The sequence below is a fragment of the Amphiura filiformis genome, chromosome 4 (genome assembly GCF_039555335.1).
Source record: "Amphiura filiformis chromosome 4, Afil_fr2py, whole genome shotgun sequence".
In the NCBI taxonomy this organism is placed as follows: Eukaryota; Metazoa; Echinodermata; class Ophiuroidea; order Amphilepidida; family Amphiuridae; genus Amphiura; species Amphiura filiformis.
In genome coordinates this window covers 14,228,064-14,296,815 of record NC_092631.1, presented here as the reverse complement: position 1 = coordinate 14,296,815, position 68,752 = coordinate 14,228,064, and the positions used below count along the sequence as shown (strand labels likewise).

The window sequence follows — 68,752 nt, the reverse complement described above, 5'->3', positions numbered from 1 at the left end:
CCTTATCTAAGCCTCGACTTAGCCTCAGAAAATAAGCCTCATGAATAGCCTCATATCCTTAGCCTCGTCTTAGCCTTACCTTAGCCTCACCTTAGCCTGAAAATTAGCCTAATTATGCAAATTAGATAAGCCTCAAATAATTAGCCTCAAATAATTAGCCTCAAATCATTAGCCTCAAATCATTAGCCTCGCATTATTAGCCTCGTAATATTAGCCTCGTAAATAACTAGCCTCGTCTTAGCCTTACCTTAGCCTCACCTTAGCCTGAAAATTAGCCTAATTATGCAAATTAGATAAGCCTCAAATAATTAGCCTCAAATAATTAGCCTCGTAATATTAGCCTCGTAAATAACTAGCCTCGTCTTAGCCTTATCTTAGCCTCACCTTAGCCTGAAAACTAGCCTAATTATTTAAATTAGTTAAGCCTCGCAATATTTAGAGGCTAAGCTAAGACAAGGCTAATAAATTGAGGCTATTTTACGAGGCTAAACATTACATGCATGCAGGGACGGTTGGGCTATTTATTGATCCAGCTAGGTGATAAGTGTTACTGATATTTTTGGGGTGTTATGAAGTGGGGGTAGGGTTATTTGGTGAGTTGCATTTGGAGAGTTCCAATATGGTGAGTTGTCAATTGGTAAGAGTTCCAATATGGTGCAAGTTGTCACCTTGAGCATACTAGTATTGGAAAGTTTTATTTGTAAAGTTGGGATATGGTGTGCTGTCATTGTTACGGGACAGTTGTATTTTGAAGTGGGGAGGGGGTAATTTGTAGAGTTGTCACCTTTAGCGTATTGGAAGAGTTTATCTTTATGACACGTACACCATATCCCAATGTCACCAAACAACTCTTTTAATATGCTGAAGGTGACAACTCACCATAAGAACTCTCAAAATGACCATCCCCCACTTAAAAGTACAAACATCCCCATATACCACATGACCACATCTCAACTTTTACCAAATAGAACTCCCGCATATAACTCTTTCAAATCGGGTGTAGGTGAAAACTCACCACACTTGAACTCTCCAGATGACCCTCCCCCACTTCAAAGTAGAAACATCTCCAATACATTCACTATATTGCATGCACACCACTTCATCCCAACTTAACATATGACAACCTATCATATTTCATTATTTGAACTTTCCCAACAACATTAACTCACCATATTTGAACTCTCTAAATAACCCACCCCCAATTTAAAGTACAAACATCCCCAAACATCAATTAACATAACACCCTAACAACATCAGTGCAGTAACACGTTTTCACCAGGGTCAGCCAGCATCAAACTGCAGTATACATGTCTGCAGACTACAATACATGCATGTCTGCTGAATTCAACAACCTCAAAAAGGCCATATTTCCTGATGAAAAAGAAGCAATAAAATACATACTTTGAAACTTACGAAAAGCTGATTTTTCTTCCAGAGACATGGTTGCCATGCTCCCCATGAACTAGGCACCAGTAAAAAAGCCTAAAATACCCTTTAAACTGTTAATTTTTCAAAATTATTGGCAATTCTGAGCAGCATACAGTATAGTCTGCTCCCTGACAGTTGGTGACCTCTGACCTATCATGTGACCATATTTTTGAGGCTAATAATAGCCTCAAAAAAGTTGAGGTTAATTTTAGCCTCAAAATTAAAGCAGTCCAAGACGAGGTTAATTTTTTAGCCTCAAAAACATTTCAGGCTAAGACGAGGTTAATTTCTTAGCCTTGTCACCGATAAGGTTAATTTCTTAGCCTCGATGGCTAAGTTGAGGTTAATTTTTAGCCTCTTGCTTGATTCATTACATGGCAATATAAATATAAGGTATGTCTTCACATATCACTGGCATGCTTGCCATGCTATGAAGTATGGATTCACTATGTGTGATGGCCCTCCCTTCCCACTCTGGAGATGACACTGTGTATGTCAGATGTGAGTTCTTTGGTAACACAGTGTACACCTTCACACATGTCGTCATACAGACAGCCAGGTGTTATACACCATGAATTATTCTCATCACTTTGTTTCTTGTATTTGTTTGTTTGCTTGATTCATTACATGGCAATTTATAAATATAAGGTATGTCTTCACATATCACTGGCATGCTTGCCATGCTATGAAGTATGGATTCACAATGTGTGTTGGTCCTCCCTTCCCACTCTGGAAATGACACTGTGTATGTCAGATGTGAGTTCTTTGGTAACACAGTGTACACCTTCACACATGTCGTTACAGACAGCCAGGTGTTATACACCATGAATTATTCTCATCACTTTGTATCTTGTATTTGTTCGTTTGCTTGATTCATTACATGGCAATTTATAAATATAAGGTATGTCTTCACATATCACTGGCATGCTTGCCATGCTATGAAGTATGGATTCACTATGTGTGATGGCCCTCCCTTCCCACTCTGGAGATGACACTGTGTATGTCAGATGTGAGTTCTTTGGTAACACAGTGTACACCTTCACACATGTCGTCATACAGACAGCCAGGTGTTATACACCATGAATTATTCTCATCACTTTGTTTCTTGTATTTGTTTGTTTGCTTGATTCATTACATGGCAATTTATAAATATAAGGTATGTCTTCACATATCACTGGCATGCTTGCCATGCTATGAAGTATGGATTCACAATGTGTGTTGGTCCTCCCTTCCCACTCTGGAAATGACACTGTGTATGTCAGATGTGAGTTCTTTGGTAACACAGTGTACACCTTCACACATGTCGTTACAGACAGCCAGGTGTTATACACCATGAATTATTCTCATCACTTTGTATCTTGTATTTGTTCGTTTGCTTGATTCATTACATGGCAATTTATAAATATAAGGTATGTCTTCACATATCACTGGCATGCTTGCCATGCTATGAAGTATGGATTCACTATGTGTGTTGGCCCTCCCTTCCCACTCTGGAGATGACACTGTGTATGTCAGATGTGAGTTCTTTGGTAACACAGTGTACACCTTCACACATGTCGTCATACAGACAGCCAGGTGTTATACACCATGAATTATTCTCATCACTTTGTTTCTTGTATTTGTTTGTTTGCTTGATTCATTACATGGCAATTTATAAATATAAGGTATGTCTTCACATATCACTGGCATGCTTGCCATGCTATGAAGTATGGATTCACAATGTGTGTTGGTCCTCCCTTCCCACTCTGGAAATGACACTGTGTATGTCAGATGTGAGTTCTTTGGTAACACAGTGTACACCTTCACACATGTCGTTACAGACAGCCAGGTGTTATACACCATGAATTATTCTCATCACTTTGTATCTTGTATTTGTTCGTTTGCTTGATTCATTACATGGCAATTTATAAATATAAGGTATGTCTTCACATATCACTGGCATGCTTGCCATGCTATGAAGTATGGATTCACTATGTGTGTTGGCCCTCCTTCCCACTCTGGAGATGACACTGTGTATGTCAGATGTGAGTTCTTTGGTAACACAGTGTACACCTTCACACATTTCTTCATACAGACATCCAGGTGTTATACACCATGAATTATTCTCATCACTTTGTTTCTTGTATTTGTTTGTTTGCTTGATTCATTACATGGCAATTTATAAATATAAGGTATGTCTTCACATATCACTGGCATGCTTGCCATGCTATGAAGTATGGATTCACAATGTGTGTTGGTCCTCCCTTCCCACTCTGGAGATGACACTGTGTATGTCAGATGTGAGTTCTTTGGTAACACAGTGTACACCTTCACACATGTCGTTACAGACAGCCAGGTGTTATACACCATGAATTATTCTCATCACTTTGTATCTTGTATTTGTTCGTTTGCTTGATTCATTACATGGCAATTTATAAATATAAGGTATGTCTTCACATATCACTGGCATGCTTGCCATGCTATGAAGTATGGATTCACTATGTGTGTTGGCCCTCCCTTCCCACTCTGGAGATGACACTGTGTATGTCAGATGTGAGTTCTTTGGTAACACAGTGTACACCTTCACACATGTCGTCATACAGACAGCCAGGTGTTATACACCATGAATTATTCTCATCACTTTGTTTCTTGTATTTGTTTGTTTGCTTGATTCATTACATGGCAATTTATAAATATAAGGTATGTCTTCACATATCACTGGCATGCTTGCCATGCTATGAAGTATGGATTCACTGTGTGTGTTGGTCCTCCCTTCCCACTCTGGAGATGACACTGTGTATGTCAGATGTGAGTTCTTTGGTAACACAGTGTACACCTTCAGGCATGTCGTTACAGACAGCCAGGTGTTATACACCATGAATTATTCTCATCACTTTGTATCTTGTATTTGTTCGTTTGCTTGATTCCCGGGGCTTGATTCATTACATGGCAATTTATAAATATAAGGTATGTCTTCACATATCACTGGCATGCTTGCCATGCTATGAAGTATGGATTCACTATGTGTGTTGGCCCTCCCTTCCCACTCTGGAGATGACACTGTGTATGTCAGATGTGAGTTCTTTGGTAACACAGTGTACACCTTCAGGCATGTCGTTACAGACAGCCAGGTGTTATACACCATGAATTATTCTCATCACTTTGTATCTTGTATTTGTTCGTTTGCTTGATTCCCGGGGCTTGATTCATTACATGGCAATTTATAAATATAAGGTATGTCTTCACATATCACTGGCATGCTTGCCATGCTATGAAGTATGGATTCACTATGTGTGTGGCCCTCCTTCCCACTCTGGAGATGACACTGTGTATGTCAGATGTGAGTTCTTTGGTAACACAGTGTACACCTTCAGGCATGTCGTTACAGACAGCCAGGTGTTATACACCATGAATTATTCTCATCACTTTGTATCTTGTATTTGTTCGTTTGCTTGATTCCGGGGCTTGATTCATTACATGGCAATTTATAAATATAAGGTATGTCTTCACATATCACTGGCATGCTTGCCATGCTATGAAGTATGGATTCACTATGTGTGTTGGCCCTCCCTTCCCACTCTGGAGATGACACTGTGTATGTCAGATGTGAGTTCTTTGGTAACACAGTGTACACCTTCACACATGTCGTTACAGACAGCCAGGTGTTATACACCATGAATTATTCTCATCACTTTGTATCTTGTATTTGTTCGTTTGCTTGATTCATTATATGGCAATTTATAAATATAAGGTATGTCTTCACATATCACTGGCATGCTTGCCATGCTATGAAGTATGGATTCACTATGTGTGTTGGCCCTCCCTTCCCACTCTGGAAATGACACTGTGTATGTCAGATGTGAGTTCTTTGGTAACACAGTGTACACCTTCACACATGTCGTTACAGACAGCCAGGTGTTATACACCATGAATTATTCTCATCACTTTGTATCTTGTATTTGTTCGTTTGCTTGATTCATTATATGGCAATTTATAAATATAAGGTATGTCTTCACATATCACTGGCATGCTTGCCATGCTATGAAGTATGGATTCACTGTGTGTGTTGACCCTCCCTTCCCACTCTGGAGATGACACTGTGTATGTCAGATGTGAGTTCTTTGGTAACACAGTGTTCACCTTCACACATCTTTTCATCACAGAGAGCCAGGTGGTATACACTATGGGTTATTCTTGTCTTAGTTTTTTTTTTATTTATCTCTTTTGTTGTTTCATGACATGGGTATTGATACATAAAGGTATCATCTAATATCACCAGCATACTATCATCAGGCATAGATTCACTCACTGTGACAGGACCAAGAAAGGCCCACATTAGTCCTTGTTCCTTTGACAACCAGCATCTAAGATTGAAAAGAAGAAGAAATAATACTTTACTTTTGATTGTTTCATGGCAATGATATTGATGTACGGTACATAAGGAATGTCATCTAATATCACCAATATGCTATCAGGCATAGATTCACTCACTACGGCATGCTATCAGGCATGGATTCACTAAGTACTGCGACAGGACAAATCCATGTTCCCTCGACAACCAGCATCTAAGATTGAAAAGAAGAAGAAATAACACTTTACTTGTGATTGTTTCATGACAAGGATATTGATGTACGGTACATAAGGAATGTCATCTAATATTACCAGCATGCTATCAGGCATAGATTCACTCACTGCTACATGTGATGGCCTTCTCTTGCCACTCCTGAGATGACACTGAAATGCAGGTCATCTCATCATACAAACAGCCAGGTGATATACACCATGAGTTATTCTCATCACTTTCTATCTTATTATTTCTTATCTCTTTGATTGCCTCATGAATTGATATACATAAAGTATGTAATCTAATATCATCAGCATGAAGGTAAAGATTCACTCACTGCTATGCGTGATGTCCTTTCCTTCCCACTGAGATGACACGTCAGACAAGAGTTCTCTGGTAACGCAGTGTACGCCTCTACACATCTTGTATTTCTTCATCTTTTTTGTTCCTTCATTACATGGCAATTGATAAATGTAAGGTATGTCTTTACATATCACCAGCATGCTTACCATGCTATCAAGTATGGGTTCACTCAATGAAACATGTGATGGCATTCTCTTGCCACTCCTGAGATGATACTCTATGTCAGATGTGAGTTCTTTGGTAACACAGTGTACACCTTCACACATCTCGTCATACAGACAGCCGCCCAGGTGTTATATACCATGGTTTATTCTTGTCCTTGTATTTTATTTTATTTTTATTTATCTCTTTTGTTGTCTCATTACCCCGGGCTCATTACATGGATATTGACATACAAAAGGTACACCATCCCATGTTTATTGATTACAAGCAGCATATATTTCCGTGGCATTATTCCTAAAGGATACACGCCAGAATTCGCACCCATGAGCAGGGTTCGAATTTGGCTGTATCGCATAGCAGTTTGCTCCCCATTTTGAAGTAACTGCTACCCAATTTTGCATTTGTATAGCATTTTTTATAGTGCTTTAGTATATGGAAGTATCCTGATTATGATGAATTAGCCAAAAACTGCTACACAAATTTTTTAAACGAATTCGAACCCTGCCCATGAGATGTTATTCTCACAACTTTTTAGCTTTATCTCTTTTGTTGCTTCATTACATGGGAATTGATATACATAAGGTATGTCATCTGATATCACCAGCATGCTATCAGGTATGGATTCACTCACTGCTAGGTGTGATGGCCTTCCCTTGCCACTCCTGAAATGACACTGTGCATGTCAGATGCGAGTTCTTTGGTAACACAGTGTACACCTTCACACATCTCGTCATGCAGACAGCCAGGTGCTACACACCGTGGATTATTCTCATCACTTTATTTTATTTTTATTTATCTCTTTTGCTGTCTCATTACATGGATATTGACATACAAAAGGTACACCATCCCATGTTTATTGATTACAAGCAGCATATATTTCCCTGGCATTATTCCTAAAGGATACGCCAGAATTCGCACCCATGAGATGTTATTCTCACAACTTTTTAGCTTTATCTCTTTTGTTGCTTCATTACATGGGAATTGATATACATAAGGTATGTCATCTGATATAACCATACAGTATGCTATCAGGTATGGATTCACTCACTGCTACGTGTGATGGCCTTCCCTTGCCACTCCTGAGATGACACTGTGCATGTCACATGTGAGTTCTTTGGTAACACAAGTGTACACCTTCACACATCTCGTCATGCAGACAGCCAGGTGCTACACACCGTGGATTATTCTCATCACTTTATTTTATTTTTATTTATCTCTTTTGCTGTCTCATTACATGGATATTGACATACAAAAGGTACACCATCCCATGTTTATTGATTACAAGCAGCATATATTTCCGTGGCATTATTCCTAAAGGATACACGCCAGAATTCGCACCCATGAGATGTTATTCTCACAACTTTTTAGCTTTATCTCTTTTGTTGCTTCATTACATGGGAATTGATATACATAAGGTATGTCATCTGATATAACCATACAGTATGCTATCAGGTATGGATTCACTCACTGCTACGTGTGATGGCCTTCCTTGCCACTCCTGAGATGACACTGTGCATGTCACATGTGAGTTCTTTGGTAACACAAGTGTACACCTTCACACATCTCGTCATGCAGACAGCCAGGTGCTACACACCGTGGATTATTCTCATCACTTTATTTTATTTTTATTTATCTCTTTTGCTGTCTCATTACATGGATATTGACATACAAAAGGTACACCATCCCATGTTTATTGATTACAAGCAGCATATATTTCCCTGGCATTATTCCTAAAGGATACGCCAGAATTCGCACCCATGAGATGTTATTCTCACAACTCACAAAGTACACCATCCCATGTTTATTGATTACAAGCAGCATATATTTCCGTGGCATTATTCCTAAAGGATACACGCCAGAATTCGCACCCATGAGATGTTATTCTCACAACTCACAAGGTACACCATCCCATGTTTATTGATTACAAGCAGCATATATTTCCCTGGCATTATTCCTAAAGGATACACGCCAGAATTCGCACCATGAGATGTTATTCTCACAACTCACAAGGTACACCATCCCATGTTTATTGATTACAAGCAGCATATATTTCCCTGGCATTATTCCTAAAGGATACACGCCAGAATTCGCACCCATGAGATGTTATTCTCACAACTCACAAGGTACACCATCCCATGTTTATTGATTACAAACAGCATATATTTCCGTGGCATTATTCCTAAAGGATACACGCCAGAATTAGCACCCATGAGATGTTATTCTCACAACTCACAAAGTACACCATCCCATGTTTATTGATTACAAGCAGCATATATTTCCGTGGCATTATTCCTAAAGGATACACGCCAGAATTCGCACCCATGAGATGTTATTCTCACAACTCACAAGGTACACCATCCCATGTTTATTGATTACAAGCAGCATATATTTCTCTGGCATTATTCCTAAAGGATACACGCCAGAATTCGCACCCATGAGATGTTATTCTCACAACTCACAAGGTACACCATCCCATGTTTATTGATTACAAGCAGCATATATTTCCCTGGCATTATTCCTAAAGGATACGCCCCAATACGCACCCCTGAGATGTTATTCTCACAACTCACAAGGTACACCATCCCATGTTTATTGATTACAAGCAGCATATATTTCCTGGCATTATTCCTAAAGGATACACGCCAGAATTCGCACCATGAGATGTTATTCTCACAACTCACAAGGTACACCATCCCATGTTTATTGATTACAAGCAGCATATATTTCCACGGCATTATTCCTAAAGGATACACGCCAGAATTTGCACCCATGAGATGTTATTCTCACAACTCACAAGGTACACCATTCCATGTTTATTGATTACAAGCAGCATATATTTCCCTGGCATTATTCCTAAAGGATACATGCCAAAATTTGCACCCATGAGATGTTATTCTCACAACTCACAAGGTACACCATCCCATGTTTATTGATTACAAGCAGCATATATTTCCCTGGCATTATTCCTAAAGGATACACGCCAGAATTTGCACCCATGAGATGTTATTCTCACAACTCACAAGGTACACCATCCCATGTTTATTGATTACAAGCAGCATATATTTCCCTGGCATTATTCCTAAAGGATACACGCCAGAATTTGCACCCATGAGATGTTATTCTCACAACTCACAAGGTACACCATCCCATGTTTATTGATTACAAGCAGCATATATTTCCCTGGCATTATTCCTAAAGGATACACACCAGAATTTGCACCCATGAGATGTTATTCTCACAACTCACAAGGTACACCATCCCATGTTTATTGATTACAAGCAGCATATATTTCCCTGGCATTATTCCTAAAGGATACACGCCAGAATTCGCACCCATGAAATGTTATTCTCACAACTTTTTAGCTTTATCTCTTTTGTTACTTCATTACATGGGAATTGATATACATAAGGTATGTCATCTGATATCACCAGTATGCTATCAGGTATGGATTCACTCACTGCTAGGTGTGATGGCCTTCCCTTGCCACTCCTGAGATGACACTGTGCATGTCAGATGTGAGTTCTTTGGTAACACAGTGTACACCTTCACACATCTCGTCGTGCAGACAGCCAGGTGCTACACACCGTGGATTATTCTCATCACTTTATTTTTATTTTTATTTATCTCTTTTGCTGTCTCATTACATGGATATTGACATACAAAAGGTACACCATCCCATGTTTATTGATTACAAGCAGCATATATTTCCTGGCATTATTCCTAAAGGATACACGCCAGAATTCGCACCATGAGATGTTATTCTCACAACTCACAAGGTACACCATCCCATGTTTATTGATTACAAGCAGCATATATTTCCCTGGCATTATTCCTAAAGGATACACGCCAGAATTCGCACCCATGAGATGTTATTCTCACAACTCACAAGGTACACCATCCCATGTTTATTGATTACAAGCAGCATATATTTCCCTGGCATTATTCCTAAAGGATAAACGACAGAATTCGCACCCAAGAGATGTTATTCTCACAACTCACAAGGTACACCATCCCATGTTTATTGATTACAAGCAGCATATATTTCTGTGGCATTATTCCTAAAGGATACACGCCAGAATTAGCACCCATGAGATGTTATTCTCACAACTCACAAGGTACACCATCCCATGTTTATTGATTACAAGCAGCATATATTTCCCTGGCATTATTCCTAAAGGATACACGCCAGAATTCGCACCCATGAGATGTTATTCTCACAACTCGCAAGGTACACCATCCCATGTTTATTGATTACAAGCAGCATATATTTCCGTGGCATTATTCCTAAAGGATACACGCCAGAATTCGCACCCATGAGATGTTATTCTCACAACTCACAAGGTACACCATCCCATGTTTATTGATTACAAGCAGCATATATTTCCTGGCATTATTCCTAAAGGATACACGCCAGAATTCGCACCATGAGATGTTATTCTCACAACTCACAAGGTACACCATCCCATGTTTATTGATTACAAGCAGCATATATTTCCCTGGCATTATTCCTAAAGGATACATGCCAGAATTCGCACCCATGAGATGTTATTCTCACAACTTTTTAGCTTTATCTCTTTTGTTGCTTCATTACATGGGAATTGATATACATAAGGTATGTCATCTGATATAACCAGTATGCTATCAGGTATGGATTCACTCACTGCTATGTGTGATGGTCTTCCCACTTTACCTTTGATTGTTTCTTGGCAAGGATATTGATGTACGGTACATAAGGAATGTCATCTAATATTACCATGATGCTATCAGGCATGGATTCACTCACTGCGATGGGACTAAAAGACCCACATTAGTCCTTGTTCCTTTGACAACCAGCATCTAAGATTGAAAAGAAGAAGAAATAATACTTTACTTTTGATTGTTTCTTGGTAAGGATGTTGATGTACAGTACATAGGAATGTCATCTTATTACCAGCATGCTATCAGGCATAGATTCACTCACTGCGACGGGACCAAGAAAGGCCCACAGTAATCCTTGTTCCTTTGACAACCAGCATCTAAGATTGAAAAGAAGAAGAAATAACACTTTGCCTTTGATTGTTTCTTAATTGGCAAGGATATTGATGTACAGTACATAAGAATGTCATCTAATATCACCAATATGCTATCAGGCGTAGATTCACTCACTGCGACAGGACCAAGAAAGGCCCACATTAGTCCTTGTTCCTTTGACAACCAGCGTCTAAGATTGAAAAGAAGAAGAAATAATACTTTACTTTTGATTGTTTCTTAGTAAGGATGTTGATGTACTGTACATAGGAATGTCATCTAATATTACCAGCATGCTATCAGGCATGGATTCACTCACTACGACGGGACTAAGAAAGGCCCACATTAGTCCTTGTTCCTTTGACAACCAGCGTCTAAGATTGAAAAGAAGAAGAAATAATACTTTACTTTTGATTGTTTCTTGGTAAGGATGTTGATGTACTGTACATAGGAATGTCATCTAATATTACCAGCATGCTATCAGGCATGGATTCACTCACTACGACGTGACCAAGAAAGGCCCACATTAGTCCTTGTTCCTTTGACAACCAGCGTCTAAGATTGAAAAGAAGAAGAAATAATACTTTACTTTTGATTGTTTCTTGGTAAGGATGTTGATGTACAGTACATAGGAATGTCATCTAATATTACCAGCATGCTATCAGGCATAGATTCACTCACTGCTTGACGGGACCAAGAAAGGCCCACAGTAATCCTTGTTCCTTTGACAACCAGCATCTAAGATTGAAAAGAAGAAGAAATAATACTTTACTTTTGATTGTTTCTTGGTAAGGATGTTGATGTACAGTACATAAGAATGTCATCTCAATATTACCAGCATGCTATCAGGCATAGATTCACTCACTGCGACGGGACCAAGAAAGGCCCACAGTAATCCTTGTTCCTTTGACAACCAGCATCTAAGATTGAAAAGAAGAAGAAATAATACTTTACTTTTGATTGTTTCTTGGTAAGGATGTTGATGTACAGTACATAGGAATGTCATCTCAATATTACCAGCATGCTATCAGGCATAGATTCACTCACTGCGACGGGACCAAGAAAGGCCCACAGTAATCCTTGTTCCTTTGACAACCAGCATCTAAGATTGAAAAGAAGAAGAAATAACACTTTGCCTTTGATTGTTTCTTAATTGGCAAGGATATTGATGTACAGTACATAGGAATGTCATCTAATATCACCAATATGCTATCAGGCATAGATTCACTCACTGCGACAGGACCAAGAAAGGCCCACAGTAATCCTCGTTCCTTTGACAACCAGCATCTAAGATTGAAAAGAATAAATAACACTTACCTTTGATTGTTTCTTGGCAAGGATATTGATGTACGGTACATAAGGAATGTCATCTAATATAACCAGCATGCAGGAAAAGATTCCCTCAATGATATGTGATGGCCTTCCCATTCCTGAGGTGACACTGTATGCCAGACACGCGCACACCCCCACACATCCCATCATACAGACAGCCAAAGTGAGGTGTAGGTGCATGGTTATGACTAATCATATGACTTGCAGTAAGAAAGCCAGCTGCTGGGTCTCTGCATGGTGTACTTGTATTGTCACATAATTCTGTATCAGGAAATGGATAAGTGTTGCAAGTTGGAAAGACTTGAGGCCAAAACACCTTTTCCCAGTTCTCACATGAATGCACAACAACACACTGATATACATTTCATCTTGTCAAAACCAAAAGTTATTTTAATACTGACCTGACAGTTTGGACCATCTTGGGCGATGGCCATCTTCAGAGTAATGTTTTTCAATCCAACTTCTGTATATATACCAACAGAGGGCACACCAGCACCCAGAAAGGTCATATAGGTGACTAAGGTAATAGACCCCTTCATCTCTATTCATAGTGTTCAGTGTTCTATTCCTTATCCAGATTGCTTCTCTGATATGGCGGGCTCCCGAATTACATTCCTTCTCAAGAACTTGGGCATCTTTCCAAGATGGTCAAAACTGTAAAATAACTTTTGGTTTTGACAAGATGAAATGTTTATTATGAGTTTCTACAAACCTAATGAACCTCTTCAAGAAAACAACACACTGTTTGTAGATGTTAGCAATAAGTTAAAACAAAATTTAAATCTTTAATGAAAAGTAAAGTACAATTGGGCAATATTGTTGCCGATATTAACATGAATGCATACAATCAATAAAATCCACATATTTATAATATTTACCTATCCAGCAATCTTCTTGTTGTTGATTATGAAGTTCTGTTGCATCAATGTTCTGGACGACTTGTTGAAATAATGTCCAGTTTCCACAGCAATATAAATCATTTGCTAATGACGACATACAAAATGATGCTACTTTCACTTTTCACTTGTTGCTCTTCGGTAACAGCTCTCCATTCCGTTCCCCTGGTCAGACATTAGAAGCTTATTGAATCATTTATCAGCATGACGACGAAGACCAAAATATACACTATGCCAAAAAAGAAACTTATAATTTTTCACAAGGTCGTATCTTAAAATCCTGTCGATCAAAATTAACGAAAATTACACACAGGATTGCCTCAATACTCTACTCTAAACACATGTCAGTAACCAAGCAGTTGTCCAACTGACACAATAGCAAAATGCACTGATATGGAACAGCTTCCTGGACCACATTCACAGCCCTATTGACACCTAGCAAACGAAATATGTGAGAATGGCATCTTGAATCACAGGTCACAAACTTACCAACCGATACAAACAGATCACAAACTTACCAGGATCATTATGTCACATATCCAAACAAATAATGAAGTCCTTTAGTAACGGTCCACCGTGCGCTTGCTGTGCACCTGTTTCTCATGCTTCCAACCAAGTTCCTGATGATATCCTGGGGAAGATTGCCCTGCCCCATACTTCCCGTTACTAAAGGACTTCATTATTTGTTTGGACATGTGACATGATGATCCTGGTAAGTTTGTTTTGACTCTCTTTAATGTTTTTAACTTAATGTTGTTAAAATTGTTGGATGTGACCTGTGATTCAAGATGCCATTCTCACATATTTCTTTTGCTGGATGCCAATAGGGCTGCGAATGTGGTCTAGGAAGTTGTTCCATATCAGTGCATTTTGCGGTTGTGTCAGTTGGCCAACTGATTGGTTACTAACATGAGTTTAGAGTAGAGTATTGAGGCAATCCTGTGTGTAATTTTGGTTAATTTTGATGGACAGGATTTTAAGATATGACCTTGTGAAATATTATAAGTTTCTTTTTTGGCTTAGTGTATTTCTCTTTTACGAATGACTCCACAATATCTCCTTTGTTCATGGATGAATTTTTGGAATAGTAACAAAAGCGCCAAATGTCCTCGGGTATAAAAAATGTTACATTTAGCCAAAGGAGGAACATTTCACTGATAAACCATCCAATACCGAGACAAACTGGGACGTTTGGCATAGTATACATCAGGGGGAGGGGGCATATTTGAGCAAGAAAATTTCGGATACGAGTATAGGTATAGACAGGGGTAATAATTGTGTGCCGTCAGTTGTGGAAACAATGGCCTGCCCCCAGCCCCCTCCCCCATTATGAAATACAGTGTGTCTGCCTGAGATGAATGTTTGTCTCAGGTGTCTACAGTGGCAGACCTTTTGTGCACATTACCCACATTCAATTTTTGCTGGGGCAATTTCTTTTAAAAGAAGTCATTTTGGGGAGCAAGTTTTGTTCATCCCCCTTTAGTGTAAAGTTGCGTATGACTAATATATTCTTGTTTTAAGTTAATACTTAAGGGGTGGGGTATAAACCTTTGGACAGTATTTATTGTGGGACATTAGAGCACATCAGACATATCGAATTGCATTCTGAATATGAAGAATGTCCTTCTGATATCAAATAATTTTGATTTTTTGAAATTTGCAATGTAATACACATTTTATGGCAAATGATTAAAAATTGATATTTTTGATATTTAACAGTACTCAAAGTAAACTTTATAAATCTGAATGAAAAGCTGACGATCAATTGAAAATTTTGACCTTTCATTATTGAAGATATGGATTTTTTTTCCCCAAAAGACCTAAAATCCATATCTTCAATATGAAAGGTCAAAATTTTCAATTGATCGTCGGCTTTTCCTCCCAGCTACAATACACTATAAGAATATATCATTAGATTTATAAAATTTACTCTTTACTGTTATATATCAAAAATGTGAAAAATATCAAATTTTAAAATTTGTCATAAAATTTGTATTATATCGTGAATTTCAAAAATGAAAATTATTTGATATCAGAAAGACATTCTTCAGTATTCAGAATGCAATTCGATATGTCTGATGTGCTCTCATGTCCCACAAAAATACTGTCAAGTGCTCATTCCAGATCCCTTAGGGGCTGTGCAATAATTATCAGCCCCCCGAAAATTTCCGAACGGCTCGCCAAAAATCGCTTGCCCCCCCCTCTCGCCCGCCAAAAATCGCTTGCCCCCCCCCTCTCGGCCCGCCAAAATTCTTTGCCCCCCTTGAACATGCCAAATTTTTGGGATCCCAAATTCCAAACTTTAAATGGTCTAGATGTATGTTTGAAGCGCAGTGACAGGAAAATTTGCATATTTAAGCGTTTCATTACCGTTTTCCTAAGCCTTTTAAAGCATTTTATTAAAAGGTGCCCGTGAATGCGTGCAAAAATCGCCCCCCCCCTCTCGGCTTGCCAAAATTGCTTGCCCCCCTTTCGTCTCGCCAAAAATTTCTTGCCCCCCCCCCCAATTTTACCCTCCCCCCAGGGCTCATAATTATTGCACAGCCCCTTAACATGTGGAGAGGTTAAAAATGAGTACCCAATGGGCACCCTTAGCAATAAAAGAAATATGAGGGCAAAAGTCAAAACGGGGGTCAAAACTCAAAATTACTCTAATTTGTTTAAAAACTATACCAAAATATTCCCCAGGTCACAAGAATTCTGAAATTCAGAAAAATAGTTTGACCTGCCTATGACCAATGGAGTTATTGACAAAAAGGTCAAAGGGCTCAACATGGGTTGAAAACTGAAAATTTATCTGATTTTCATAAAATGGGCTCAAAATATTATAATAATTCAGAAAAAAATAGTCTTCACTATGTACGACATTTCATTACCTAGGTAACATGGGAAAATATGTCAACATCAATTGGACAGGCAGTAACTCATGTGTTACCATGGTAACAAAACATCATAGGTTGTGCAAACTATTTCTTTTCTGAGCAAGACCAATATTTTGAGAAATTTTTTATCAAAATTGGATACTTCTTTTTCTGTGTTTGACCCCTATAGAGCCCAAATTCCCATGTACAACCTTTTCTCCAATAACTCACTACCAGACTGGTTAGTCATAGGCAGGTAAAACCAATGCACTGAAGGGTCTATTGTGTCCGATTTGAGCGCTGACATATGTGACCCCTCGGCACAACTGAGCCCGGAAGTCGCCAAACATCATTTTTGAGATATTCAACCAAAATATTCTGCTTGAAATTAGCTTTAAAATGATGTATATCATGTCTATAGTACTTGACATTTAAGTAGTGAAAAATCAATAAAACAGTCAATAAATCCTTTGTTTCCTATTGTTTATTGTTAAGTTCGATGGAGCATATCTCAATAGTGGCACTGGCGACATCCGGGCTCAGTTGTGCCGAGGGGTCACATATTGGAAAATGTTGCCAATCAATAGTCATGAAGTTGTGCGATCTACACCTACAGCTGTTCAATTGGGCGACTTTATTGTTAGGTGCTTTTATTCATACATGGGCGTATCGAGCTGCATCGGTTGGTCCGCAATTATATTTAATCTAGTATTATAGGCCTACAAGTATTATTTGCTTTGCTTTATTGATTGATTCAGAAATAGTATGGCTATATGCTTCTCGAGTTTTTAGCAAATATATCACATTTGAGGTCCAGGGTACACTCGCTTGCCAGTCCTATATACGCGGTGCTTATGTAAATTATTATGGTAGGCCTATATACGATAAAATACGATGTGGACCGCGGCTAATATCCTTAAAAATACTACAGTAGGAGCGATATCATAATTACTTCAAATCCTTATATGTAGGCCTATTGGCAAACATTGTGTAGATTCTTATATCCGCCACACAGAGCGCACACTTTGCCCACAGATATGTGTTCCAATACCTGTGCTTTGCCTATGCTGCTGAACTGTCCGTAGCGAAATGGTACTATGGTAGAGCAAAGCGTGTTCACTGAGTATAATCAAATGAGCGCACAAACCAATTTGGGCGCTGCAATAGGTTTGTATTGTAGGCGAACCTCTGTTTTGTGTGCATGCGACAACTCAATCACACCCTTGGGTTGGATTACAACAAAGTGTACCTCTCGCTTGTGTAGATGCTTTCACGTGACTTTCGTTTCATCACTTATAGTAGCCTGCTTATTATAGCATTAATACGCGGTCAGGTCAGTTACCGATTTAATGGCGGAAGCCTTTTGTCTCAAACAAAAGGTACCTCTCGATGAATAGCGTTTCGGAAACTCACATAGGAACAATAGGCGTTACGTAATCTATTTCCTCTCCTTTCTATATTAGCTCCATGGGTAAAACTATATATTTTCTGAATCCTTGTGAACTGAGGAATAGGTTGCAACCAAATCAAAACATTGAGTGTAAACTTTGACCCTGCATTTCTCTGAATGCTCAAGGGTACCCACTGGACACCCATTTCATACCTGATGTCAATATTAAAACAGAACATGTTAGTCATACCCAACTTTACACTAACAAGCAGTTCTACCAGTTCTGCAATCTAGAAAGTTTTCACAGTACCTTTTCGTGCAGGGAGGTGGCATATTGGAGAAAGTAAATTTTAGGATATGAGTATAGGTATGGACATGGAAAATTGTGTGAAGTCGGTCGGGAAATACTAAATATTAGGAAATACTAAATGTGCATTTCAAGAGGTAATCGGTGATGAACAACAGTGAAACATGATTGAATCCCTTTCAACAACGAAAACAAGCTAAAGATCGTATAATTCACATGACTCATGAGGAATGTCGGTTAATCATTGACAGTCAGCCTTACAAAAAGATCGTTGAATAAAATGGCAATCTTTATTCGATACTTCCAAAATACTGAATTCAACACCCGAGCACTACTATAACATCAGGAATTCAACTTGTAAGCGTGATATGTACACAGATTCCAGACATGACGAATGCTACGCGCTCACGCGTAACCTGGATGTGCACTGGCGTTCGCGTATACGCTTACTGTATAAGTGTGGATTCATCACAGATTAACAACGGTTGGCTCCCGTACAAAAGTATAGGATGAGTTGTTGAATTTTAAAATAAGAACAATCTGCCCCATTTGAATATGCCCGAAGAACCAGCAATTTCTATCATCTATATCAATTTTTTTAATTACAAGTATGGAATGTTAATTTTAACTGATATTTTTTATATTTGTTCTAGAATGTGAAAGAAAAGCATTGACATGATTTAAGAACTAAGCCAAAATTACCACTGGGCTTATACCCGAGTGCACCCTTGTTCTCAGAATGGTTTGAAAAATAGGGGGTGGGCTTATAGCCGAAGGTGGGCTTATACCCGAGTGGTTACGGTATATAAATGTAATATCTTGAATATACATGATGGGCAAGTGGACTACAGAGAAGATTTTGGGAATAAATTTTTTAAACCAAAACCACACAAAGTAGGAGCAAAGCAAACACACAGAGAATTGTTTTTATACACTTGGGATGTCATTTATTATAATAATGCACTTTATCCTCTACTGCAAACCCCGTAAAACACGCCAAAAAACAAAGCAAAAAACAAAATTAAACAAAGGGCATACCACTAATTATATGTAGCATCATCAAACCAGCAAGAAAACAAAACACCATGATATATCTTTCCCATTATATGAATAAACTACTAATTGAATAAAATTCCACTACTGAATTGTCATTCAGTTGGGCCAAAACTTACACATATTCAAATGACTTAAATGCTTCAAAGATGATCAATGAAGTTTTGGGGGAAAATATACTAAAACTCTATAAAAGGCAACTTGATATATCTGCCTAAAATAACTTTTGCCAGGGGCCCCTCCTGGTCCTGTAAAGAATTCATTTTATTCCAAAGTTCTAAAATTAAACTTCTGAAATATGTTGCAAAAAGTCCAGTTTCGATTCAATTTCACAGGAAACATTTGATAAGATCAAAAACAGAGAAGCATAGGCTGGAGGTAAAAGTTTGATTATATTCATATGATACTTTCTGAGTACTTGTCTAAATAAATTATAAATACTGATGATAGTGTGAATATCGGGCAATTATTACCATTTTTATAATGAACTTGACTTGGTGTTATTTGTTTTCTGCCACATTTGATACCCTTATTACAAAGAAAAAACTTCATATACATAAACATTGTACAGTAATAATAATATTCATAATAAGTAAACACAAAGTGTTTCTACTCTTTATACACGGTGTTCCAAAAATAATAATAAAAACACACAAAAGTACACTACAAAATGTTAGGTTATTAGTGCAGCACATGAATAGGTAAGACAAAAAAACTGGAAAGAATTTCTTGAGTTATAAGGGACGAGCTGTTTTATATAGCAAATGTTTGATTGCTCATTATGTTCTGAGTAAGAGAAATTCAGTTTTTTTGTCTTCCTTCAAAAAATGCAGTTCAAAAATACCTATCTCTACAAAATACTAGTTTCTTTTATATTTTTACATCGTATTGATTTGCTTACTTTAATACTGGAACAAATGTTTGAGTCTTCAAAAAAACGATATTTGATTAGCGGTAGACGAAATCGTCATACTTGAAAATATGTCATGAATACCAATCTTATCAATGGCATTTTACAATCTAAAATTGCATCAACATTCACTGACGTAGTGCACGTTAGTCGTTAATATCCAATGGTTACTGGTTCAAGCCTAGGCTCATACACCTATTCCGAATTATGATATGCCATAGGCTTTGTGTTTCGATCAGTGGTTCGTAACAAAGAAAGCGTGAGCCAGTTGACCTAGCAACGGTCATATTCTACCGTGCACTACGCCAGCGAATTGGTCAACTCTCATAAATTGACACATAATTTTGTTGTGTTATCTCGTTTGTAGTAATGTGACTTTGCCCAGGTGCAATCCATGTATGAAAACATTTCTTGACCACAAATAAAGCTCAAACATTTGTTCCAGTATGAGTTACCCACATACATAAGATCCATTTTGAATGGAAACGTCAGTGATACAAAAAAAGTTTTGAACTGTACAACTTAATACCTGGGAAAAGTACAATTGTTTTAATTTCTACTAAAAAATAATTCAAATATAAGGATCATAGAATATTGGTAACTTCTTCGGACTGTACTCGAGACATAACTAACAAAGCATGACATACTATGACAAAATTGAAATGAGTAAGAGTTCAATCGCTGCAAACTTGATGTCAATCATGCCATTTAAAAAGGTGATTGGTCAGTATGTATGTAGAGGCGGGGACTACCCATTTCTATTATCACACTAACCAATCACAACCCACTTATGCATAATTTGCTTTTTTAGTTATGCTTGGAAGTACAAATCTATGCATGAGGTCATAATGAGGTGCGTTCTACAAAATACTTTGGCCTTACATGTCTTTGGGAGGGAGTTCATGGACTATAATCATTCTATAATACAATTCATTTCTACAAAACTAAAAATCACTGCAAATAACAATGGTAGAAGATAAGGCCATTGATAGGAAACAAAATACAAACAATACATGGCACGAAAGTTTTCTCTCGCATTCTGTATTTTTTTTTTAAATTTAAGGAAGAGTTGGTAAAATTATTGAGAAGTTAAAGTGATTTAAACTATATTTACTGAATTAAGCTGTATATTGATGGTACTTTTAGGGACAGTGCGAGTTTAGTCGTAATACTCAAATAATACTTAATAATCAGCTTTATCCAAAACAATTACGATGCACAGGAATCTAAGAAAAATCAATGAAAAATCACTCAATTGTGACAAAAATTGTTTTCTGACCCCAAAATGGGCTCTACAAAATTGTTACCTCAGTGCACAGTGGGATACAGCATGACAAGTTGTACCAAGCAACTTGTAATCATTTTTAATTATTCAGTCAAAATTCAGCAATATACACATTAGTCGCCCCAAACTCGACGCCATTATTTCAGTTTGAAGCAACATCAGTACACGGAAAGACGACTTCTTCCACTGCTCGATTAAAAACCTGCCGACGCTACAATTTGTCGACGTAAACAAGATACACTTTTTTCAAAAAGGTGTCAAAAAACTGTTTTTCATATTGCAATAGCCCCAAGAACCAATCAGATAGGTATACACAGATTAATAGAATAAGTCATGATTGGCTTCAGGAAGAATACAACTGTATATAAATAGGTTAATCACTTTTCGCCCATTTTAATTTTTTTTATTTTTTAAAAAAACCAACAGATATCTAGCTAGAAATATAGTCTAATTATTATTAATCATGCCAATTAGTTATTATTAGTCATCCATTTTGTTTTCCCTTTAAAGAGTTGCTTTGGCATTCTAGTCTATAATTAGTCTCTCGTTTACAAGACTGTCTCATGACTAATAATTATTAGTATTAGTATTTTTCAAAGAAATAATTGCCCCTTTGGAATTGATCTGAGCTTTCAAGGTGTGAAACGGTTTCGGAGGTATTTTTTCTTGACACGCTATATCCTACAGAAAGTGGCGTATGATGCTTTCCTTTCAAAGAAATGCACTTTGCAAAGAACTTCCATCCATCAGATGCTGAAGATATACCTATTTAATAAACGGAATCATAAATACACTAAAGACGCGTCTGTAATATAAACCGAGTCACAAGAATACTTGTGTGACTCTCCCTTTGCAGCGATGTGAACATATTTGATGCAAATACATTTTGTTCACACCAGAAATAAAACCATTTTAGGACTACCACAGAAAGAATATAACATTTTGGATTGTCAATAATAGGGACCAATTAGTATATTTTACTCGCTGCATTATATCCCATGTTTGGTTCATATTAATGCAAAATGCTATCCAGAGCCATTTCCGGATTTATTTCAACTGTGTGGCAAATGCGTAACAGTTCTTTCCTAACTCGCACAACTACTGCAAAGGGGACGATATGACGGTCTTCAGCTCTTTCAAAGCACATTTGAAATCAAGAAAAGCATTGAAAAAATACCACCACTTCCTCCTAATAATAAATCAGGTACTTGCACATAGACAAGCTAATATATATATGCAGCACAATATTTTGTTATACTTCACTCACTTGTCACAGCCACTCTCCTATCTCACAACTTTTGGTTCGAGCCACTGCAATTTCGAGTGGTAGTTACATTGGTATCAAAGAGACATGAACATTTTGCTTCAAATTTAAAACCCATGCTTGATTTTCCATCTACTTATTTCGATACTACCATGCAATACATTGCAACTGTTTTATACCTGTTATATACATTTTACTACCTCGCAAACAAAATAATCCGTCTCTTCAGTACCAAACTATTGCAAATGACATGATTGAGGTACACAAACGTTTCAGTTTGTTGAGCCGTTTTATGCAGTCTTCCACTGACCTCTCCTTAGAACCGTTGTTGTTAGAGCAGCAAGCCGCGACAAGTATTCACCTTTTTTTTTCTCTTAATGCACAGGTATAATAATATATACAATATAATAATGGGATAAATATTATCTCTATCATGAGGTTAACAATAATTTTGATATGTGATATCTGTTTTTGGTGCAACTTCAAACACATTTGGTATAAAAGCTACTAAAAATTCCCCACAAAATGTTTTGATCAATTTATCCTTGTGATTACCCCCTCAGGTAGAACGAGACACAGACCTTCACGGAACGAACGAGATGAAAGAGTATAGCGTGTGGCCCACAAACTAATGTCCTAATCGCAACCACAGATAATTATTATAAGATCTACAACCACAGAAAGAACGAACAAGTTGAAAGCGTATATCGTGTGGTCCATAAATTATTGTCATAATCGCAACCACAGATTGTAACCAGAGAATGTATCGACTCCTTCCATCATCATATGACCTCTGCATAGAAATTTAAATTATGTGGCCCTTTCAAATCTGTGAGAGCTTTTGTGTCAAATTAATTTCTTTGGTGAAGTTACTTGTGAGAGGAAGTAATATAAATTATCAAGCACTTTGCTGTATTTTGGCATGCACAGCAGAATAGCTCTCTACCAGAAATTGCAAGTGCCCTGGTTCGATCCCCAGCAGTTTTGCACTTATTATACTTCGGTATGCCCAAGCTGAATCTTCCATTACACTGCAACACTTTTGTCACTAAGTTGCATCAAAATATACACTTTTTTCATATTTCTTATTTTAATTTTGCACAGCATGATGGCAGAGTATTATAGGTATCACAGACTATTTGCAAACAGTCAAGTCTCAGCATCACCCCTTTCATGAGGACCGAATGAATGTTCCATGAAGTGCGACATACAAAACTGCTATGTACACACTATCATGAGGTTAACACGAAGGCAGGCAATGCTAGCGTGATTGTTAAACATATATGATCGAAAGATCAGCCCTCATGAATATGCAAGAATTCACAGCATACAAAACACGGGGACTTTGGCTGTTTGCGAATAGTCTGTATACATAGCAGTCTGTGATAGGTTCTGTGGAGCATTAATCAGGGCTTGTTCCCCAAAATTGTCTCAATACCTACAAATTCACAATCCATTCTGTATTAAATTGAATAAAAAATTAAATGGATCAATGTTTCTTTCATTCCACGGTTAATTACAATCAGAAACTCAATTCAATAAACACAACATACCATTTTAGATGTGCATTCCATATCTTCCCTGTGGGCGCATTGTCAAGGTGGAGTGGCGGGAATGCATGCAAACGTTCAACCACGCTGCGTTCATTCAATTGCTTTTCCAAGTATAATCATATTACCTCATCTCAGTAGCAGTAAATTAAGGTTTCTAATTTGGGAAAGCCGTCTAATATGTATCCTGTAATGTAACATTTCTTGGTACCAGAATTATTTAGTAACATCGTTCTTCCCGAGTTTGGTCCATTTTTTAATCACCCCTCCCGATTTCTATCAACATATTAACAAAAATTGAAACAAAACCTGAGGGGGGAAAAATTATGCATACAAAAAGTGCCACAACAATAGATACACATACATTATGAATCATAAAGAAGCGAAAAAAAAGAAAAGCGGTCGCTTTCAGCCATAAGGCCCATAATAATATATAAAACAATTATTCCCTACCTATAATTTGACCTAGTTAAACTTATACAAGAAATATACAATGTACATGTTCAGTCAAATCTTTACATGTAAAATTTATTAATCTTTTTTTAAAGTATTTCAATATTACTGATATGCATTGTCTGTTTTTTTCAAATATTACTGCTTCAGTATTGCCCATGTACACCACACAAAAACTGGTCTGAAAATGACAAGGCTGGAATCGTCACACTGGGATGAGTATACAACATCGATACAGAAAAAAGAGCTTAAAAGTTTTGCGACGATGCCTACTAAAGATGTCATCTAAATGTTGTATCATACTAGCAGTCGCAGTGTTTATCCCCAATGGCCACAACTGCCTTTCTAGTACCCCCGATTGGTTAATTACATGATACAATCATCTGAATAACCAATCAGAATAGAGCTTTTAAGATATCTTGGCACTTTTAAGCATAATCCTCTTCAGCCCTACTGATCATTCTTAGCATGTCTCTGATTGGCTCAAAACATGATAAAGCCCTCTTTGTAACCAATCGGAACAGTTCTCAGAGGTTGATAATTCTGACGAAAGTGTAATCAAATGCTGGTAGCAATTATGTAAATGTCTCTCATTACTATAGTCAGTCTCAAGATGAGAGAAATGCTATGTTGAATTTCACAGTGGCAGATTGGAATCCGTACGTTTACGCGATTGTATCGCCTGTGTATGGACAAATCGCCCTTCTTTGCGTGTGAATACGCCCCGCGGGATTAGGTTGGTGACCACGCCTCGAATCTGCCACTGCGAAATCCAATGTGGCGTTACTCTCAACTTGAGACGAGACTATAACAACTTGCGATAAACTCAAATTCAGTTACTAGCAATATCGACGACACTAGCATACAGCTACTGCTTACTGATTCGCCAGCATGATCAAGCGTTCAGATGTAGTCACAAAAAAAACCATTATAAAAAACTGGTGAAATTGATATAAACTTTTGACAAGAGCGTACTTCATTGATGTTGACGAGGTGGCGCATTCAACGACTGGACAACAGCAGATCATGTTGCCAATCAGAGACAAGAGCGTTCAACACATTGAATAGGCGACGAATGTAATAAAGAACACTAGCCTCAAAGGTTTTCAGCAATTCAGCATAGTGACCCGATTAGGATGCATTGGCTGATGCTAAAGTACGCTATCGTCAAAGGTTTTCAGCAATTTAGTATAGTGACCCGATTGTCATCATACAACTATTAAGAAGCATCGGTTGATGCTTCATACATAGCTTCATAATAATCAGACTTCTACAGCTGGAATAGAGACAGGATGTCTGCCATTTGTGACAAAATGGAATTGAAAACATGATCTTAGTGTACGGAATATCACCTGCCAATGAAATGGGTTATTCAAAAAAACGGATACAGCAGAATGCCTTTTGAAGTTATATGGCACCACTGGCTTGGTAATGGGCCAGTCCAGCTGAAATCCATACACCCTATGGAAGATATGACCTTAATCTTCCACACAGGGAGTGTAAAATTCAAACAGGGGTTACCCAAATGAGCAACTCCATTTGAAATCTATACCCCCTGTGTGGGAGATTAAGGTCATGTCTTCCATTTGGGTGTGTGTGGATTTCAACTAGAATAGCCCTAGTTTTTTTACCCAATGTTATCCCAGATACAAATCACTTAGAAAAAGAGCTTCAATACAATACAGATTTAAGTACAAACAACAAAGAGAAATGTACAACTAAGAAAAAGGAGGACTGCAGTCCTAAATAGGTCGTCCAAAGATAGAAAACGGCGCATCGGAAACATTCATGACAGTGAGACCATTTTTTATTCCATTTTCAGCCTATTAACAAGTTGGCCTCAAATGACCTTTGACATCAGTATGTGACCTTGGATACCACAAAGGTACCCATAATGCAGCTATGATCTAAGTTTGGTTGAACTGGGATTTGAACGGTTCATATGAGACCAAATTATAACCAAAAGTCGTACCTTTGACCTCAGTATATGACCTTGGATACCACCAATACATGAAGGTACCCATAATGCAGCTATGACCTAAGTTTGGTTGAAATGGGATTTGAACCGTTCATATGAGACCAAATTATAACCAAAAGTCTTGCATGATGGTATATTACAAGTTGACCTCAAATGACCTTTGACCTCAGTATATGACCTTGACCACCGCAAATACATTAAGGTTCCCATAGTGCAGCTATGACAAAAGTTTGGTTGCAATAAGTTTTCATCTGTTCATATGAGACCATCTTGCATAATTGTTAACACGCTGACTGACTGACACATGTATGATTTGTGATGCCACAGGCCTAAGGTCTTTTCCTTCGGACGACCTAAATATAGTGGTGTCTTCTGTTTTATGAGACAAATATGTGTGATGTGAGTGTTAAAAAATGTCCAATTCTATACTACAACACTGTGATACAAAGTGACTTCACAAGTGACCAATACACCAAGTATGAACGTTAAGAATATCTCTCTTCTCAAGAAAAAATGTATTACTTTGTGCCACTATTGCATTCTACATCATATTTCATAGAATTTTTTTCTTTAAAATACAGCGATATGTTTTGTTGCATGAGTTTCTCTTTCTTCATTTCAAATATTTTGACAATATGTACAGCTGTATGTATATTATTTAGTAAATGATACAGACATGAAAAATGTTTCAAAAACTGCAGTGGAAACATGATTTTTTTATGCAGATGAAAAAGATGAAAGTGAGTAAAACATTGAGGTACCTTGTCTAACCCTTTGTTACAGCCAAGTATTTATTTCTTCACATTTTCACTCAGATATATTGAAATGCCATTCATCGCAAGGACCTCATCCATGATGTCACTCACAAGTCTTGATTTGTCATTCAGACGACACTGTCAACTTGCATGACCTGAAACATGTTTTTTACATGTGTGCATGTTTTTTACATGTTGGATAAATTACTTTGTACATCTTTGTAAACATGTCCACAGGATAGTGTGGGTGTGTGTGCAACTGTGTGTAGGATATTCATCACCTTCAGTAAGTTAGGGTACGCATAAACTGATTAAGCCCCCACACATTTGGTTTGCCCTTTCTTAGACACGCACCCTCCATGTAGCTCTATTAGGTAAGCAGTTGATGCAGAGTACAAAGAACCTTTTCAGCAGGTGATCGGAAATCGACTGCTCAGTGCCAGAAGTGGGTAAGTGCAATAGCTGCCACATATACATGTAGCTGCCATGTGCAGATGAGTACAATATACTCAATGTGTAAATTTGCCAAATGTTCACAGGGCAGCTATTGCACTTACCCACTTCTGGCACTGAGCAGTGAAATTAGTTAAGCAAGATGCCATGTGCGGTAAACAAAAACACCTAAACCAACCACACACTGGTAACAGCGCATTCGACAAGCGTGTTTCACGGTATAATTGTTCATACCAATTATGTACCGTGTTGCTCGTACTTGACGCTGCATATTGAATGCCGTGTCCACTGCGAGGTCGAATATGCATCCAAATCGCCAGACACTGATTGGTTGTATGTTTCTACGGTCACATATTATCAGTGTTTTTTGTCAAAGTTCTCCTAAAAAGGTCAATATGGTTTTATACGCAGAGCATGGTTTGCTGTGGATCAAGTGGACTTCAGACCTCACTTGCTCACATGTGCTGAATAAGACAACTAGACTCTACACGTGACAAACACATAGCACTACGCATCCACCTCTTACCCAAACCTTGTATCTATACTCTGTTACACCTGCAGTTTGGAAGCGACATCAGAGTGCCCTTATGCAATTTGCACAGCAAGAATGCCAAAAACCGCCCTTGTATGTGTGTGTATACGCTCAGTAGGATTCGGTTCGTGTGCACAATTCGATACTGAGACCAGCGAAGCAAACACCTATGTCACTACCAAACAAAGGTATTCGTCCATTACACGGTTCAGACATATGGAGGAGAGCCTCAGTCTGGCAGCATGCATGAATGGGAATTGAACCAGTCATATAACACTGTGTAAAGTTACGTAATTCTTCCTTTCATGTCTATTGCCAGTTCGAGGCTCTCCTTGCATATGGTGCAACCGTGCACTGGGCGAATACCTTGCAAGTTTGCATACCACTTGCTTTCCATGAGCTCATCGGTGACTGCTTTATAGAAAACAACTTGGGCTCTTTTTTTAAATGAAAAGTAAAGGTGCTGTAAATATATATTTGACCTAAAATGATATGGTGCTTCCCCAAGAACCATATTTTCCATCAGAAAGTATAATGCATGTACATAAATACCATGCTACCAGTGGCTAGGTTTGTGGTGCTGAACATTGAGGTAGACGTCTCAGGCAAAATACATGACTCGCAGAGTGTCGGCGTGCACCTTGACAGCCCGCATCATGTCTTCAAAGCTGCGTCCGCCACTGGAGCCTGAGTGGTGGCTGCCTTCTCCACTGTGATGTTTAAAAAAAAGTTGGAGAGAAGAAGATGAGAAAACAAGCAGAGAAGTTAGTGCTCAAATTCACAGGAGAAAGATTGAATTAATCTGATTGAATTGAAATCCATACATCCCCTATGGAAGACATGACCTTACTCTTCCACAGAGCGGGTGTAAATTTCAAAAGCGGTAACCTGAATGGGTGACTCCATTTGAAATCTACACCCCCTGTGGGAGATTAAGATCATGTCTTCCATAGGGGGTGTATGGATTTAAACTGGAACAGCCCAATTACCCTTAATCACCAGCAATTCATAGTTCAAATAAAACACAATCAAAATAGAAATAACTGTCAATTGATATTGAAATTAAATCCATTACAATAATAAATATAAAAACACCATGTGCAACAAAAATAATGGTGCCTTCAAATTAAGCGTACATTCTATCGTGAGACTAGCTAATGAAGTGATGGTGTCTGACTTGAAGCTTTTTCAACTGACCTTTTCGGTAAATCCCATAAGCCTTTGTGAGTAGACCTGAGATGTTGACATCACGCCGATGTGCGCATCATTACTGCGCACTTCACGGCTTTGAGATGGGCATTAGCGATGTTCACTAAACAAAGTGTGATGTCAAATGAGGACATCTCAGGTCTATTCGCAAAAAGGTCAATTCTGCGTCTTCATAATGCACGGTTCTTGAGTTAGGAACTTTTCTATGTGTGTTTGTTTTGTTTCCATATTTGTTTGTTTACTTTCCTCTGATTATATACACATCAAATCACACACCATGACTTCTGACGTAAAATTGCTATGTTATGCAAGAGAACTGTGGTGGAGTCTACAAAATTCAAATGAATCAGTTTGGAAATATGTTAAGATATCCACATCCCCACTATAAACGGCAAAGAAGAGTGTTAATAAAGATCAATTTGCCCATGATTACTACACTATGCTAGCTGAAGAAATAGAAACAGGTGACAGTTGACCCTGAGGTCATGACCTTGAGGTCAAATACTGACAGCACTACCAACATTGTAAGGGATAAAAAATACATTTTATTAAGTATTATGTGGATGCCCCCAATGCTGGTCTCAGACTCTGCATTTAATTCAGATCATTTGTCTGACCTTTGACTTGCCCAAATCATAATAAGCAATGGAACAAGCATTTCACATATCAGTTTTGCTTGAAAAACACTGTTTTTAGTGAATTTACATCGAGTTTAGCAAAGCTTTTGAACTGGGCATAATACAAAGAAGCATGTCAATAACCTAAACAAAAACAACCAATTTATTATTTTCTGCTGTGTTGTCCGTCGTGTTGAACTGAAACAACAACTCACAAATGCCCATTTACTTTTTCCACAAACCTCAACTTTTTCCATGTTGGCAACGTATCAATACATTGACAATATGAAATTTAGTTCAGCCATGCTTGTATGCTACATGGAATGTATGGTGTAATACAATCTGACCAGACACAAGGCAGCCATCATCAAATTGAGATACAGAGCAAAAATAGCTGCCTTCTTTGGCCTGCCTGGATCAGATCGTGTCACATATCGTCGTCTGCTACACATACTGTAAAATCTGAAAAGGCTGCCTTCTGTGATATTTTTTTTAATATTGTCATCTAATTGCAAAGTGATGCACTGTAAAATTAACTTTATAAATTAATTTCGAGGTATTACCACAATATTACAATCTCATGTCCATTCATAAAAGAAAGCATGCGGAGTGTAAAATAACAATATGAAATACAACAATGATAATAAAAATCACACAAGGCAGTCTTTTGAAAACAGTATGTGATGCAGGCCACGATATGCTTCTGTTCCTCCCTCCCTCCCTGACCACCAGTAAGCATTAAGGCATTGAGATGAGCCACATGAATGCACACAATGAGTAAATTGCTTGCTTGTTTGCTTGCTTGCTTGCTTGGATGATTGGTTAGCTTTAAAAAACACATCAGAAATCAGAAATACAACTGGTACACAAACACAGGTGAAAGTATTTGATCAATTAATTGTGCTGCAAACTTGGTAAGGTTTATCATTAGAAATCTGTGATTTGATGAATGCACCATGCATGCTATCTAATTTTCTCATGCCCAATGTCGAATACCCGAAGACCTCTGGTAAATCTAAAGAATAAAGGCCTTATCAGGCTAATTGTTGACTGTATTTTGATGCAATGACGGTTGTCAATTTGTGATACAAGTACAACTCCAAATACTGACCTCCTTCCCATGCAAACTGCCTATACTTAGTCATGAGGAATATAGTATGACCGCTTGCTATAAATGAAACATCCAATTTGCTCTTTACCATCAATCAATCTATACGATACTGTAACGATTATTTTAAGGGGCTGATTTAGTGTTATCTTAGAAGCCAGATTTGCATGATAAAATAAACCTTGTGTGTGCAATACGGTGTATATCCATACTGTTGCCTATCAAGACTTTGAGCAATCCCAAGGGTTTGTATTATGCATATGGTTAAACAAATTATCTGACAGATATACAGAACTGAGCATGCCGACCCAAGATGCCACAAGTTGTTGACAATATTGACAACAACAATAAAAGTTATCACTGTGGAGAGAGGTATCGTGTTACACAGGTCTCAGACAGCCTCTCTTCGTATTAAATACATGATATGGTGGTACATAATGCACACTCAAATGTGACAGGATGCTGACCAACTCGGTACTATACCAACTCGAGACTATACCGCCATTTTAATCCGAGGACAAGCTTCTCTAAAGAAGGTATGCAATAATCTTACTGCACTAGTGTACTCTCATGTGCAGTACTATCAATAGACTTATATTTATGGATCCTTGATCCATGAATCTACTGCTAGATCATACCAATGTGCTAACCCCTCTATTGCTCTACCAAGCCAGACTACTTCTTTCAACTACTAATCTACCGCTAGATGCTTAATGTCATAAAAAAGGCAGTATATAAAAAGATTATGCTCGGCTAATAACATACTGGCCTACAAACTGAAAGCCCTACAACTGTTCTTTGCATTGATTCACACTTTTGCTGCACCATGCATTCATGGGTTCAAACTATTTAAGTAAAATTACATTCAATGCGTTATTTTAAACCAATTCTAGACCTTGTGTGTACTTTTTATCATTGCTGACTACTTTTAGGTATATTTTGTGGAAAAAAAATGGGGGGGGGGGGGGGTGGACTTGCCCTTCGGCTCCTCTGAAAGTATTTTAAGCCCTTTCATGCATGATCAACATATTCTGCTGCAAAATGAACACATTGGTCTATTCCACTTGAAATCCAGACAGCCCCTATGGAAAACATGACCTTTATCTCCCACACATGGGATGTAGATATCAAATGTGGTCATCCATTCAGGTAACCCCATTTGAAATTCACACTCCCTCTGTGAGAGATCAAGGTCATGTCTTTCATAGGGGGTGTAAGGATTTCAACTGGAATAGACCAATCTTCCCATATCTTTGACAGCCACATTAGACATCTGTAATCTGGTCCCAAAGGTCAAAAACTGTACATCGGTTCTTGAAATAATCCTTGAAGACGGTCACAAGCAAACACAAACCTCTATGTTGTATCCAGTTGTCTACTACTATACATATACACACACAGCTTGAGAGAGAAACTATAAAAACAACAACCCACAGCACAAGGGGACACATAACTACCACCAGGAGGTTAGTACTACATGTAGCGCTAGCTGACTATTTACGGACGTTTCACGGTTAGTATTCTTATATAACTAAGAATTAGGCGAAATGACCAATGTGAACTCATCGTTGAGATGTCCCTGCTATAGTTTGTTCAGCTTAAAATTGGCACAAAAATGAGACTCATAACATCATGTATTGATACAGAATGGGGTGCACACACTTGGGCGTGGCACTTACGCTAGTTGTGCGTTGCGTAATGCGCGACAGGTGTGACTGTAAGCTGTGACTCTATTGATGTGTGCAGTAACAAAAACCCAAACCATTTTTGCCAATTATAAGTCAAACAAGTTGTACTGGTATGCATTATTTATGCACTGAATGAGTACATCAGTTGCAAGGAACAAGGAGATTCAAATTAGCAGTGGGTTGCGGCGGGGAAAAAAACTGCAATAAAGACATGCTAAGCCATGGCTACGACAAGAGAGACCGTTTCAGATACCTAGCTACAATCCTTTTCTGAAATCAATGGTTTATCTGATGCTGCTTGCTCATGTACTTTTCAACAACAAAAAATATCTGTCCACAAGTTGCCCAAACCAGTGTGGTATAGTGCAATGGAATCAGGTAAACACACCAACTTAACAACCACCCGTTTAAAATATAATTTTTTAATCTGAATTAGCAAGGAAATAGATGATAAGCTGAAAACCCCTTTCCATAACAAAGCAATTTCATCTAAACAGGTTTTTACAATGTTGGCAATGTTAAAAGCACTGAAGCTTTGAAATGAATGGGTACACAGCACACCTATCCTCTACTTTTTTGTACTACTACTAGAAATTTCAGATTTCCTGAGGACATGAGTCACTGCCTTGCCACAAATTTCAAAAAAGTAAATACACTCTGGCCGATATGATATTGACAATGAACTTCCCTCCTTACCCAGTTTATCTATCAAAATAAACGAAGGTTGATTTGATTAGCTGGAAACAAAACACAGTTCACTATTTACACTATGCCTAAAGAGCACACAGCATTTTCACACACACCACAACCCTTAGTGGTAGTGCACATCAATTTCATTTTATCTTTCAAAGAACACAGTTCCACAAGCCACACCTTGCCCAAACAGAATTTACCAAATTGAAATATGAACTGGGCATAGATATTCCATGAAATCAACAGAAACAAGGGACTAGTATATCGATATGCTTGAGCGAACTGCATACAACCGTTACACTGTTCAATAGCCTTAAAGTGATGTGGCGGGGAATTTGTAAAGCACGGGCCCTGAACAACATATGATGCGTGCATATACTGCCAGGCAAGAAACAATGGAAATTGTGATGATGTGCACGTATCCTGCCAGGCAATGACGTCATAAGTCGTGTTTTTGAGCCACAAATATTTTAGCTGGCCATATAGAATACAACTACCTCCTGCAAGCTTTTCAGTGTACAAAGGTGTCAATCCTCCCAAAAAAGCTTTCCCAATGTTACAACGATAATCCTAACATTGCAATAGCAAGAGTACCGGGAGGCATTTCTTTTTTTCCCTAAACGGATAGTGCATTTACGGTCGGTTAAACGTGAAACATGTAAACACAGACACCCCTATTGGAAACCTTTGCATGTTGCAAGATATCTCTACCAAAACCACAGCATACCTATTACTTTTGTATAACATATTAACACTGCCTGTGTGCAAAACCTATAGACCAACAAAAACCTGTGCAAATGCAACTTTTTCTCATGGCTGTACAGGGATATAAAGGGCAATACCACAATAAAAGCACAAAATATATACATTGTTTTAACCCCATGAGGACTACTCCTTTTCTTACAATGCTTCTGATTGGTTAAATAAGTGATGCATTCAACTGAGTGACCAATTAAAATACAGCTTCTAAATATTCCAGCTCAAGCCTTACCAACATTCTTACCATGTTGCTGATTGGCTCTATAAATCATAAGTGTTCTTGTAACCAATCAGCAGGTAGTACTCATGGGGAGGAGCCTCTTTAGCCCTACCAGAGCTACCACCATTCTTACCATGTTGCTGATTGGCTCTAAAAATCATACTTGTTTTCTTGTAACCAATCAGCAGGTAGTACTCATGGGGTTAAGCATCTTCAGCCCTACCACCATTCTTACCATGTTGCTGATTGGCTCTATAAATCATAATAGTCTAATTGTATCCAATCAGATGGTAGTACTCATGGGATCAAACAAATATTTACAAGCTGAGGATGAGAATAACTCTCTAAATCATAAAATCTGGGAGCAAATAATATATACAAAATTCCAATGCACTAAGGAAGTCACCACATTTATTGGCCTGTCTAAAACAGCACACAATGACCACTTTGTTCTAAACTATCGCAAGAAATTCAAATCTACAGCACAAACAACACAGCAAGCTAAATAAAAAAGAACATCTATTTTGGCAGACTACCAAAAAAAATAATAAACAAGCGTTAAGAAAGCAGTGGAAGTGAGAACTAGAACTTATGAAAAATGGACCGAATAAGTTTTTTTAATTTGCTACCAACACACACACACAAACACACATGAATAATATGATCAAAGTTTAAAAAACGAAAACTACAAATAAGGAACTAAAAAAAAGCTGAAGTAAATAAAAATCAAACTTTGATGAGTGAAACATAAAAGCTGCACTCACTTGCTGTTAGTGCCCGACTGGTGGCCGCTGCTTGGTAGAAGGGAGGGAAGGAATAAAAAGAACAAAAATTGAAAAAAAATATATATGGCAATCAACAAAAAAAAAAGATGCAGTGGATGTATCGTGTCCTCTTTGTTTTTTGTAATTGGATAATTACAAAATATGAGTCAAAAGCAGGCCAGTCAAGCTGAGCTGAGCTAGAGGGGTGGTTGTTCACCGGAGTTGAATAGCTCTCCGGCAAAGGAATTTTGGGCGTTTTGATTAAATGATTAACAGCCAAAGCGGAAACTGATGGAAAGGAAAAAATACTTCATGTGATGTGCATAAAATGAACATCTCTAATAATTATGCACTCCATTGACCTTGACCTTTCACCCCCTTCCCAGATATTTCCTGCTTGTAGACAGTTTGTTTGAGTGATGTTGCCCACTTATAATTAAGGAAACCAGTCATGTGATAAACCTTTTGGTATGTTACCATGGTTACAACCCTTGTTATAATTAATACAATTCAACATTGTTCTGATGTGAACACTTTCTCCAACAGAAACAAATATTGTTGAACTTCCTTTTGTCATTTTTTTTTTCATTATCTAAACAATGCTAGGTATGATCATAAAATTTAGAAGTTTTAGAAATGTTTTAGTTCCAAAATTGCAATTAAAGGAATAGAAAGTTTCCTGTAAAATGAGGAGTAAATCATGTCTATTGAGCAAATACTATAGGATTTCAGCAAGGTTCTTCAGCGGTCTGCCAATTTGGCACTGAAATTAATGGTGTAAGTAAGGAAGTCTGTTTCTGATTGGCTAATTGAATCACGTCATCATCACATCGGCACCTCATTCGCTGGTCAAGCAGCGTAGATCATGTGACCTGGTTCTTTTTACGTGATGGTCAGAAAGAGCAGACGGACACCACTGAAGGAATTTGCTGAAGCGAAGTTATAGATGCAAGTATGTTGAAAAAGAGCACATGGTTTTTGGTCATATGTGCATCAAGGAAAATAAAACTTTTACTTTCGTAAGTCATGGGTCGTACAGGGTTGGTCTGATTGCGGTAACAGTTTTTGAACACAAGAGTGCAATTTTATGATCATACCTTAAAATGCTTGATAAGAACTTGTTATTTTTGTTTTTAATTTAGTTAAACAAAACTACATGCATCACACAAACTTGGTCAATATTTTACCAAGATAGACCCCATGTATCTCATTAAAAACATGTTAACACCTTTGTTTGCAATTAATTGGTAATTGGTTATCAAGAAAAATAGTGTATCGTTAAAAAATGCTAATTAATGTTGACCAAATCACAAATGTCAAAAACTTGAGTGCGCACTGTTAAATAACCACCCTGTACCACTAACCTGTCGTGATCTTTCTCACGAGATGGTAGCGGACGCACGGAATGCCACGAGGTGCGCATAATATGCTGGTGCGGGATTGAGGCGCTGCGAGTGCAGCGCACGTAGGTGTGGCAGAGTTGGTAGGTGGTGCTCTGTAACTCGTCTGCAGAGAAGTCGTTGTCATCCCACAGGACATGGTAGTGGGACGGACGGCTAGTACCCTGGGGAACCAAAAAAAGACAACTGTCAAAATAGTGTCCTGGTAAGCTTGGCAATATGTGTCTTGACTCAAGACGCCATCAAAGACATTTATGATCAGTTTAGACGTGTCTTCCAGCAGGTCACAAAATATAAATTTGTCTTTAACGCAAACTATTAAGATGATTGCAAAGAAACATTACCTGGATTCCAGCATGACTGCACAGATAGAAGTCAAACTCGGTGGGGTGAGTAATGCCAGTATCGACGGTGGTACCTGCGGGAATGTTGCCACTCTTACCAATCTAGTCAAAGTAAAAACAACAAGAAACAAGACGATCAGCAAACCATTTTAAGTTTCTACTCTGAAACATGTAAAACCATTGCCACTAGTTAACATTATTTAGTAGCATTTTGTGGGAACAAACATATTTAAAAGGAGCCCGGTTGTGCTCTAGCCTCGCCCGCATTGAGTGTTCACAACTGGAAATACAGAATTTGTCTCCATTTTGTCAACTGTTAGGAAGCCTACCTGCTCCATCTTATCTGCGCAGAACAATCTTGTGTGATGACGCTTCTGCACTACTATAAACGTGATCCCAGGCTGGTAGCCTTGCTCCAGTGAGCAGCAGGCTTCACGGATGGCACGAAGCTCGTGCGCCAGAACCTGTGGGAACTGGCCCTCGCTGACACCGTCCCTGTACATGACGATCCTGGTGGGCTTGAAGCGTGTGGATCGGTAGAATTGCATGAGTAGTTCGCGGCACATTCCGGCCAGATCTGCGATGATCTCTTGGCGATGTGTTTGGACACGGACGCTGGCGCAGTACCGGCTTGGATGAGCATCCATACTACCTACAAGCTATACACACATAAAAGATATAACCGAGTTAAACGATGAAATTTTTCTAACATGTTGTAAAACAATTTGTTCATACTTACAAGTTACGAATTCCCTTACTGAAACATTGTGCTATTTCAGTTGAAATCCATATACCCCTACAAAAGAACTTTAATCTCCCACACAGGGGGTGTCGATTTCAACTAGAATCACCCATTCATGTAACTCCATCTGAAATTCACATTACTGGGGTGTATGGATTTAAACTGGATTTACAATGATCTTGATTTTGCAATTCTCCTGTTTTGCAATCACTTTAATCAAGGATATGGGTAGATCACAACACAACATCTAAATGTCATTACACATATAATTGCAAATTGGATATCTCATTTGCACTCGATCGATTTCACAGATTTCAAACCATGCCAGGAAGGAAAGTTACTCACTGCAGCAATTGAAGGTTTCTTGTCGTCGCCTGCTGGAGGATGAGTCACATCTGCTCCTAGAAAGATGACGGGTTTGAGGAATACTGCCGGTCTGGAAACAAAGACACACACCGTTATTGAATTGCACTCTTTTACTGTCACTATCATTGTGGATGCAAAAAGGGTTCCAGTAATAGGGATTGGCACTGCTGCATCATTGCTCAACTCTGTGGTGATGCCACAGGGGACAGTTTTCCCAAAACATGGGTTTTCTCCCTGTTGACCCTAGTCAGACCAAAACTCGCTGAAATAACACTATTTTGGGCAAATTTTGTCACATTTAGGTCATTTTTCACATTTTTTGCATCTCAAATTTCACTTTGCTTCCCCACTTTGTTACTAAAAATCCTGGTGCCACCACTGCTGACTACTACAAAAAGATAATCAAAAAGGTTCAGGGCAGCTGTTGTGACTGTTTAATTTTACTATCTATTGGTTATATCTTGATTGGTGTCTGGGTCAGCTCTTGATGGCCTTCAGTTGGTCACATTGATGCCTTTATGCAACTTACCTGAAACTCGGTACTAGAATGTTGTTGACACCGCCGAGTTTGACGTTGATTTTGAGGCACAGGTTTGAGAGCGTCTGAGCTGTGGTTCTGTTGACATTCTTCACTTGGACACACTGGGTGGCAATACCCAGCAGCGTGTCTCCTACACGCTTGACTTCAGCTGTAAACAAAAGGGAACAAACATCAACGTTAGACTATGGTGATTTTTACTTCAAAGACAGCGACATCGCTTTACGCACATGTGATACAGGGATGCAAGTGGGTATCCACTTCATGAAAATCAATGTGGCCCTTACCCAGGTGGCCGAGCGCTTACCAGCGTCATTCGTCCAGGGAATATTCTATGGCAGGGGTATGATATCACCCCTTTAAAATAATAATTTGCTCTTTTATGCTGAAATACCATTAAAAAAAAATAAAACCTTAACCATTTCCTAAATTTTGGAAACGTTTTATCCCATTTACATCCCTGTATGGTGCTGCCTCAACATCAGCAATTCAATCCTGCAAAATTTGTTATCAGGTAAGTCTGTTATTGGTGTACTTACTATCCAAGACATTTTTCTTAATGACTGACTCTAAAAGTGTCCATCAAATTCAAGACAGAAATATAAGTAAGGAAAACCGCATCTCATAGCCTTAAACCCCTTAATTCTCTGCGTGCTAGCCATAGGCTTCAACATCAAAAGTTTAATATATTTTCTCAAAATAAGAGTTATCTCAAGAACCACTGAACTAATACTAGGCTTGTTTGTACTCATTTTAATGCAATTTTCATGCCGATTCCAAATGTGGTCATGAAAATTGACAATTCTGTAATTTGTTGATTTTTATTTATTTTTTAACGACACTCGCGTGGTGAGGGTTAATAGTTCAATCCTTACCATATACTGGAGTCTTTCCAGGAAGAACCACAACAATGAGCTGTAATCCGTTGAAGGTCTTCTTGAGGTGCTTGAACATCGGCTCCACCTGGTCGGCACCCACGGCGTACTTGCAAAAGCACGGCTGGCCGATAATGGGCATACCGGCATCGTTGGAGATCTTTTGTAGCTGTGCTGTGAAATTTCTGTAACAAAATTTAGCAAGGATGATGATGTTATTTATCTCGCGGTAACATTTTAGTAGCAATGAAGCAGTAAAGGTAAGGGGGGTAGGTAACTTAACTAGAAAAGAACTATATTTAAAAAACCGAATCAATTCTGCCAACAACACATCAACAGTGTACCAGAAAAGGCATTGGAAGCAAAGGGATGTATACCGAGCTATTCCTGGGCAACTCCATTTGAAATATGCACCCCTTGTGTGGGAGATTAAGGCCATATCTTCCACAGGGGGTGTGTGGATTTCAACTGGAATAGCCTATTGCATCTCTTCCTGAGGTGTGACACTGCTGTACATAACTCGTCGTCTTACATTGTGTCGGACAGGAGTCAAATTCTCTGCAGACGAGATGCTAAGTGTCCAAGCTTTATAGATGTGACTTTAGTAGTAAGGTGCAAGGCAATACGAGACTCAATAAACCTATGCAAGGATAAATAAGAGACGCCAACTGGTCTACATACCTGAGTGACTCTTCACGGCACTGATGCTGTGGTGCAAAGCATGCGATAGCCCATACTCTGATCTCCACACCGGTATGGAATTGTTTCCCTCTCATGTCCCATACCCCCTGGTTGGGAATTGCCTGTGTTCGGTTCTGTTGCAACTGCTGTAAAGTGTCAAGCAAAACGATAAAAAGTGTGGAAATTATCAGTCAGAAATTACTATCCCACTATCAGGAAAACGTTACAACACAAAAATACACACCAAGAACACCCCCACTTTTTCCTTGAACTTATGAAGTGCAATGACTACTTTGAAGCAAGTGATGCCTCTAAGATTCCTTATATTGTGGCTTTTCTCACCAAATCATCTTCAATCTGAATCTGTTCCATTTTCTTGGGACATAAATGTATACTAAGACTATCGTTATCTTTTCTAAGTCAACAATATTATCATTACACTTCCAAAGAAGCTTTCCCTCCCACAAATAGTACAAATGTTACACATGTAACCATGTGGTTATGTATGCTTACTTTGCCTCCGTACTGTATCTTCGGCGCCTGAATGATTCTGCCGTGGATTTCCACCATCTTGGTGCTGATGCTCAAACCAAACTCTCTTACGTACGGATCCTTATTAAACCCTGCTTTGTGTACCTGCATAGAAAAACATACAAAAGATTGTGTTACAGTACTTAGCTGCTGGCAGATGACGCGCGCGTCCTGTTTATCATGTAAAAAGAACTGTAAGGATCACAAGATGCTACGCGGCATGGTTAGCGTACAAGACGTTGATGTTACATAGCTTTCCATGACATGATTCAATCAGACAATCAGAACCACACTTTTGTATTTACGCCGTGTACGCGCTAAAAATGTGAACAAGTGCTGCTCTTCTCTGCAGACAAGTGCAGTTTGGTTTAACAAAAAAACATTGAATATGTAGTGTACTGTATATCAAATTTTAGTATGAACAAATTACCGTCATTTTTTTGCAAACACATCAATTTAATGCATTCATTTCAAAACAAATGTATGTTGTTATAGAGCATGTAGCACACTCATAGCACAATGTTGTGTGCATGTAGGGCATTCATGGTGCGTGTAGGGCGCTCATGGCGCTTTTTCGTCTGCACGTACAAAAGCAGACCACATTGATCCACATCTCAGAAGTGTGCATTGATGTGAATCTTACCTCCCATGTGGATTTGCCCATTATGTGACTTTCCATCAAAAATACAGCTTATTTAACCATGCCAACATGGGGTCATCGGTTACAATATTTACCTAGCATATTGAGCTAACACCTCAGCTTCTTGGGTTTTTCACAATATGATAGTAATGGAAATGTTCATCATTTAGATTTTTTTACAGAACAACAAAATATGCATCACCTCTTCCACAAGTCAATCTCTTGCATAAGACAGATGCTTGATTGTACACTGAGTATGTGACTGACTTCATTTGCGCAAATGAGATGCTTATCCACAGTATATCAAAATCCTTGATGAATATGATGCCAATATAATATGGAACCACTTACACTTACCAAATTATTGATTTCCTTCTCCCTATCTGGAGCTGACCTTGCTGTGGCCTGGGACGGATGAAAAACAAAAAAATAATTGTTTTGTATGTAAAAAAATGCAATTTTTGAAACATGACACCATATCTAAGTAAATGTAGGTCTTAGATTCTAAATCAATTGGATATCAAAAGTGCTTTACATTTATTCTGCTACCACCAGGATAAATCACACCATTTGGCAGCAAACAATAACAACGTTGGTAAAACCCTAACCGCTCCCCATTTAAATCTGGGTGGAGTAGGACAAGCAAGATAAAGTGTCGGTGTATGTGTAGCAAATAAGGGTTTCAACTTTTAAATTGAGATAATTTACTTAAGACAGTCTCTCAGTTTTAGAAATCCAACAGAGGAGTGACTGGTGTTATATTTTAATTTGACCAACCTTAATCATAGTTGAAGTTTGCGTGTCTGTTAATTTCTTAATGCACCTCTGCCCAGCTACAATGTTGCAAACCTGCAATTTAAAATATTGTTAATTACAAACAAACATTAAGTAACATATCAATCAAAGACAGTAATTCTAATAATGAACAATTAATAAAAAAAAACATACTTAACAGTCATTTTCATTCCACTACCCCAAAAAATGAAGCTTTTCTAAACTTTACAGATTTCTGAATAACAAGTACTATTCAACATCGTCATGTCATTGATAATACACAAACGCTATACTCCAATTTTGTTTCTGTGCAATTTCCCATCACATCAAATGATGTGTTTTCCTTTCTCGCCTTTTCAATCCTTTGCTTAACTGATTAGATTTGATTCGGAAATTGCTTTTCTTCTTCCAAGTTTTGTTACAGTGGCTCATTTTCCCAAAACTGCTGTTGTGTCTATCACAAAGACAAAACGCTTACAAAATGTTGAAATATACAGACCTTATAACACAGCATTCAAACCCAAACTTTGGTTCATCCCATGTCCGGTAGTGATTCAGCTTCATATTTCGCTGGTCGCAGTTTCACATCGCACATCCCAAGTTAACTGCACACTAGGGTGCATCAAACGCCCCCTATGTCAACCGATTTTCTTCTAACTTGGTCAAAGTGTGCCACTTGCTAAAATATTAATCTCCACCTCAAATTTTGGACGGGATCTTTGCAGCGAATATCACAATTACACATGAGGCAGCTTTTTATCTTCCCATTATTTGCACATAAAAATCATGGCTCCCGCATGCATTTTGTATCTAATTACACTGAAGAAGGGAAATGGAATGTTTTATGGTTTCACATCATATTTTCAGTGATTGAAAAGTGTTGTACAATAACTATTGCTTATGAAATTAATAGCTGCCATATATACTAACATGTTATGTTTTTTGGTGCTATTTGTACATGAAAGTCATGGCTTCCGCATGCATTTTGTATCAAATTACACCTAAAGAGTGGAAGTGGATTATTTTATGGTTTCACATCATATTTTTAGTGATTGACAAGTGTTGTACAATAACTATTGCTTAAGAAATTAATAGCTGCCATATATACCAACATGTTATGTTTTAACATTTGCGGTTAATTCCATGCTATTTACCTGTATAGTTTTACAAGTCTAGTACAAAGCCATGTGAACATAAACATGTCTGTCATCATATACATATGAGACTATTTACATGCAGATTGTCATTGCTAACCCTAACACCGAACACAGAAGTCACTTGGTACCCCCAGGATTCGAACCTTAAACCCCTCACATGCCAAGCACACGATCACCGGCCGGTAGCCACTGACAGGGGCCCTGCCAGCGATTCCCTGAGCATTTAGCACTTAGTGTGATTCTGTCATCGCATCACTTGGGATCCATGCATGCGCCATGGTTATCATCGTGGTTCTAGTATTTTGTGGTATTTATGGGTATTTAGGGTTAACGAATATCCAGTGTTTATTAACCAGGTCCTACAAAATCAAGTCTGTCAGTTTGCGCTTTTGCAGATTTGGCTTTTTTTCTTCTGTCTTGTTCCACAACTTGTAAGATGTTTTGATAATGTTTCTTGAGATTGGGCTGCAGAGCATGGTGTCAGCTCAGCTCAGACTTCATATCAGCAGCCCAATCTGAGGAACATTTAATATCAAAACGTCTTACAAGTTGTGGAAGACAGAAGAAAGAAAACAAATCTACGAAAGCACAAACTGCAACTTTAATGGAACTGGTGACTTGATTTTATAGGACCTGGTTAATTAAGACTGGATTTTCATTAACAATGACAATCTACATGTAAATAGTCTACTTTATGATGACAGACATGTTCATGTTCCCAAAAAAGCTTTGCAAAGAAGTGTGAACATTGTGTACTTTTAAAACAGGTAAATAGCATGGAATTAACCGCAAATGTATTAAAATAACAATGGCAGCTATTAATTTCTTAAGCAATAGTTATTGTACATTAAGCAATTCTTGTCAATCACTAAAATATGTGAAATCATAAATATTTCACTTCCAAGTTCTATTAAAAGTATAATTAGATACAAAATGCATGCGGAAGCCATGACTTTTATGTGCAAATAGCTGCAAATGTATTAAAATAACATGTTGGTATATATGGCAGCTATTAATTTCTACAGCAATAGTTATTGTACACATTGCACAACACTTGTCAATCACTATAAATATGATGTGAAACCATAAAACATTCCATTTCCCCCTTTTCAGTGTAATTAGATACAAAATGCATGCGGGAGCCATGATTTTTATGTGCAACTAATGGGAAGATAAAAAGCTGCCTCATGTGTAATTGTGATAATTGCTGCAAAGATTCCGTCAAACTTTGAGGTCCCGGTGGACCCAGAAGACGACATCCGATTGAATTTAAATTTGGTGGAGATTATTATTTTAGCAAGTGGCACACTTTGACCAAGTTAGAAGAAAATCGGTTGATATAGGGGGCGTTTGATGCACCCTACTGCACACGCATCCAGGCACATATACAATGGCCGTTTGTCAGCACGGTGACAGCGAAAAAGCTTTGACATCACAACCGAACATGACGTTAACCAAAGTATATTGGTTGTGTGTTGAAATCTGATAATAAGTTCAAAATATACTTGGTTTCATATTATATATGCTTACCTCTAATGGCAAGTATGTGTGTCTCTGTTCCTGGCCCACTTGTAAACATGGAAGGTGGGGGTACCTGAGAAAAAAACCACACAGCGTTATATAGAAATAGAAGTAGAAGTTCATGACACAAACCAGCTTCTTGCAGACTTCACAACATCAATTTGTAGAAGATTTTTTTTTAAAGTTCCCATGATTTTAAATCATGGATCCAAGTATTAACAGAAAATCTTAAAATATTGTGAAAACATCCTGAAAACTATTCTTTTCCTATACTTTTTTTTAATTCAATATATTTTTTTCTGATAATACGTTTTTGATGTATTTTTATAACCTGCAATATATTTTTGTCGTGATAAGTTGTATAATATGCCAGCGGATGTGTGAGCCTGGCCGTTGTACCCACTCAACCCTCCTGTCTGGCCTTACCTGTTTTCCTTTTCAATATATTTGTATTTTTATAAGTATTATGAAATTGAAGTGATGAAAAAAAAAATTCATTTAAGTGTTGGGCTTACTGTAGTATTCGTCTGTGTTTGTCTTTGAAGTACTTGGCTACCGTGCACTCAACAGTTTGACCATTCTCCAACTGAAGCGGGAATCTAGAGTTGAAAATGTCAATTGTGGAAAAAAAAGGTTAAAACAGTTTGTAATCCCACATGACACCCAGCCAAGGCTCTGACGGTGAAATATGCTGGTTTAATAAACTTGGCACAGCATGGGAATTGCCAATGCATGCTAGTATCCAGATTTAGCATGTCAATAAAGCATACAAGAGTCAATTATGGCTATTTTAAAAAACATTTAAGAGCCAACAAACTGTGTTCATATTGCGTGCAACTGTCACTAGGATCGAAGAGCAACATCATATAAACCTGAAATAAACCATTTTTGGGTCTCAAAAAATGAAGCAACCCAGATCAATTATATGGCATTGAGATTCAAAATAGTTCTTCCTAAATATTACGCATAAAAATAAACATCACAAATATGATGCATGAGCTTATAAAAAGAAGATGACTGCATGCGGACAGACTTGCCAAGTAAAGTATTTTTTTCTCTGAAAGAGGCTAAAATGACCCTAAAAAATCACTGAAAGCTTGAAACATCCTTAAATATTTTGCCAACAATTTGAAAAATTTCGGAATTTAAAAACAAATTCCAGTCAAAATGAATCCCCTTTGGCCAGCTATATTTAATTGCAAACAGCTAAAACAATATGGATATGGTTGAGCCCGTAGAACATGGTTTATTTTCTGTTGCTGTAACAATTTAACTCAGGATTAGATTTATGTTTGCATTGTGTAGACTTACGTTTGCGTCTGAGCTGGTCTTCTAGTCACATTGCACACTCTGTATTTACGGCGCATATTACCGCAGTGAGTAATCTCAATCTTGAGACCTGGATTAAAATGACAAAGACCTACAATTATGAAGAGTTAGCATTGCATATTTTATGTTCTAGTTTATGGTTTCCTTACATACATTTAATAAGTATAATAAAGGTAAAATGATAAAGTCATGCCCCAGCAATGTTCAAATGCTCAGTCTCTTTTCCTATGGCGTTTGGACCAGACCCTTGTTGGGGGGAGGGGGGGGGGGTTCCCCACTCCTCCCGTACAACAAGTCTGTTTCACCTTCCAATTTTTACGCCTAGGTGGAGAGAGACAAGACAGGTTAAGAGCATTGTCTAAGGGCACGACAAGATAGCATTACCGCCCGGGGTTCGAACCCACAACCTTCCGATTTTGAGAATAATAACTAATAATTAATTTGCTTAGTGCATAATCATTTAAGTTCTTGTCCACAGTGAGTTAAATTTATAACTTAGCACTTGGGCAAGGAACAACTGCATTACAACTTGCCCGATACATGTTGTTACAAGTTTGGCAGACAGCTGAATATCGAATGTCTCTTTGTTAAATTAATGTTACGCATGAATTCTCTTGAATTGAGAAACAGGGCAGCCATTGACTGTGCATCACTACACCATTTAAATCCTGTATGCCGCCCTCTACCGTTAAATAATTGATATGCTGCCCTATAAATCTAATTCTATTACCCCCACGACCCATTATTCAAAACCGCGCACTGTGATTTGTTGAAATGCGTCACGTGAAAGACCATTAATTAGCAATAAAGTGACCAGTGCAACGAACTTTATGTTCTTCTCGCATCACAGCGCACAGCAAAGCGCGATGCAGTATATTAGCGTCGTTATCACTTACGCTTTGGCTACGCGTAGGCGCTCCACCTTGAGGTAAACAACTTGAATATTTGGGCAAAAAATGTGATATTTTCTCTTTAAATCGCACTATTTTGTGGTAATAGAATAGAAATAAAGGGTGCAGCATTATCCTTTACACGCAAATAGTGTGTCCTCGGCAGTAAAGCGTTTAAATAATGGGTTCGCTGCACGTCACCCATTATTTACGCTTTTTACTGCCTCGACACATTATTTTCGTGTAAAGGATAATGCATTACCCTTTATTGTTTAAGGTAGGAGCATCGGATAATAGGCCCATGCAGGAAAATAGCCACTATATCAAATCAGAATTATGTATCCATATCAAATATATTACCAATTTAAGAAAAGTCTTTACTCCACTTATTTTTAATGTTTCATGAAAATTTAAACATTTCTTATGTTTTTCTTTATTTGTTGAAAATTCCCGAATTTTTTCTACAAATAATTATTGCTAGCCTAGAGGGAATGTGATATGGGTTCCATAGTTTGTGGGGTGGTTAATAAGCCTAATATCTAAATTCTCTCGCCAGATTTTTTTGATAAAGTGTTTATTTTTTGAGAAAAATCATTTTTTCTATTTTTAAATTAGGGAAATCTAGAAACACCCATAACTTAAAATAGAAACACTTTATTACAAAAAGCTGGCGAAAAAGTTTCTAAATTTAATAACCTTTCATATGACACCTTGTTTGTTAAAATTGGCCATATGGTTAGCTCAGACAATAATTATGAAATTGGGTCATTCAGTGTTTCTAGATCAAATCAAGAAAATTTGAGCAAGTACTAACATTACCTTCAAATATCACCTTTAATACTGGCCAATATATAGGAAAAAAGTCACTAATATTATTTGGTAACATTTTTGTAATAAAAAGATCCAAAAAGCAGTTCTATAAAGGGGATAGAAAGGAGATAAAATAATATTTAAACATAGTATCCATTTTCAAACTTTTATCAATTTTAGTGAACGAGGCTTAGTGTCAAAACCACTTTATGTACAAAGTCAATGGGGTTTTCTAATGACAAAAATGGCATAACTCAAAAACGCTTTGTTGGCAAAAATTCAAATTTGGCAGGCAAGTTTTTCTCACCCAACTACACATCCTGTATCATTTTAAACCAAATCTGTGCATGACACCGTAGCCGATGTTTCTACCTTAAAGCCATGCATACCACGAATTTTACAAAGCGACAAATCAATATTCGGTAGTCTGTCAAACTCAACGATATAAGACCCTTGATGACCACGAAATGACCTGTGCGCCATTTGCGGCCCACATAATACTGGTCATTTCCCACTAAGATACAAAAAATAACTATGCCAACCTTTGATCTCTTTGGTGAATTTGACCCTCTGGGAGTCTGTAAGCGGTCGCCGCTGTTCGTTGATGTTTTGGATCTCCAGCACCTCGCACAGAAAGTCTATGACAGGTTGGGCTTTGTAGAAGGCAGTTGCAGACACTAAAAGAAATAAACATTATGATCCAGATTAGTTACTACAATACACTTGCTGGCAGAAAAGAATAACATATCAAAGCCATGTTGCAACATTTCCATACAAAATAGATTAGTATTTCTTTTCCATAAAACATTAATTTTTACTGTCTTGCTCTGTCTGTCGTGCTACGGCATGATCCTTAGATGTGTGTATGACTGTCCTGCACGCCATGTACATACTGTGTCATGAACATCGTGTACGTGTTCGACTAATATTTCCATCGTAATAATTAAACGACGGTTCCTGCAATTTATTCAAAATCTCAGATTTTGACAAAATTACAGTACCTAAAGTCTTGATTTTTACAGGCTATGTAAGGTTAATAAAGTACCGTACATTATAATTGCGTAAAAAACTGAATTTTGAAATAATACTGAGGGCGTCCTCCTCAGCAAATGTTACAATAATGCTTTAACACAGACGTGGGTTCTGATTAGCTAATTCAATTGCCTGACAATCACAACAACAGACAGGTAATCTGATCGGCCGATTACACGTCAAAGTCATAGAAGCGATCGGCGCAGAGCGGGGCTCATCAAAGCCCGGCATATGTTTTTCATTAACAGGGTAAGTGCGTCAATCAGACCAAGAGAGTGCCGCACTTCTCTGGAAGCTAGTGTAGTCCTGAATTTTGGAGTATAATTTCCCATGGCGGAATATCAAGCTACACATATTTTGACAAACTATTTTTAAATTTAATTTAATTTCTATCTTGTCTTTTTTTGAAGAATTATTAAAATTAATTTATATAGCTAACCTACCATCAATATTAAGCATCATCTTCCACATTGTGGGTCTGACGCTCTGGTGGAAACCAAACCACACTTCGCGTCCTCCACCCAGCGGGTGGAAATAATTTTCTGGAGCGGAAAAGAACGATCTCCCTACCGGTGTATACCTGAAAGAAAAGGAGATTCATCAATGATGTACATAAACTGGTATCTTCTGAGCAATCCATCAATTCTTTCAATGGTTTGTTTCAATTGGTAACCTCATGCTAAGTTTGCTCCCTCCACCAAATGAAGAACAATCAGAAAAAAATACATTGTATGTTTTTATCAAGCAAAGTTCCCCAAAACAGAAGCTCCCATGAATCAAGTCGCTGTTACACACTTACGTCATTGATGGTAAATGCCTCATGACAACATCAAGTGCCTGAATGGAATCATATGGAATGAGGCTAAGCCGTCCTTCTAAGGCTTGGTCTAATGCTTTTAAGCTGACCCTTGCTACCCATTTGATAGATACTTTGAAAGTCCTCTCTTTGGCCTCCCCTGGCAATATTACTTCTATCTCCACCTGTAGCATAAATAGAAAAGCCATTACAAATAACTGAACATTCAGACGGGTTCAACACATGTTATGCAATACAGGAATCCATAAAATTAGAATGATTTTGAAGTGTTACAAATAAAACTGAAGAAAATAACAATTAATTTACAAAATAGAAATTTTAATAAAAATAAAAATAATAATATAAATAAACAATAAACCAACACACAAATAAAATGAATCAATGATTTAAAGAGGAACCCTGCCAGGGCAGTTCTTCTGGGGCGGAGCAAACCTGCATGGTTATCAATTAATCAAGGTTATCTCTGAATTTGACAGATGCTAAATGATGTTTTAACGTTATTGCATCAATTAGCACCTGTCAAATTCAGAGATAACCTTGTCACTGATTAATTTGATAACCAGGCAGGTTTGGTTCACCCGAAATATAAATAAATAATGTAATGTTGTAAATTTAATAAATTTATCATCAAAGGCACAAATATATCTTAACAAATAAACAATACATGTAAACAAACAAATACATGTCAGCAAACAAACAAATACATGTCAACAAACAAACAAACAAATACTAGAAACCTTACCCTTTCTTTGCCAATGGGCAGCTGCTCTCTACTGTACAAGTTTTTCCTTCCATCAAACACAGGTAATTGATTTGTAAATATCTTTGGTGTCGAGTGTTTCACCAGTGTTTCTATAACCTCTCTGTTCACTCTACGTGGACATTTGTCTGGCATAATATTCACATCATAATGATGAATGTCCTCTAAAGGCATAGCAATCCTGAAGTGATTGGCCCTGAGAGTGATGGGTCGTCCCTCTTTGCCTGTGCCAGGTCGTCTTGGCAAGATGGCCTGCTCCAGGTGAGGTTGTGGTGGGCCACTAGGGATCCCAGGTTGGGGCGGTGGTGGTTGGTGTTGAGGTGGCTGAATGGGTGGCTGGATGGGCGGCATCTGCGGCCGCTGCAGAGGCGGCTCTTGGGGTAACAGGAACCCTGCAATAATGAAAAGAGAGGAAAAATATAGTTATAATCTGTAGATACTTGAATTTATAGACCAGAACTTTACATTCCACACCCATATTTCTCATTCACAAATCACAATCAATATGAACTTGCATAAAAGTGAATCTTTCTATTTTTCCTTGATTTATATTTATCAAAAACAAAAAGGAAAGCCAAATAATTTATGACCAGACCTTTATTTTGAAACAAAATGCAACTTAGGGGACAGTGCTTTGCCAACTAGAACACCCTAAACTTCATCAAAATTCAAATTGCTGCATTTTTCATTGGAGCAAGTGGACAATTTATATTATATATAATTATATAATAATTTACATGAAAGCAACTGGCTTACCATTATAGAACCGGTGTATTTCAATAATTTGAACAGAAAGAAATCTTTGATATTCACTGTAAAAGTTAAAAAATCCAAGAAAGACGCTCAATATCTCTACCCCCCCCCAAACACAGAGTGAAACAAGGCATTTATAGCCAGAGGGGTGTCTTTAGGGTGTCCAAAATGGTAAAAAATACCTTATTCTACAAAATCAGGGTGTCCACAAGTTTCCTATTCACTCCATTATCAAAATCAGAATTTTAGGGTGTCCAAATTGAAAACAGACACCTGGACACCTCTCTGGCTAATGTCTTGGAGTAAAATCAACTTCTGGTAAATTCTGTTTTTTTTCTGTCAAAAACTACATTTATTTCGCTGCATATCCTATTTAGCTCACATCTAGCATCTAAACTCAGTTTACCGGCAATTTGAAGAGTAATTGCAGGAAAATAAGTTCAAAATCATCAAAATTTATTGAGAACCCGGAATGTGAATTATCACAAACTTTAAATTTTATTCAAAAAATTTAACCTTTGGGCTTGACCTATGTCTGTCTGGTAAGCAGGTACGAATAATTCCGGGTGAATTGAGACGTCAGAGCAGGTCAAAGTACTATTTTAGCCTACGTCCCGTATCCTACTATCACTCAAACAAGGAAATCTCTTCACGAATTCACTCACCTTGCGATCCTACATCATCAGTTGAAACAAACATCTAAGTTTCAAAAAACAACTTTGTCATTCCTCAAAACTACAAGTAACTTCATTAAAAAATTGAAATCCTACTATTACCTGTTATTGAAAATTTTGCTTGATTTATGTCAACCAAAAGAATGCACGAGTCGAATTCAGTTGACCAAAATGGTAGCTCCTGCCTCCTGGTCACCTCAGCTAGATATGACGTCAGTATCAATGTTTGTACCGGGGAATTTCAGACACAGAGACTTCTACAAATTCGTCCAAAGGGTTGGGGATCGCATTTTTAACTTTCACTAAATGTTTCGGAATTGAGGTCGGCTAAAAAGTAGACCATTTCGGGGACTGTAGTTGGTGTAGATGTCACATTTTGAACAGTGAGCGATAAGTGGCCAATTTGGCTTTCAGCACATTTAGGAGAAAAAAAATTGTTTGTTTGTCCTCCACAGCTTTGAAAGAGGACGTGTGGGCGGGCAGATTTAGTTATGGTCATGTGTCTTATGGTGGGACACCAAAATACCTGGTGGCGTTACATTTTTCTCTCCTCTTTCTGATTTAACTTGTTGCCACAAAGCAATTCTTGGACCAATTGCATCAAGTTTGGGCTCATTATACAGCTTGATTATTCTAATTTTCAAATATGTTTCACAATTTGGAATTCAAATGTGTTTAAGGGGGTACTACACCCATTGAATTTTTTTTTTGCATTTTTTTGCATTTTGTGAAGAAATGAGAAAAAACAATTGGACAAAGTGGTATGCAAAATGAAGGGGCAAATCTTCTCGTTCAATTGGTGGCATCAGTATCAATGACGCGTACATGCTTCTAATGGTATTAGCCAAAAAGTGGTACATCACTGATGTTTTAAATTTACTTCATTTTGGAAGGCTTAATTACTATCAACGGATTTCGTTAAAATTTTGGATATGTGTTGCTAACACATTAGGGAAATAATGTTGATATGTAAAATGGGAATAAGTGGTCCCTGATTTCTTTTATGACTTCATGAACTTGGTGCTCCACAACTATCAAAAACGAACCGGTTAAAATGCTTCTATTTTCAATGTTGAGCTATATTTTGTATTTTGAACTTGCGACACTATTTCACTGAAACTTAATTAAGCCATAGGTAACAGGTTATCACAACCACACTACAGCAATGTTGAAAAAGATTGTATTTTTTGTCACCTATACCACCATATTAGGTAGTTTTCCGTAAGCTTCATTTTTGTGATTTTGGTAACTATTTTATATTTATTTGCCCAATCCATCTCAACTAGGCAATCTAAATTGTACTCACCATTTACATCCCAAGGTATTTTAGTACATCCACCTCACACATTTCCATTATATATCCAGTAACAGACAAAATATCAAAATTGATGCCTCATTATGACATGTATGATATCACAGACTATCATATGTATTCAGAATTGTTGCCTGAATTTGACCTGAACCAATTGACCTATAACCTGACCTTTGATGACCTTATAGCCTTTTTTAATCTCTTTTCCTAACAACACATTATGGTCATGGAAGTAGTATACATGGGGTAGTATTAAATTGTCTATGTGGAAGAGATTAGGCCTATTTAATTTATTCAGTGTTATAATCAGTGAGTACATTTCTATATAGATAGTATAACAAAGGATTTAATGTATTCTATTCATGTATTCTACTTGGACATGTTCAATAGAATAAATTATGGTTTGTTATGAAACACACATCTCAGTTACTAAGATACAGTAAACAAAAAAATATATAGGGCTAAAATGATTTTCTAAAATGGTTTAAAATCACTTTGTAGGTAGAGATATTTTACAAGTTTAGGACATGAGATGATGAACATATTTATGTAGTTCATAAATTTGCAAGAAAAAAAAGAAGAGGGGTACTGATGAAAATCAGGGTATTATTCCCCCTTAATTAGTGAAAAATATTAAAATGTTAACGAAGATAAACCTGGTGGATAAGTGGTAGAGGATAAGTGGTAGAGGAGTATGTACAATCTCTATGGCAAATGTTTTGAAGACATGACATCTTTTTGAATTTTAAATTATATCATTGTCAAATTGTGTGCTATACATGCAGATCATATCTCAAATGAAAGCTTGTTCATTCATTGTTCATATTCAGTTAATTATCTAATCGTGTTTACAAGTATTCACTGAGAACCACAAGTCACAAGAACCACAAGTTTTTCCTATTCACTTACACACAAATGCCAAGATTTTCAGTCACAACATGCGTTTTGGCTTTCAATTGTTGTATCTTGAGAATTATACATCCTAAAATAGGAAAAGTATACATTTTTGGAAAGCTTTTTACCCCAGGAATCTAAATATGCAGTTAAAATAAATGTAGGATACACTGTATTAAAAGAAAATATTTTCAAAAATGTAATCAACAAAGCAAAAGTTTCATTCAATTTCATTTGAGGTATTCCATATCAGTAGCAAATGCAATAAATTATCAATTTACTAGTAAAATTGAAATTTTTCATGATATCACCCTATATATTTTCTTACGCACCCTGTATACCAACTTCAATTTTTCATAGTTGGATTCCTTGGAACATAAGCTTTCCAAAAATGTATAGTTTTGCTGGTGTGAGATGTATAGTTTTAGATCTGTATCAATTTTAAGCGAAAAGGAAGACAACTGATCAAAATCAGTGCTTGTAACGCAAATGTGCCCCACCATGACACACAACCTTATTTATTTTTTTTTATTTTCGGATTTGGCTAGAGCTAAATGCTACAATCATTCATGGTGACTTAAAAAAACCAACATTTTGTTTCTTTAATATGCAGTTAAAGTTATAATTTGTGTTCATGTCATAGTCTTTTATAAAGGGGGTTGGCCAATTTTGTGTCTATTTTTGCATTTTTTCTCAAAAATTATAGCGCATTGGGGACAAGTAAGATATGTATATTATAGGGACAAGGACTACAACTACTGCACTGAAAATTCAGCAACTCAAGGCAAGTAGTTATTGATTTATTGATCAAATATTGGTTTTCCCTCATTTTTGACTGTAACTCCATAACTGTTGTCTGTGCTGAAATAAAATTTCCAGTGCAGTAGTTGTAGTCCTTGCCCCTATAATCTTACTTGTCACCAATGCGCTATAATTTTTGAGAAAAATGCAAAAAATAGGCACAAAATTGGCCAGGGGTGTAGTACCCCCTTAATGATATCAAATCCAATGTATTTTGAAGTCACTAAAAATAATAGACTACCCCCCGGTATGACATGAAGTTAAACTTTGCATATTGAAGACACAAAATGTTTTTGGGGGGCTTTTTTTAATTTTCAACCATGAAAGATCTTAGCATTTAGCTCTATCGAAGAAAAAAAAATGAATTTTACTAAATTATTTTTTTTTTTTTTAAATTGAAAACAAAAAAATATTGGTCAGGCCTTAATCTGAGGAGCGGGCAGTGGAGGACAAACAAACAACTTCTTTTTTTTTTTGGCCTTATGGTCGCATGTCACAAATAGGTCACCCAAAAATGGAGGATCCGTAACATGAAAACGCTTTCTTCACACTTCAAGTTTGGTTTATTCCAAAAGTATAATACCTATTGTAGAAAGTTTGGTGTCATTTTGTAGATAATTATGTTCTTTGTCAAATACAAAAAAACCCAAGTCAATTGGACATATACTTTGAGATTTATACTTCAATATGCAAGATGTGTCAATGGAGGATCCGGGCGGGAGAGCGGGTGGGAGAGCCCCATAGGATTGTACACAAAATTGTGAAAATATGGCCAACTTTAAACCTTTGTATCTTAAAAAGTACAAGTAGCATGGACCACAAATTGCACATATATCATCCTGGATTGTAGATCTACCTCATAGTAGATCAAATGTAACAAAAGATGTAACTAATAAATTGCCTAATTAAATGCTAATTAAGACAGTTTTCCCTATATGTTACTGTACAAAGTGTGCATGTAACGCTCCGACATTTCCAAGTGGCTTATCTCTTGCCAGAGTCACCCTGCTTATTCAAAAGTACACATATTTTTAAGGAAATTTGATGAGGAATTCAATTATGCTATTAGTTTTAGTGCCAGAAATGGAGTTAAAAAGTTTGATTGATAATGTCATCATGGTCATTAAAATTGTAAAATTATTTTACAATTTTTGACCACCCTGTATGTTTAACGCAAGGAAGGGATAGCAAACTCTTTCTTCCTAATTTGCTTGAAGGGCCCATGCAATGTCTTTCTGAATCCATATTTATTTTGAGCTACATAGCTTTCAGAAAAGAAAAATATGGGGTTCATCATGAGTGATGACAAGAAAGATGCTAATTTTGTTGTTGTTTCACCCTGTATATTTCTTACCCACCCTGTATTATGATGTTATACTTTGTTGATTCGGCATCCTTGTAATATAAGCTTTCCAGAAATATATATACTTTTAATGGTCTAAAATGTTTTCATTAAAAGTTGTGTTTAAGTGAATCAAAATTGGTGATTTTTTTCTCATTTTACATTTATATGTTACACAAAAGATGACCAGTTCATGACATGCGACCTTATTGGGCCTTGCTCAGTGTGGGTTTGACCTTAGAATAAATTTGAACTGTCCGACCTAGTCCTAGGAAACTGGCTCTAATCGATATAATTTGTTTCAAAAATTATCAAAAACATTCCATGCATAAATTTTTTCTACCTGGGTAAAAAAATTCTAAATAAAATGGCGGATGGTGCGCAACATTTATCATATTTATGCCAGCACAAGAAACAGAAATGATTGTTGCAAACCTAAAAATTCAATGCAAATTGAAATTATAAACAATAATTAATAATAAACTTTTGTTCTAAATTTTAGATTATAAAAGTACACAGCATCCATATTCATCATTCAATCATCTCACTTTGATTGAAGCATGCATGTCAGCATCATCAATCCAACAAGATGACTAACCGCACACTCACCATTTTTCATCTCCTCTCTTGCATTGCATCTTCTTGCTGATCACTTGCAGCATTTTGACTTAAATTACAATTTATATTACGGTACTAAATTAACCTTATTTACCATGATCATGATATATGAGTTGTGATAAGAAGGAAATGATATTTAGAAAAGCTTGTAAAATCGCATTTATCGGGAATCGAAAGTGAAACACTGGTGCCAAATACGAGCCCACGGCACGGGCGTTCCCAGTCAAAAAAATATCGCACGATCGCACTCGCGATTCCATTCTCTTCAAAACAACGTCTTTAATTTTAGACATTTTAAAGCTACGTACAATTAGGTATGAGCTTCACCCTTTAATAATAATACAAATAATTGGCAGATGTTCAACACAAACGTAAAAACAAAGAAATAAAATTTATCATTCCAATCGAAGGTCGCGTTTAGAACAAGGTGAAAAGCCGGCAGCCGGTTTGTTTTGACCCCAAACTCCATCTTTTTACCACAATTACAAAGAAGTACAGACAATTTTGTACATACCATATGGGAGATGTGGTGGTTGATACATCGTAGTATCCAGATTTTTCCCGTATATCGGTGGAAAAGGGTCAATTTCTGTGAAAATACATTCTATCGGTGGTATTTTCCCGTAAAGGGAAAACAACGCAGTGAACTAAAATGGCTGTACTGTCGCAATGGCTTCTGGGTAATTGGTAGGTTAGACTTGACCAAGATTCTGAGTCCTTGTGTTATATTTTCAATTTTGTGTCCAAGAAAATTAAGATGGGTGGCTATCTTTATCTCGGTAAATTAGATAATCGTTAAGCAAAATAAGAATCGAATCTTATTTTTGATATGCCATTTTTTCCTGTCAAATTAGGCAATCGTATGAACTTTTATTGTCTTTTCCTTTACCCGATAGTCCTGGACCAAGTCTTTTACATTTTACGTGATCTGCGTGAGGATCGTAGACAATGAGCCTTGACCATTGATTGGGCACCTTTGTAGCTCTTTGATCAAATTGTCTGTATTGATTTATACTTTATTGAACCGCTGACCTGATCAAAAGAATGATGAGCCTCATTTTCCCCCATTGTTCAGGAAAGTTAGAATTGAGAAGAACAAGTAAAGTAGGCTAGGGTAACTTGGGGCAAATTGGGACACAGGGTAATTTGGGACAGTGATTTCGGAAATACTTTTATACCTTAAAATAGTCACATTTTGCCCATTTTTGCAACAAAATAACTTTGATATAGGCCCCTAATGTCTATTTATATTTCAATCCGTTTAAAAGTACCATTCTTCATTAAACAGGAACTTCTGAGGGCCGTAAGCTTAACACATCAAAATAGCCTAAGTATTCCATTTTTTTGTCATGTCTAAGCAGAGGTCACGACTTGTGGCTCAATATCTGAATCAATGGTCCGGATTAGTGTTTCTCAAATAAAAAATAACTTCTAAGCTATTTCAATTAAATAAGACAAAAATTGTAACTTTTTTCTTCGAAAATTATAAGAAAAGCTTTCTTTTAGAAATATGCCAAATTGGGGTAAAATGGGACGCCATTGATTTACTGTGTGCTAACTCAAACTGTCCCATTTTGCCCCAACAAAAAAGTCCCATAGTAAATCAATGGCGTCCCATTTTACCCCAGCTGTCCCATTTTACCCCAGCCTCTGTTACAGAAAAATCTTGCAGTGGGGTAAAATGGGACGCCTTAAAGACACCTTAATAAAATAATGAAGCCGGAAGCCGACCGGCACCAATTTTTGTGAAACGTAAGTCTACTAGACTCTTGGCGATGTACATTTTGTTTTGTAGTGGCCACTTGTCGCAAGTTGCCGGGTATTAGTATTATAGCCGAGTAAAATCTGGTGGGGCAAAACGGGACATTAGGTGGACCAATTTGCCCCACTTCCCCCTACTCCATGGCAGCACTGCTGCACTGCACTGCAGAGTGGGAACCCAGGGTGTGAACATCAGGCTAACATCTCAAAAAGCTTCTGACCCCCCCCCCCCTCCCCCACGGGAGGGGTGGGGGTGTCTTTGTGGAAATGAAAGTAACGGGATGTGCGACATGCGGCAAATTCGAGGGTGCGTTTTCAACCATTTAGTTTAGACTTGGGGTGCATTCCATTCAGCCATTTTGGTTTTTAATAGGGCCTAGCTTTTAATGGCCCTCAGAAGATTCCCAATTTCATGAAAATTTACTTTTTAATAAGAAACGGAGTGAAGTTCAAAAAATATCATTGTGTTTTAGCAAAATTGGTAGTGGAAATTTCGGGTCTATATTTTTGGCAGTAGTTCGGAGAGCTGCACATGATACTATGGCCAAACAACTGTCGAGCCGCCCCCCCCCCAGGAAACAGGCACATTATAGGCCCCCTATGAAGTATGCCTAACTATAATACCTATATGCACATGTCCCCCCTGCCCCCTCTGCAGTGAGTACCATTTTAATATAATGAATTACTACCAGAAAAATAGACATAGGCATAGATGGCATAGAAGGGGGGATGGTCCATACAATCATCCCCCTCCTCCATGTTGACACCTGTATGTTGGTTTCTGACCAAATTAACCTTTATTTGGCCATTTTAGCCCCAAAAGTGATCATCTTTGAGCGCTACACACAAATTTATTCCACTTTCGCACCATATTTCATCAGTATAGCTTCAGTATGGCAATGAACATTTTTGCACGCTTTGTGCGCATTAGTAGGCTACCATAAACTTATTCTGTTGCCAAAAGGTGCTGGATTCACTATTCTTCAAGAATTTTTTCCACCCCATCCCCCCCCATATTGAAAAAAAATCTACGCCATTGAAAATAGAGCACCGTTTTCTTTTGGAATAAAAAAATAATTATAATATTTATTTTTGCCAAATGAAACATATAGCTAAATCCCACAGAATCCCAAATCCAAATCCTCTAGTTTTTGCGGATTAATATGTGCCCGCGAAAATATTAACCCCCAATAAGTTGAAATGAAGAAATTTCTTATGTATTTCATTATCTAAGTTGCCAACAACCGCGAATTTAATATTGGTGTAGGCCTATACAGTATGTTTCATTTGGCAAAACAGGATATTCTTTTAATCCAAAAATATTAGTGCTCTATTTTTCTGGAATATGGTGTATAGGCCTATTCAGTTGATGAAGGCAAAAAAAAAAGTCTGTCTCATACACATTTGGTAAAAAAGCCAAGCTATGCTTTTTAAGTCCATGAGCTAAGTTTCTTTTTAGCTCTTTTCGCCAGCCCATAGGGCTGGTACCTAATTCTGAGATGGGATTTGTGTACACTAAAGATTAGCTAAGATTATAGCCTTCTTCTATTGGTATGATTTTTTTTTTTACTTCTTGTGGTGGAAATGTTTTTGATGTCTGCTAATTCGATTTGCAAGGAAAAGAAGGTATGTTTTGCCGTTTCAACGAACGAAAACGATTGAGTATTGCCAAAGTTATGTTTGAATTAATTATGACTTAAAAAGTTATCATAGGTTAGGCCTACACATATAAACATAAACTTGTTCAGCAATCAGCATCAAGAATATGACATGGTCAACAATTAGTAATTAGCGGGGAATGATCACTGGAACAAGGTCATATCAGTGGACTACTGAGCATAGCATGATGTTTGGTTGCCTGTGAGTGCATAATTGATGTTGATAACAGATCTAATAATGTTGTAGAATCAAAATCTTCATTATATGGACCACATTGAAGTCAAAGTAATTATCTATCCTATCCTGTATCGTTTTATGGATAAAATTGACTCAAAATGTTATTGATGATATTATTGCTATCTTTAACATTAGTTTTGTCTTTTCAACGGGAAAATCCGATGGAAAATAAAGTTTTTAGGGGTTAGCTATAATATTGAACAATAAATCCCATATTTTGGCATGCACTTATAGAAAATAAATAAATTATTGTCTTACTTTATAAATTATAAATACTGTAAATGACACATAACTAAAGTGAGGCCACTTTCTATCTTTTTTATTTGATTCATAAAATTACATTCAACAAAATGATTGAAGACTGAGAAAACACACAATGCAGACTATTACAGAATGGAGTAGGTAAGATGCCATGTCCATAGCTTTGCAGGAGTTTCGGACTAACAATCAACACATTCAAAAATACAGTTTAAAAGTGAAGATCGTTGTTAATGATCAGTCCTTTTATCATGTGCTTGCCACTATCTACTTTATAGTAAACTATACATTGCGAAATAATATAAAATCTTTTAAAATAAAATGTGCATGTAAGTTGAGTTTACATAGCGAATTAACTAACAACTGCAGTGTATTTCTTGATTTTAATAATAAGCATGGGTAAAAAGCAGTCTAGTAAAGACAAAAATACAGAACAATTTGGAGTAATGAATTAAGAGTTGACAGGAGTTATAGGAGTTAATGCTTTTTGCTGTTTCAGTGTGCATGTTCTCAGCATTGATGGTTTGGTGAACTGTAATGTAACATGGATGTAAGCGTGATCCTAAAAAATGCCTTTCACGGTGACCCAAACTATTTACAAGACCTCTTCTGCATTGAGGCTGGCCTTCCCTTTTAAAGGGAATTTTTATTACAGTCAAGGCACAATGTTTATATACTTTGTGATATTCAAAAACAGAAATATAATAATACATACACAGTGAATAGTTTTGTCTCTTTTACAATCATGGCGAATGATATGTACACACACAAAAACCAAACTGCAAAAAAGACAGAATTGGATCGCGATACCATACTAAAAATATATTTAAAAAATTGAACATATGAGAGACTTTCTTTTTTTGGCCTAATAGTAATAGATACCGGGAATAGATATTGTTCTCAGTAGCGTAGCCAGCACTTTTTCAGAAGGGTGGAAGGTGGCAAACCCTGACAAAAATGGGCTAAAAAGTACAAAAAGAGCATCCCACATGGGTGGGGCAAGATTTCTCACAGGGGGTAGCTGCCCCCCCCCTTCCCCTTGGCTACGCCACTGATTGTTATCAGTGCCATTCACGGATAGTGCCTACAGTGAATATGGAGTTCTTGTGAAAGGGGATCATCCCTGTTTTGATAACAAAAACCAAATCTCCCAAACCTTTCTATATCTCTACTAAAGCATTAAGGGATGGAGTATGAGCGTTTGGACAGTATTTATTGTCGGACATTAGAGCACACCAGACATATCGAATTGCATTCTGAATACGAAGAATGTCCTTCTGATATCAAATAATTTTGATTTTTGAAATTCGCAATGTAATACACATTTTATGGCAAATGATTAAAATTGATATTTTTGATATTTAACAGTACTCGAAGTAAACTTTATAAATCTGATGATTTATACTTTAACGTTCAAAACGCTCATTCCAGATCCCTTAAGGGATCTCACGGAATGAGCATTTTGACAGTATTTTTTTGTGGGACATGAGAGAAAATCAGACATATCAAATTGCATTCTGAATACAAAGAATGTCTTTCTGATATCAAATAATTTTCATTTTTGAAATTCATGATATAATACAAATTTTATGACAAATTATTAAAATTTGATATTTTTCACATTTTTGTCCTCAAAGTAAATTTTATAAATTAATGATATATTCTTAAAGTGTATGTAGCTGGGAGGAAAAGTCGACGATCAATTGAAAATTTTAACCTTTCATATTAAAGATATGGATTTTTGTCCCAAAAAGACCTATTTTTATGCCTCCACCGCGAGGCATACTGTTTTTGCAATGCCCGTCCTTCCGTGCTTCCGTCCGGATGCCATATCTCGGGCATGGATGGGCGGATTGACTTCAGATTTTCAGGATAGGTGGGTCATGGTCAAAAACTCTGGCTACTTTTTTTGGGTGAGGTTCAAGGTCATATACTGAGGTATAAGGTCATTTGAGGTCAGGGGGCTCATTTTCCTTATTTACCTCTTTTCTCGGAGACTAAGGGTCGCATGTTCCTCAAACTTGGTGGGTGGGTGCATCTTGACCCCAGGCAGAACAAGTTAGTATTGGTTAGTGGGTCAAGGTCACCTGAGGTCATGCAGGGGGTCATTTGAGGTCAAATTAGCAAAAACTGTCATATGGCCATGAAACTTGGTAGGTACAGTCAACATTTAGAGCCAAATTTTTGGAAGGTCATTTTGGGGTCATTTGGGGTCACCAGGGGTCATTTGAGGTCAAATTAGTTAAAACTATCAAATGGGCATGAAACTTAGTGAGTACAGTCAATATTTAGAGCCAAATTTTTGGGATATCATCTTGGGGTCACCCAGGGGTCATCTGAGGTCAAATTAGTAAAAACTGTTGGATGGGCATGAAACTTATTGGGTACAGTCAACATTTAGAGCCAAATTTTTGGAAGGTCATTTTGGGGTCACCAGGGGTCATCTGAGGTCAAATTAGTTTGAACTATCATATAGGCATGAAACTTGGTGAGTACAGTCACATTTAGAGCCAAATTTTTGGGAGGTCATTTTGGGGTCACCCAGGGGTCATCTAAGGTCAAATTAGTAAAAACTGTCATACGTACATGAAACTTGGTGGGTACAGTCAACATTTGGAGCCAAATATTTGGAAGTTCATTTTGGGGTCATCCAGCTTTGTATCAACTTGTGAGTACGTGCCACATCACTCCCTTTGGTGGAGGCATCACAGTCAACAGTTTTTGGTGTTTTGGGAAGAAAATCCATATCTTCAATACGAAAGGTCAAAATTGATCAATTGATCGTCGGCTTTTCATCCCACCTACATACACTTTAAGTATAAATCATCCGATTTATAAATAATTTGCCATAAAATGTGTATTACATTGCGAATTTCAAAAAATCAAAATTATTTTATATCATCAGGACATTTCTTTGTATTCAGAATGCAATTCGATATGTCTGATGTGCTCTGATGTCCCACAATAAATACTGTCCAAACGTTCATACCCCATCCCTTAAAGCCCCCAACTGCCCTACTTCTTGTTGTTAGAGTTGCCAAACAAATATAACAAAGAAACACAGGACTCTGGTTTTTATTACAATAATTACATAATACTATTTTATTTGCGCATCTTCACTTACATCTGACAGACACAATAGAGGCAAATCATTTCTTATCAAATTTATGACCAAATGGCAATATCCAAATATGAGAATTACATGACCAACAACTTGTAAGTACCCCGAATACTTTTTAAAATAAATCAAAACCATATTTTACAAAATGTAAAAATGTATGTGTAGACTTATTTGTTGTACATATCTGGACCAATCGAGCATCAAGCATGCGTTCAGTCAGTCATAATGGTTCATTATGCTACTGGGTTATGGTTTTTTCACAGGAAAGGTTTAGAAGAAAACGGTCAAGTTATGTTGAGCCAGTGGGGCTAGTAAAGTTGAGCCAGTATACGAAGTACACTCAAATTTCAAGAAAAAGGCCCAAAATACCATCGTTTATTTTTATATTTATTTACATTTTTCAAGTAAACTTTTGGTTACGGTAGCTCAACTTACCCCACTCTACCTTTTCAAATTTATACATTTCGTAAAATATATTTTCGATTTAAGCATAAAGTCCGATGTATACTCCATTTCTCCACTTCGCGAGAAGCTGTGATGAAAAAATTAATTCACAGCTTCGTGCAAAGGCATTCATGTATATTTCATGTGCTTCATCAAAATATCGCAGAGTATCGCGAAGAATTGTTGCCTGCCCAGTGCTTTCTTATAGAAACTTCACTGGCCTACCCCCCCCCCCCAAAGTTGAACCAAATTCAACTCCACAAAGCGAAGAAACCTGCTCCATGAAGGAAATTCTTTCATGGAAGTCGAACAATTTCAGCTCAAATTTCTTTGCGGCCTGCAAAATCGCGGTCGCAAAGTGGAGTATATATCAGACTTTAGGGGGAACTTGTGAATCCTGTAATAGCTCAACTTAATCGCATTTCACATTGTTATGTTTTCAAAATGACAAAGTACACTGACAAATAGTAGAAAATTCACACTCTTTTGTTTAAAACACCAATAATAAATAGAACAAACATTGTTTAATTCTCATTAATAATATTTTAAACTGATGAATATAGTTCACTTTTTTTTATTCTGGTCCGATAAAAATATTCAGGAGTTACAACAAAACAAAGACCAAATACATATCACTTTATAATGTAAGTTCAAAAGTTCATTACAACAATGATTGTTTTGGCCAAAGTTTATTAAGATTTGTATTCAATTTTATGTCCGTTTTGTGAAATTGTTTAAAATACATAAAACGGAACATGTTATGAAAGTACAAACTGAAGGTATCAAAAAACAAGAGATATAGCATGTGAAGCAGCCACTTTATATGCTGTGAAGGAATACCTCTTGTATTTCAGTCACTTTTGTTGAACATAGGGGGCCTACCTGTAGCCATTTTTGGAGTGTAACAATAATCCCAAGCACATTTGTGATGCAGCAATCACAAGGGGGGGACTTTGCAGGTAAAGACAATTTTGAGCTCAGTATTTCTGCTTTGCAAGCTTTTTGCAAACTTTAAAACAACACTTCATATGCTAAAATTAATTAAGGCATTCATATTTTACAAGTGAACTGCATCCCAAATTCTTATTATTTACTATTTTAATCTTTATCTTGAGAAGCATTTTGCCGCAAAGTCCCTCCTTTTGATACGCTGCATCAGCGTATCAAGTTTTTGTACCACAAGGTGAACTACTTCTAAACCCATCTGTGCACTAATTCAATTAGGCCAACAACAGTACAAAAGAATAAATACTGAACCTTATTTTTTTTTTTTTTGGGGGGGTGTTTCTTTCTTTCTGAATTCAGAAATCCTATAAAGTTTTTTAACAGTTTCTTCACACACACTTCAAAACTGTTTTAAACATGATGAAGTAATTATGACACATTCAGTAGAGAAAAAGCAACATGTATTAAGCTAATTAAGCCAATACATGTGTTGGCAACAATCTTTAAAAATTTGAAATCCAACCAAACAACCTACTCTGTTTTCCACAGCGAGGGTTAAGAGTAGATAATTATTTTTTTGCTTCTTTAGCTGTTCAGTATTTTACTAGGCACTTTTCTGTTCTAACCAATGAGGTAGAACCATAGAGTACCGACTCCGCCATGTTTTCGTGTTGCTCATTTACAGTAAAATATTGCACCTCCTTTTTTGTCTACACAGGGTCCCGTGCATCATTTTTGGACAAAGGTGCTAGCCGGGTTCGAATTAATCGTTAGAGTCTCCTTTATCTGGTAACTTTGCCATGTACCTAGCAAACTTCCATTCAACTGCATTGTTTGCATTCCGCATATCATCGTTGGGCAGGAAAAACCTCCTATGTGTCATTGGCCCCGGAACATGTTTAAAGCAAAACCTCCTATGTAACCTCTTGGCAGTTTTGTTTTTAAAAACATGTTCAAGGGTCACAAGTACATAGGAGGTTTTTCCTGCCCAACGACGATATAATGCATTGTTCCAAAAATGAATGTCTGGTGTGTAATTCTTGGTAACGCTCCCATGATTACTGACGCAAATTATTGTTTAATTACAGGCTCTCCCCGAAAAACACCGAGGTACACTCTTTGACTACCATGAGCAACACAAAAAAATGACTAATTTACCATAGCGATACACACAGGGCAATTTTGAGTCAGTACTCTTTGGGTATATTCTCTTTGGGTTGAACTTAACCAAAGAATGCTTTGTAGTTTGGCTCCAAAACTGAGTACTAAATAAATAGTTTGAGCAGCTTTCTAAACTATTTCCCATCATAAGATCCAGATTGTCAAGCTTAAAAGGGCAAGCAATTTCTGTTTATTAAAAACAAACAAATAAACAACTTGAAGGTGCAATAACTGAGTGACCGGGAATATTTTCAAAACTGAACTAATATGCTTGGTCTGGTTTGTGTGGCGAGTGAGAGGAATCAAACTGGTGGCTGAGGAGACTATCTTGAACATAATAATTTTCCACCAAAATGAAGTAGGGCCATTCCAGTTGAAATCCATGCACCCCCTATGCAAGACATGACCTTAATATCCCACCCAGGGGGTGTAGATTTCAAATGGAATCATCCATCTGGTAATCCCATTTGAAATTCACACTCCCTGTGTGGAGGATTAAGGTCATGTCTTACATAGGGGGTATAATGGATTTCAGCTGGAATAGGCCAATGGTCCAGATTTCTGGAACACACTGGACTCACAATTCCCATATTTCAAATGCCCAATTTCCAATACCCAAGATCCCTTACATTTCAGAATTAAGAGCACACCACATTAAGGGGTGGGGTATGGACGTTTGGACAGTATTTTTTGTGGGACATGAGAGCACATCAGACATATCGAATTGCATTCTGAATACGAAGAATGTCCTTCTGATATTAAATTATTTTGATTTTTTGAAATTTGCGATATAATACACATTTTATGGCAAATGATTAAAAAATTATATTTTTGATATTTAACAGTCCTTGAATTAAACTTTATAAATCTAATGATATGTACTCACAGTGTATGTAGCTGGGAAGAAAAGCAGACGATCAATTGAAAATTTTGACCTCTCGTATTGAAGATATGGAATTTTTCCCTCAAAACACCAAAATATTTTAGGTCTTTTTGGGAAAAAAATGTATATCAATAATATGAAAGGTCAAAATTGACTGTTAAATATCAAAAATTTGAAAATATCAAATTTTAATAATTTGTCATAAAATTTGTATTATATCGCAAATTTCAAAAAATCAAAATTATTTGATATCAGAAGGACATTCCTCGTATTCAGAATGCAATTCGATAGGTCTGGTGTACTCTCAGCTCCCACAAAAAATATGTGAAAAGGTCGCAAACGTTAATATCCCATTCCTTAAGACATAACCAAATGCAGCAACTGAGATTTAACATAATTATATAGATTGGGTTTTTTTTTAAACTGTGCACCACTTTTTACCACTTTACATTATCACACATACAATTAACATGTAATGTGGATTAATTAAAAGTCACAATCCCTAGTTTGATACTCAATAAACCAGCAAATTTACATTTTCTTATAATATAAAAAGCACTTGAATTTTAGCGTTGTTTCTGTCATAAATTTGCATGTCTATCTGAATAATAGAAAATAGTACATGTATTACAAATGACCTTTTGTTTACAATATACACATTGTCATTGGGCAAAATCACATAATATATTGACACAATTTATTTACATACTGTACACACATGATAATCTACCCAAGATATCTTGAACAGTTGGATGTATATACATCAAATGCTTACAATTGACCCTTCGCACAGATCCGCCACCTTACTAACAAATCGAGGTCAACTATGCGAACGAAAAAAGTACATTTTTGTTTTGTCACGCTTTTCTTGCACGCATTTCTGAAACAAACCAAATTGCTTTTACAAAGCGTACTTGGTTATCAAATAAGGATGCAAATTCATGCAAGTAACTATTGCTCAGGGCGCAATCATTTTAGCAAACACAAGGTATAAGGAATAGGGTTTGGGGATTATGATGAAATATCAGCATCTAATTCCAGATAAGGAAAAAAAAAGGTAAAATCAGCAATCCGGAATTTCCATTAAAAAAAGCACTTAAAT

General features: G+C 37.2%; 1 protein-coding gene across 1 annotated transcript; it reads right to left on the bottom strand.

Annotated features, from left to right (window-relative positions):
• Positions 1 to 23,904: 23,904 nt before the first annotated feature.
• LOC140150571 (protein argonaute-2-like) lies at positions 23,905 to 51,155 on the bottom strand. The gene is given in 21 exon segments (XM_072172606.1): positions 23,905 to 29,232; positions 35,581 to 35,607; positions 36,945 to 36,961; positions 36,963 to 37,021; positions 37,024 to 37,144; positions 37,325 to 37,426; positions 37,654 to 37,983; positions 38,412 to 38,502; positions 38,962 to 39,121; positions 39,846 to 40,030; positions 40,527 to 40,672; positions 41,040 to 41,162; positions 42,055 to 42,102; positions 42,475 to 42,546; positions 45,159 to 45,222; positions 45,665 to 45,748; positions 46,461 to 46,548; positions 48,721 to 48,855; positions 49,654 to 49,790; positions 50,010 to 50,191; positions 50,770 to 51,155. Coding segments are annotated over 21 exon segments (2,649 nt in total). The 5' UTR covers positions 51,139 to 51,155; the 3' UTR covers positions 23,905 to 29,123.
• Between the last annotated feature and the right edge of the window lie 17,597 nt (positions 51,156 to 68,752).